This window comes from Medicago truncatula, chromosome 8, assembly GCF_003473485.1.
Source record: "Medicago truncatula cultivar Jemalong A17 chromosome 8, MtrunA17r5.0-ANR, whole genome shotgun sequence".
NCBI classification, from domain to species: Eukaryota; Viridiplantae; Streptophyta; class Magnoliopsida; order Fabales; family Fabaceae; genus Medicago; species Medicago truncatula.
The window spans coordinates 4,773,695-4,833,321 of record NC_053049.1 but is presented as its reverse complement, the minus strand read 5'-3'; the positions used below and the strand labels follow the sequence as shown (position 1 = coordinate 4,833,321).

The following is a 59,627-nucleotide window of genomic DNA, read 5'->3' as shown; positions in this document are numbered from 1 at the left end:
CAGACCATGGTGATCTAAAGTGAAAAAAGGAAGTGTGAATGTAAATTGAACATATTTCCTAACCTAAAATGCCACAGGGCTTGTTGTGGTAAACTAATAAAATTGGCAAGGCTTGTAGCTTGAATGGAAGGCAGAAGCAGCAACAACATCTATTCACAAGGGATACATTCCTTCAATCATCTCACCAGAAGCAATTATTTTCTAGCTGCTCAAATCCTGAGTGACACATTTTTGGTACTGATAATAGATTAAAGGAAAAATCAGAAATATGCAAAATTAGATTAATATATATTCATTGGCACTGGACTGGAATCAGTGATCCATGAACCAAGAGTGGAATCATGAAAAGAGGAGGCAGTGTAGAAATTACTTGTTGTATATTTCCTAGAAAAGGAAGGACCAACTGTCAGAAAAGTTTAACCTGATCAGAAGAGGAAGATACATGATATAGTATAACTAACATGTAAAAGCTAGTCCCATGTTAATTATATCAACTATGTGCTAACTAATCTAATTAATATGTAACTCACTTTTACATTTCTAATAATACATTTCTTACTCTACTTCCTAGAAAATCATGATCTTGACACCAAATAATATGAAGAAAAAAGTAACAAGTCCGTTAAGGTTTCCGAAGTAAAAGATTTTCACAAACAGAATCTAAACTATTCTCTTATTTTGCAAGGTGCTCTCAAATATGTTGATGTGATAACATGGATTTTGAAAAAGGTTGCTGACTTTATTAAATTGTATCGGCAAGACAAATTTATTTATATTCTTTTTTTTTCACGGAAAAAAAACAAAGGAACAATCAAGTACATGTAAAGTGCAAAACGAGGTTTGTGGACATAGTACATAAATAAAAAAGTAACAAGTCTTATTCAACAATGAAACTTATCGACAGTAAGAGCATTTATTATCAAGACATACGCGCGCCGAAGTAATGTCTTCCTTGGATAACAATGCAGTATCGAAGAACGTTATTAGCATAGGATACATGGCCAACATCTACGTCGGTGGTATTTGCCATAGTTTCTAAATAGGGGTCTAGATGCACTATAATAACGGTTGCTTAATGCATTTTAGAAATCACATTTAACACTTAAAAGATCGTCGATTATATGTACATGATTAAGTATTCAATTTTTCTTTTTTTATTTTCAAGTTATTTACCTTTTCCGCACATTTACTTTTCAAGTCATTCACTTTACTTACTGAATGTTACATTAATTTCTTTGCACGTTACTGATTTTTCAAAACCTTGAACTTCAAGTTAATTGTATTGGACAAAACCTTTCATCAGAAAATACATTTTTTGTACTACGAACCAAATAAAAAGTCTCATGTCTGAGTATTCAAAGACAGTGTCGATGTAGTTATCTTCCATGATATACGTGAACAACATGACAACACATATACTGGCTTGTTCTTAACTGAACGTACATGTTAGATTATCATTTCTTAACTTGACAAGGAACCACATTTAAACATTTGATTCATTACTAGACGCACTTCTATTCCGACAATATAAAAAATCAACTCCAATATAGGGTTTCTAACGGCTAGTATTTTTTTCTTGCAAATTATGATCCTATTTACGCGCATTAATTAACACTCTGAAACATGAGCCCCATCAGCTTTCCCATTTTTCTTCATGGTTTGTTGTGATACCAAACTGAACATTATTAAGAGCTATTAGCTGATACATCGACAAACTTTGAAATTCAACAATAGGAAATATCAATTTTGGGATTATTTTTTGTTAAAAAAAAGTAAACTATTAGTGTAAACTCAAATTTGATTTTTTGACTTTTATGTTGGATCAGTTTTTCCCACCTCTTTTCTGATCAGTTTTGAGCACATTTTTATTTGTTTTTTAATGTAAATGGACGGCTTCCTGTGACCCTTCTACAAGAGACGAAAAAAAAGGGATGGGTGTGAGTCCACTCTTTAGAAGGCCAACTAACTAGTAACTACTACTCCAAGGGATACACTAAGAGACACTCTTTAAAAGGCCCCAAAATTTATTAACTGTTAGGTTGAACTTTAACTTCATTATAACAGTTTTTCAGTATTCCAACTTACCGTTGAGTTACACAGCCCGAGATCATTAATTGTAGAATTACTTGAAACAAATTTATTTCTAAATTAGATAATATGTTGAGCTACTATTCTCTTGTGTTAAGATAAAAGAAGAAAGGTGTCGTGAGCTAAACTCAGTTGTTAGAAACATTGTATAATATATATAGGGGTCGGGTTTCGAAGCATGAATTCTCCGTTTATTCATTTTAAGAGATGAATTTTGGAAAATTAGACTACTTGACCCAAACAAAAAGATAAAAGAAGGAAAGAGTATTAACTGCACTCTCATGGCCGGTCATAATTCCTTTTTTGGTTACATGGCCGGTAATACTAATTCGTTCAATATTATGCACAAGCATATTAAATTTAAGAGAAGTTCATTAATTAAACTTAGCTTAATTATTCATTTGGTCCCTTAATTTATTTTTTGGTTTCGTTTTGGTCCCTTAACTATTAAAAGTTTCGTTTTGTTCCCTTAACTTACTTTTTGGTTTCGTTTTGGTCCCTTAACTATTAAAAGTTTCGTTTTGGTTCCTTAACTTATTTTTTGGTTTCGTTTTGGTCCCTTAACTCTAATACATTCATCCTAGCATAAAGGACCAAAGTGGTTGACGGAGGAAGAGTTAAGGGACCAAAACGAAACCAAAAAATAAGTTAAGGGACCAAAACGAAACCAAAAAATAAGTTAAGGAACCAAAACGAAACTTTTAATAGTTAAGGGACCAAAATGAAACTCAAAAATAAGTTAAGGGACCGAAACGAAACTTTTAATAGTTAAGGTACCAAAATAAAACCAAAAAATAAGTTAAGGGACCAAATGAGTAATTAAACCTTAAACTTAAAAGTGCCAATTTATTTTTTGAGAGGATTAAAATGCCAAGCTGTATGATAGATTTTTACATAAATATTCAATCATATATCTTAACTATATAGACTATATAATCAAAAACATGACACTGATATAATTGACAGGGGAGACTACATTTATATAGTGTTCTTTTTTCTTTCAATTTACCGTTGTAGATTCTTGAAAATAAAATGATAGAAAAATATATATTTTTATGAAAAATATATAATCTTATGTTAGTTATTAATTTAGTAAATATTATTCTTGTTTTAATCGATTTTGTGAAAATACAATCATTCCCAAAGAAAAAGGTGGGAAAAACTTTCACTGAAAATGAAAATAAATTCACGTGTAAATACTCATTAACTTTACTATTATAAAGTTTTCCAAAATATTGTAAATACATACCAAATATATTTTTGAAAAAGTTAGTAGGAATAAAACACTCTATTATCCTTATATTCTTACAATGCTAGCGGTATAAATGCTGCGTTGTGTGCGTAAATTATGAGGACCTAAATAATTACTTGAACTAACATTGTACGGTAAATTTCGATGTCTAGCAAAGTGATAAACATCACAAACAACATGGTGATCTTAAGTAATAAAAGGGAGTTGTGAATGTAAAATAGACATATTTCCTAACCTAAAATGCCATAGGGCTTGCTGAGGTAAACTAATAAAACTAGAAATGTTTATAGCTTGAGTGGTGGGGTTAGAAGCAATAACATCATATAAGGACAAGTGATGCATTCCTTCAATTATGCTCACATCCTAAGTGACACATTTAGAGTTAGTGTAACAAACTGTGCAGTGTAAATCCTTACACAATTTTGGTGCTGATAAAAGTTTAAAGGAAAAATCAGAAATATGCAAAACATTAGCTAATTTACATGAACTAGATAAAGAAGAACATATGCAGTCAGTCACTAGCTCTAGAATCAATATGATCCATGTACCAAGAGTGCAAGCGTGAAAAGAGGAGGTAGAGTAGAAATTACCTGTTCTATCTTTCCTAAAAAAGGAAGGACCAACTATATATGACCAAAGTTTTGCCTGACACAAGTCCCCCCTAAGAAAATTGTTCATGTAAAACGTGTTACGCATTGACTGCATTTTCCGATAACACAATGCTTTGACCAATTGAGTTCTTAAACCATGAGTGAACTAAAATGCTTCTTGACTCCAAGCTTAGTAACTCAGATCAAACTTATAAGGAATTCGAATAGTGTCATCGACAAAATCAAGCTTGTTTTTGCCACAAAGAGCGCAATCGATGGATAATGCCCAATATTATAGTTGGGAGGGCTTGTATTTGTCAGAACCCTAAAGTGTGTTCTTCCATACTAAATATAAAAGAATTAAGCAATGGAAGAGTGCACTGGATAATTATTATTTCTTCAACTGATGCACTGCAAAAATAACAAAGGAGATAAAGTGATGCAAGAAATGATAAGTAGAACCTACTACATACAAACCCAAAATCCTGTTTAGGTACAATTTGGATGGAACTGTTTTAGGATTCTAATTTTGCTACTGCATGTTTTTAAGTAAACAAACTGGCTCAGGGACAAAAGGAAAGGTAGAGAAAATAGAGAAACACTCTAATATTCTCAAGGAAAAGTTATATTACTTGAATCATTCAATGCTTGATTATCTTGAGTATGTCAAAACACTAGATGGTGAGCCTTATTTATACTACTCTAGGAAGGCTCTCCATTACAAACTAGAAATATCTAGAAACAAAGAAAAGTCTAGAGATATGGATACTATAGTACATAAGCCTAGAAGGATCTAGAAAAGTTAAGACTTCCCTAGTGCTTATTTAGTAGTTTCTAGTAGCTTCCTTATTATTCCCCAGTATTCTAGAGTCTTCCATATTATTCTTCACCATTCTAGAGACTTCCATATTATTCTTCATCATTCTCCCCGGGTTGGAGAAGACTCGTCCTCGAGTCGAAAGTCTTCTTCATCGCCAAAGTATGGTGAAAGATCAGCAACATTGAAAGTAGCAGAGACACCATAGTAATCCAAGGAAAAATCCATACTAACAACTTCCCAAGGTGGCTTAGGAATTGGACGGGACATACATAACTTTGTTGTTTCCTTCAATGGTTCCTTTGTGACTAGAAGTTCTAGTAACTTGAATTCCTCTTTTCCTTCAATGAATTCATTAAGTGGTAGACGTGCCAACTTGATTTTAATACCATATTTCACAAAAGTGTTGATGTTGGCATAACCATCATATAATGCACGACGATCATATTGCCATGGCATCCCAAGATGAGTGTGGCAAGTATCCATTGGAATAATATCACACCATACCTTTTCTTTATAATTCTTGTCAATGGAAAATGAGATAATGGAGTGTTGAGATACTTTTACCTCGTTATCCTTGTTGAGCCATTGCAGCTTGTATGGATCTTGGTGATTAATCATTCGGAACTTTAACTCTTCTTCTATATAGTTTGATGCAACATTTTCACCACTTTTGTTATCGATGATGACATTAAAAACCATGTCTTTGTTTGTTGATGTTTGGAAACGTTTTTTAGTCTCCAAATATTCACCATATTCAGCAAGAACATATTCTTCATCATATATTGGTTCATTATGCTCCTCCTTTTCAAAGGCTTCATGAATGTCATCGAGACCATTTTCATCATATATTGGATCTATGTTTCCCTCTTCGTCAAACACTTCACAAATATCAGCACCAACATATTCTTCATCATAGATTGGTTCTCCCAGCGTCTCATCTTCAAATGATTCATAGACGTCTTCTCTTTCTTCTTCAAAAATATTGTTTATCTCCTCATTGACGATGGTGAATACTTTTTGATTCACACAATCTAAGGCTATGTGTCCATAACCTTGACAAATGAAACATTTAGGTATATTTGTATTCCTCTCTTTGATTGTGTTACGTTGGGGTCTAAATGAGGAAATAGGTTGATGGATTAGGGGTTTGTGATAATCGATATGATTTTTGGTGGGGGAAAGAGGTTGGTATGAAGATTTTTTTGGCAATTATTTTTGAGTAAAATTGGCTTGATAATAATGAGGAGGTAAATACTTACGGGTTAGTTTCTGACGCATTTTGTCCCACGTCTTGATCTTGCTTTTTCCTTCACGCTTACGTCTCCTTTTAAGATTTTCCCACCAAATTAAAGCATGTTTCTTCAACTTGGCAGCAACAATCTTTACTTTTTGCTCCTCTGGAACCTCCTTATACTCAAATACACGTTCAATAGTTTGTAACCAATCCAGAAAATCATCCAGTTGTAGATTCCCTTCAAAATCTGGAATGTCTACTTTAATATCATTCATCTGAAGCTGACGTCGTTGTGAGTGACTGCTTCTAGATGATGAAGAGTCACTATAGGAAACATCACCTTCGAATCTCCTTTGTTCTGCTTCCAAAAGGGCTTGTTGGGCATTAATGATCTCTTGTAGTTGTTGAATTTGTCGCCTCATATCTTCCATCTCTTGCAGACTTCTTTCATTTTGTCTTCGAGGTGGCATTTTAACGATGAAGGTTCAACAAACTATTTGGTGAAGATTGTGGTGGTGAGCGGTAATTTTGTTGGTGGTGAAGACTTGTTAACCAAGGGTTTTCTTCACTTTCCAAACAAAATGACGGTGCTAGTTTCACGAACAAAATGGCCGCAAAGTGAAGTTTCACAAAGGCAACTCCTTGCTCTTTTGAAAACTCACTTTCCGTTGATTTTTTTCGCTCAAACTCAACTTCGACGTAGTTTCGCGAACAAATGGCCGCAAAGTGAAGTTTTAAGAAAGCAACACCTTGCTCACTTGAAAACTCACTTTCCGTTGATTTCTTCGCTCAAACTCAACTCCGTGGTATCGTAACCAGCTCTGATGCCAAATCTGGCTCAGGGACAAAAGGAAAGGTAGAGAAAATAGAGAAACACTCTAATATTCTCAAGGAAAAGTTATATTACTTGAATCATTCAATGCTTGATTATCTTGAGTATGTCAAAACACTAGATGGTGAGCCTTATTTATACTACTCTAGGAAGGCTCTCCATTACAAACTAGAAATATCTAGAAACAAAGAAAAGTCTAGAGATATGGATACTATAGTACATAAGCCTAGAAGGATCTAGAAAAGTTAAGACTTCCCTAGTGCTTATTTAGTAGTTTCTAGTAGCTTCCTTATTATTCCCCAGTATTCTAGAGTCTTCCATATTATTCTTCACCATTCTAGAGACTTCCATATTATTCTTCATCACAAACTAATAACAAATTCACAATACCAATTTACATTTAATATTTTTGATTCATTATCAAACTCAACATGTGAAGGCATGAAACCGCGTTCTCTTCTTTTTCAAATATGGCATCGATTTCTACAAGTTTTGTAAATTGAAGCAAATTTGACTCTCTAGCGGTATAAATGCTGCGTTGTATAGCATTAACACTGATCATTCATTAATTATATTCCTAATGAAGCAAACAATGATGGAAATCTTTTTGCATTTTGTTTTAGTGTTGCTTGGTGCCCTTACTATTTTAGTTTTGATACAAGCTCAGGATCAATCAGGTTTGGGTTATTAATTTGTATAATGTCGCTTAATGTCACATATATAGTTGTTAGTTGTTACTACTTAATATTGTTATAGCTGAAGTTTTCTTTGTTGCTACATATATCTCTTGTCAGGATTCATTAGCATAGATTGTGGCATACCTGAAAATTCAAACTACAGTGACAATATCACAAGCATAAATTACATTTCAGATGCTGAATTCATAAGAACAGGTGTAAGAATGAGTATAGCACCTGCAGAGAAGATTACTCATCAACAGCAACTACATTTTGTAAGGAGCTTTCCAAGTGGAGTGAGAAATTGCTACAGAATAAATGTAAACATGGATATTCAATATTTAATCAGAGCTACTTTCTATTATGGAAACTATGATAATCTAAATGATCCACCACAATTTGATCTTCATTTTGGACCTAATGTGTGGGATACAGTGAAGTTCACAAATTTATCACGCACCACAATCAAGGAGATCATATACACTCCATCACTAGACTACATAGAACCATGTCTTGTTAACACTGGAAATGGAACTCCATTCATTTCAGTTATAGAATTGAGGACTTTGAACAATTCTAATGATCATCCCACGTACTCAGCTTCACCATTATCACTCGTGGAGAGATTCGATATAGGTTCCACCACAGGCAAAGGTTGCAGGTAAGAAGAATACATTGCATGGAGTCAGCTAGCTAGTATGTACGTAGCAGGACATTAATATTCATATATATTTTAAGAGAAGGTCAGTAGTATTAATTACAGGTTTGTTTAGAAAAAAAAAACTAGATTCATCTAGTAATTTGTATAAGGGCTAATATGTACGAATAAAACTTTTTCTCAATGTGTGTTTATTATTAAGGATGGAGGGAGTAACATCAATGTCTTATTATTGACAATTTTTTTGGTCATGTATAAACAACAGGTACAAAGATGATGTTCATGATCGTATGTGGTCGCCTTATGAATTATCCAGTGATTGGAGACGATTAAGCACCTCACTTAACAGTGATGATCTAGATCAGAATTATTATAAACTACCAGCAATTGTGATGAGCACTGCTGTTACACCAGTAAATGCCAGTGCCCCTTTACAATTTCATTTGCATCAGGGTAATGTATATGAACAATACTACATAATCATGCACTTTAATGAGGTTGAAGAGCTGGCAGAAAATGAAACTAGATCATTCAACATCACAGTGAATGGCAAGTTTTTGTATGGACCTGTAATACCTGTATACCGGTCAGTAGATACCTTTTTTAGTCGAAAACCTTTGACTGGAGCAAAAAGGTATAAAATTTCCCTTTTTAGGACAGAGGATTCAACCCTTCCACCGATCCTGAATGCCTTTGAGTTTTATAAACTAAATGACATTTCAGGATTTGATAGTCTACAAGATGATGGTAAGCTAGTCTTTACTTTTTTGAAAAACATCTTTAAATATAGGCCCCCTCAAAAAAAAAAAAATTTGTTAGACAATACTAATAGTCATCAAATTTTCTTAATTCCTGTGATTTTATCAAAAGTTTCTAGATAGTATATGATTTTTCAGTGCCATCTGTGGTATAAAGTAAACTATATGCAAATTGGCTTGAAATCCTTTTGAACTGTTTTTTTTTTTTAATGCCAAATACTAGTTGATACTATCACAAACATCAAGAATGCTTATGGGGTGGAAAGAAATTGGCAAGGAGATCCATGTTACCCTGAAGCATACATGTGGGAAGGCCTAAACTGTAGTATGCATTATCTGATTGGCGGCCCAAGAATCCTATCTTTGTAAGTTTACAATCCCTGAAATAAACCATTTCATAAATTCAACAACCTCAATTATCCTCTAACAGAAACTATATTTGAAAATGGAACCCAACTAGGAATTTGTCTTCATCTGGATTGACAGGGCAGATATCATCTTTCATCTCAAATCTCACTATGTTAGAGTACTTGTAAGTTCAAATGGTGGATTTTGGAATTGAGGGAAGAACTTAAATTTCCTTTCTCTATTATCAAATTAAGTGTGATTGAAATATTACATGATTATATATCATATTATTATTTCAAATCTTTTGAAATCTCAAATATATATCAAAGTATAGACAAGGTATTACAAATCTATTTTGGTTATTATTATCGTTCACTATTTAATGTAGATTCAAAATTGTAACTATGCATTTCCATTGTTTCCTTTCAGGGATTTATCAAACAATAGTTTAAACGGTCCCTTACCTGACTCTTTGATGCAACTGCAATCATTAAAAGTCTTGTAAGTCCCATGTCAATGGATTAAAATGTAATTTCATTGATTATTAATTAGTATAAAAGATAAAAGGGTGTCATATTTATTTGTCTTGTGTTTGAAGAAACGTGGGAAAGAATCAACTTAGAGGGATAGTTCCAACTGGACTCCTTGAAAGATCAAAAAATGGTTCACTGTCATTGAGGTATTTTCTATCCTCAAAGCTCCAAATATGTCAATTTCTATTATTTGTCTACCATTCATTTGAAAATGTAGATCCTCATCCGTCATGTCAATATATGCATCTTATTTATATAGCTTGAGTATCAAGCTACCACCTTCGCTATGTTAAAACTAGCTAGTTAGTTAATTCTAGTTAGTAATTATGGGTACGTTTGATCTTCTAAAAGTTAAGTATGGAACAGAACAATACAACGTAAGGCATAACAATACATGTTAAAGAGTGGCACATCGGATAAGAGATGACCTGACAATGTGTTTATAAGTGTGGCAATTCTCACCTCACAAGCCGGTTTTGTGTTGTCTTATTAGGCCCAACCACAATTTCTCAGATGTTATCAAAGCCTTTCCAAAATTTGTTGGGCCAGCTGCTATCAGGTTTCCGTTATTGGATCACCCACCATTTATGTCCATGCTCCAAATGTCCAGTCCTTGTCATGATAGAGTTTGTTAAGAGTCCCACATCGGATAAGAGATGGTCTGACAATGCAGTTATCAGTGGGGGTAATACTCACCTCACAAGTCAGTTTTGTCCGGTAATCCTCACCTCACAAGCCAGTTTTATCAAGTTGTGTTAGGATAAACCACGATTTCTAAGGCTTTGTTTGTGAGTTTGGAGGGGAAGGCTTGAAGAAAATAGGAGGTGAGTGCTTTGGGGGGTTAACTTTTCTTCATAATATGAAACCCTCCTCATTTGAGGGAACTAAACAATTGCATTGGAGGATAATTTTTTTTTTTTTTTTTTTTTGGGGGGGGTTTGAAGGGTTTATATGAATTTTTCAAATTTAATCTGTGTTGTTATAATATTTTTAAAATTAAAAATATGGTAATCATATGCATTAATATCATTAAAAACCTACTCTTTTAAATTTTTTGAAAGATTTCTTCATTTTCCCTCATATATATTTTCCATCCTTCAAAACCTTTCATTCCCCTTCCCTCCAAACTTCCAGCAAAACCTAAGAGTACATGACAAGCTTATATGGTATTGAAGAAGAAAATCCAATTCTTAAGTTTCGTCAATATGGCAGTGTCACAATCATGTCTGCGTATGTGGTGTGCCACACATGCACTTTTTTTTTTTTTTTTTTTTTTGTCACATGCACTTAACATTTCAGCCCATGTAGTATAACGGTCACAAATTTATGGATGTTTTTGCCAATTTGTAAATTTTAAGGATTAAAATGATCAATCCATACAATTTCAATGACCATTTTGATAGTTGGTCTCTGTATGTCTATATATCAACAAGGTATTGTTGTAAATTTATATTATTTTGTTTGTGTTGTCCGTTGTTTAAAAAACAAAATAAAAAATAATCTAGTAACCTCTTTTGTGAGTGCAAAATTGTGCTTATATAATGAGACGGGGGAGTATAAGACAAAACCAAATAAAAATTAACTAGTAACTAGTAACTAAAGAGTATTGTTTTTATACTAATACTAATTCTTTTGCGTATCAAGAGACCTTTATTCTAATTTTAAACTTGGCTGTAATTTTTGCAAGTGTTTAGCCTGTTATCTGAATTTGTATATAATGCAAATATCACCAATAATATGATAAGTAATATATTATAATCTTTGACTTCTTTCAGTGTGGATCATAATCCTGAACTTAACCTCACAAAAAAAGAAGATAATCCTGAACTTTGTACGACGGAATCATGCGGAAAGAAGAATTTGTTTGTAGCTGCCGACAAAAAAAGGGATTTGTTTGTACCACTTATTGCATCATTTTCAACATTAATTGCAATCCTTTTGATTTCTCTTGGATTTTGGATATTCAGAAGACAAAAAGGTAGTATCAAATTTTGCTCTATAATTGAATGATCCTTCATTACATTACTTTGAAGTCACAATCAAATTGTTAGTTGTAGAAACTTATGGCTAGATGAGAAAACAAATATGGTTTTGCTTCAATCTCTATATCCACATTCATTATCAATTTTTTTTTTCTCTCTTATTCACAGCCTTGCATATTTTCATTCAATTTTTTTTTTGTCACTGTAGCTACGTCGTCAAATTCTAAGAAAAAGGATGAAATGAAATCAAAGCATCAAATATTCAGTTACACCGAAATTCTCAATATTACTGATAACTTCAAAACAATTATTGGAGAAGGAGGATTTGGAAAAGTTTACATTGGCATTTTACAAGATCTCACTCAAGTTGCTGTTAAAATTCTTTCAACATCATCAAAGCAAGGTTATAAGGAATTTCAATCTGAGGTTAGTCAATGGATTCAAGTTAATTACTTTGCTTTGTAGTTTTGTCTACCGGTCTTGTTCATCTTGTGCATTGATTTGTTTATTAATAAATTTTACTATTAAAATTAAAAAATGTATTTGAGTTAATCAAAACACAACGGATCCAAAATCATGATTTTAGTCAAGTAATAGTATTTATATTAAGAATATATCATGCAATATTTTTCATAGTAAACTTTGGTAGAGATAACATAGACTAAAAAATGCAGGCACAACTTCTAATGATTGTTCATCATAGAAATTTGGTCTCTCTCATTGGATATTGCGATGAAGATGAAAACAAAGCATTGATTTATGAATACATGACAAATGGAAGTCTCCAACAACACTTATTTGGTAATTTAAATCTTGTTTTTAGTTTGTTTAATTGCAATTTGGGTTCATTTATTTTTCCTCTCTCATGAAATCTCCCCTCCTTTTGGATATAATTTTTTTGGTTCCTCAGTCATAATTTTAACCAAAAAGTGGTAATTTGCGAATTTTTTTATTAATGAGTTGTAAAACCTAATCCTAGTCCACAAATCAAGTGTTAACTTGTAGGCTCGTCCGAATTTATGTTTTCAGGTGCTAAATACGTGTTAATTCAGAGGTAAACTCGATTTTTTATAAAATTAGTATGTTTGACGAGTTTAACCGAGTTAACATGTGTTAAACTCGGTGTAAACTCTCGACCGAGTTTACGTTTAAAAAACACTTCTTTTTTTATTGGCCTTTTTTTGGTTCATTTTTTTTCAAAACCCAATTCTTTTTTCAAGGCCAAAGTATTGAAATTAATAGAAAAATTAATATTGAAGTGAGTTCAAGTAGTCATGTATTTGGTTCTAATATTGAAAATCTTTTTTAATACGGAGAAGAATTTGTTGAACTTGGAGATGAAGACACCAATGATAATGATGTTATGAAATTTTAGACGGATTGAACTTTTGAAGTAATTAACTAGTTTATTTTTTTGGATAGTTTTATTAACAACTTTATATGTGAAACTTGTTTCTTTGAATGGTTTACAATCTCTTATGAAACTTATGATTTTGCAAGTTAATTTTCTATTTTGATGTTAAATTGAACATTACTCTTTATTATGGTGGTTATGTATACTTTGTCTTTATAATTATGTCATATTTTGCACAATCGACCTTTTTGCAATATTATGTTGGCTTACATATGTCACGTATATAATAAATTTTATATAATATTAATTTTAGGTAAACTCGTACGAGTTTACGATTCAAGTTTACATAAGTAAAATGAGTTGAGGTTAACTCTCTTGTTGTAAAACATGCCTAATCCACTTGGATGATTTCACATCGGCAGGTTTTATGTTATGTTAATAAATCTTAATTCACTCGGAAGAATTTTTTTTTTATGTTTTTCATTTTAAAGAGTGATTATCCAAAATTTCAAGATTAATGCCTATTTGCGTGCAGATGATAATACACATATCTTAAAATGGAATGAGAGACTCAAAATTGCAGTTGATGCAGCACATGGTAATAATGTGCACTTTCGGGTATGCTTCTTGCTTATTTAACCCTTTACTTTGACCTAATTTGTTACATTTTCAGGATTGGAGTATCTTCATAATGGGTGTAATCTACCTATTATGCATAGAGATATGAAGCCTTCCAACATATTATTAGATGATAATATGCAGGCCAAAATAGCTGATTTTGGCTTAAGTAGAGCTTTTGCTAACGATGTTGATTCTCATATATCCACTCGTCCTGCTGGTACAAGAGGTTATATTGATCCTGAGTAAGTGCCAAATGTCAATGCAAACAAATGTTTAAATATTAAATATGTATTTGATACATGCAAATGTACAATTTTTTTTTTTTTTAGGAACAATTTTTTGCTTCTAGTCCTAGTAAAATTATTATTTTCATTTTAGTGGTTGCCAATATACCCATTTTTTTTTTTTTTTGTCTCCATTGTTTTGTTTTAATTCTTGTAAAAAAATTCATACCGAAATTGGTCCCAATAGTATGTTGCGATATATATATATTATAGAGAGAGAATTTCCAATACATTTAAATTAATCTTGTGGGAACTGAATCAAACAAAGTTAATTTGCAAGGACTAAAAAATTTGTTTTAGGGAATAAAAGATTGCTAGACCAAATATATATACATTTAAACCTAAAACAAATTCAACAATATTGACTAGCTAGATTTCAATATCATTGTGTCATGTAATTTTCAAAAATACTCAGCTCAAGAATACATCAAAACATAAAGGCAAAATTATGTTCGTTGTTCCTTAACTTAATTTCAAATTATGATGTGGTGCTTTATATTTCCCTCTTTACATCATCTTTACCCTTTTAGATCGTTTTCATATGAATTTTAAAGCTTTATATTTATGATTCATATGCAAATATGCATGAAGAATCATAGTTTTGAAGATTGAGAGTTGACAGGAAAATAAAACTACAGGTTTAAAACTTAAAATTCATATGCAACCTAATCATAATTGCTAAACTGAGTTAAAAATAATAATAATAAAAGACCAAATCGTTATCTAAAATTATGTTAAGGGACTACACATATAATTTTGTCAAATATAAAAGTATTGAGTATATACATCCTCTCATTATATGTTACTCAACATTCACTTTTCTGCCTACATGAGACTTATATAAACCACACTTTACATACCACTATACCAGTAACAATTTAATAGTGTTGTTTTTATGGACAGCATATATATACAAGAAAAGGATAGATCTCATAAAAGAGTACAACCATAAATACAAATATGAGTACAAAAAGTACTGAAGCTAAGCAATAACAAAACTAAATGATCTCTTCCAGAGTGAAACAAGAGCGAAAACTAAAACAAACAAAAAAGTCATCTAACAACCTATCATGATCGATCATCCAACCTTAGTTGAACATGAGGAATACTAGGAACAAAATCCAAAAATCATCCAACCCGAAAACAAATTTAATAGTGTACAGATTATTAGATTGTTACAACACGATTATGACCTGAAACCAATTAAACAAGAGAAAACCAAGAGATGCACCCAAACAGGAGAACTAGCAAAATCATAAAATCAATTATACTAAAGCAAAAATCATTTTTGCTTGTAATAGGTTTCTCAGAAACTAGTCTCCCGGTTGCTTTAGGAAAGTTGAGATAAGATTATCAATTGATAGACTTTTAACATGTGTACTAAAACTATCGAAGTAATAAAAATAAGTTCGTATCAACGAGGAATGTGTTAATATCAAATTAGCAATAAAGTTAATATTTAGGATGTGTAAATTTTATAAGTGCTCAAGATAGTAGGTTTGATTGCATAAAAGTAAATAAATAGAAATTAAATATTATTTGGAAAAGATATATAGAGATGAGACTAGGTCTTTCGAATCCTCCGATGTTCCATGTTTGGTATACTGCACCTATTTCCTATTAATACTCCTATAGTTTCACGATGGTTAACTAAATAGCCCTAATCAATCCCTTGACTTAGGACCCTCTTCTCGGATTACAGTTCATAATTCCTTAGGTGATCTAATATTCTTTGAAGGTTTTAAGAACGTTCACCTAATATCACAAATAAAAAATTATCCATTCCTAGACTAATTTATTTGAACAATTCAATTAGGCCTAAGTTGAAAGTTATGGTCAATAGTCATTCATTCTCACGAATTCATCTTTATATTTGATCAGGATATAATAAAAAGCATTAAGAACAATTGAATTGAATAAAACTGCTATCTTCCCTTTATGCTTGTAGCTCCCTTGTATCAACGCCTGATTCCACTGTGGGGCCTCCTCTCTCGCGATGCGTGACAATTTCCAAAACGTGAGTGAATCTACCAGCCGTAATGCCTTCTTTCTTTTATGAAAATTGCCTTATACACATCTTGTTAGGCTGAGAAACACATGTAAAAGATAAAATTTCCCTTCGGCAGTTAACTGCCGAGGAATTCAAAACCTCGGCAGTCGAGGAAAACAACTATGCAGACAGTGGGTTTTGCATAATTCTAAAGCATTTCCAAGCCATTTTTTGGCCAGTTTTTACTTGTAATTAAACTAGAGCATTTCCAAAGGCAATATAACTCATACAACATTTAAACTCAGTCATAAACAAGAAAAATACAATATCTTTCACCATTGTCCATAATTAAATCAAACCAACATTTGATTTAAAATACACAAAAGTTTGAAATTCATCAAAACATTACATAGTCTCCATAATTAAACAACAGATTACAACTCATTACTTATCATTAAATTAAATCCCTACTTACATTCAACGCAATTGGATATGGAACGAACATACGTATATAATATATTATTTTCCACCATAATCCGAAACATAAATCCGACGTCGTTATCATCTCGAATAAGCCAATGCACATAGGTTGCATGCTTCGGGTTTTTTCGGCACTTTGTGAACTCCACTCCTTTCACACACTAGGCGCAACATTGGATTGATCAATCTTGATCTTTGTGTAACAATTGTAAATCCCGCCTTATTTGCTTGACGACGTGCCCACTCAAGCAATTCTTCTCTATCTTTCTACTTAACGTCGTCTGAAAAAAACCTAGCCGTGTCAACTTCGTGGGCATGAAGTGGGAGGACACCCGAGTCAACATATTTAGAAGCTTAAACATGGACGGAAGCTCCATCAATGTTTGGTTTGGCTTTAATCTTAGGCGGTTTGACATCTCCCGAAATGTCGACAAAATTTGGTTTTTTCTCTCCCGGAACATCTTCCGCGTTCTCTACCATTACGATAATTAAACAACATAAAAATATGAAATAACAACTAACTAATGCATAAACATCAATGCCATAATGAATTAAAACAAAAAAAAAAAACAAAGAAAAAAAAATTGGAAAAAATGGCAGTAGTTACCTTTCCAATCGTTTTGAAAAAAAATTCACAAGTATTTCTCGGCAGTTAACTACAGAAATTTACTTCGGCAGTTAACTGCAAAAGATCCCATAACTCGGCACTAAACTGCTGAGGATTCCCATGACAGTGAGAACGTAAACTCACGTAAAAAAAACTACAAAAACAGCTAAAAATCAAGCGAGTAAAATGCTCAATACCTGTTTTTTTACGTCAAAAGTGTGTTGATATCTCTTATGCTTGATGCTTCAATGATTTTGGAGAAAGATTTGATGAAAAAAAATATTGGATTTGGGGATTAGATGGAAGTGGTATGGAAGTTAATGATGAAATATTGTGTAGGGGGAACAGGTGGCTGTTTCATCTGATGAAACATTTTTCTCGACAGTTAACTACCGAGGAAAAACTCGGTAGTTAACTGCAGCCGGTTTTTGAATTTCTTGACAGTTAACTGCCGAGGGACAATTTCGTATTTTACTCGTGTGTCTCAGCCTTATGATATGTGTGAACAACAATTTTCTTCTTTTATAGCAACTCCCTAATTCCTCATTTTGGGTCAGCTAGCTACCCGTGACATATAGGCCCAATGCCTATCTCATCCTTTTTATATATACACCACCTAAGAATTACAACTCCTTATTCATGTGGCTCTTTTATATCAACCATGTTTTGCTCTTGCTCTCATTTATTTCCTTGTGCCACATGTTCCTTCTCAAATTACCCATCAAGTATATCCATAGACATATGGCCACAAACTAGTAGTAATAATAGCTGATGAAACATTATTGACTCAATAAATCAAAAATGATAATTTATTCAATATGATTCTATATTAAATACTAAACTAATAAAAATATACTAAAAGCTTAGTGTAATTGACTCTAAAACAGTGCATAACTGACCGTCTTAATCAATGCTCTGAATAAAACTTTTAAGGTACTAATTTCAACAATGTTATCAATATTTCTAATTTAGTTTATTTGTTTGTTTTCTTAATAGATATCAAAGAACAAGAAAGACAAACAAAAAAAATGATATCTACAGCTTCGGAATTATTCTATTTGAGTTGATCACTGGAAAAAAAGCAATAGCGAGAGTATCTGATGAATACCTTCACATACTGCAATGGGTTATTCCCATAGTTGAAGGAGGAAATATTCAAAATGTTGTTGATTCAAGGTTGCAGGGTGAATTTAGCATCAATTCAGCATGGAAAACTGTAGAGATTGCCAAGTCATGCACTTCACCAAATTCAGTTGAAAGGCCAGACATGAGCCAAATATTGGTAGAGCTAAAGGAATGTCTATCTCTGGAGATGGTTCAGACAAATAATGCAAGCCCCAGAGCTAGAGATGAATTGGTTTCTGTTGCTACTGTATCAGAAACCGCTATTTTAGCTAGGTAACCACCACTTATGATGATATTCAGTGCAGCTCTATTGCAATTCAGTAGAAGGGGTAAGAGAAATTCGCGTATGCATTACACATTGTGTTTTTGGGTATAATGGCCTTTTATGTTCTTTTAAATATTTGTTCCAAGTTGACATTTGTCCTTATGTGAATCATGTGATTGTTCTCTGCAGATTTAAACAAAGTTATAATGTGATTCAGACAATTTTTAGATCCTTCCTTCACTCATGTTTAGTTGCTTACATGTTAATTTGACAATAGTACGTAAAAGAAATTATGCTTATATATTTGTAGTATGTAAGGGAAGATCGTTCAAACATCTTGCAAATGTTTTAGGTTTTGGTTTATAAAACTGAACCTAAATATTTATTTTCAATAACAACAAGTTATACATTTATTCAAAAAAATAAAAAATAACAAGTTGTACATAGTCAATTTTTTTACGTTCGAATCTTTCGATGGCTTTAGTTTTGTCACATATTACCGTTGCTTATCTTAAAAAGATAAGTCTTTATAGTTGCGTGCAAAAGATATCCAATTTACACAAAATCAAATTACTTTTGAATCTAATATAAAATTGCCTTTCACTTTCATCACATGATTTTAAAAAAAATTGACATTTCTAAACGTAAATCACAAATTTTCAAAATTTTTGGTGTTTGTCCACAATACTCAATGAAATATCGATCCTAACATAATTTTTCCTAAAACTCAATGATACCTTTTACCAATATGAGTAATTCATACTTTTCAATATCACAAACGAAATTCATTATCATAAATTCAAAAATTTCGTTGTTTGTCCACAAGATTCAATGAAATACCGATCATATCATAATATTTCTTAAAACAAAATGATATCTTTTAAGAGTATGAGTAATCCATAGTTTTCAATATCACCAAAAAAAAAAAGTTTGATATGTGTCATACAATTTAAAAGTGAAAGATAAATTCTCATTATCTCCCCAAAGATAAAATTCAACACACATCCGCGCAACGTGTGGGTCTAATTCTAGTTTTACTAATTATTTGTTGACTTACAAGTAGAATGGTGATCTCAAGTAATAAAGGGAGTAGTGAATGTAAAATAGACATATTTTCTAACCTAAAATGCCACAGGGCTTGTTGAGGTAAACTAATAAAACTAGAAATGTTTATAGCTTGAGTGGTGGAGGCAGAAGCAAACATCATATATTGACAAGAGATACATTCCTTCAATTATGCCCCCTGATGAAACATTCTTTTTCTTGCTGCTCAAATCCTAAATGACACATTTATAGTTAGTGAAACAAACAGACTGTGCACTGTAAATACTTAGACAATATTGGTGCTGATAAAAGTTTAAAGGAAAAATCAGAAATATGCAAAACATTAGGCAATTGACATGAATTAGGTGAATAAGATATTAAGATGCAAAGTTAGACAACGAAGAACGTAAGAGTGCAAGCATGAAAAGAGGAGGTAATGTAGAAATTACTTGTTCTAACTTTCCTAGTAAGGAAGATACATGTGATAGGTGATAGAATAGAATATTTACCATAATTAGTTTTAATGATTTCCCTGTAATTATGCTGTAACATAATTAGATAGTTGGCCTACAGTTATATATATATATATATATATATATATATATATATATATATATATATATATATATATTCTATTCAGTAATGAGAAAGGCAAGCATTCCATTATCTTACATAGTATCACCCTAATCGATCCCTCTATCTCCTTTTCTCTCAAACCCTAACCTACATATCTTAGCCTCCGCACCTCTCCCTGTGTGCCGCCGCCACAGCCACTGCGTTTTCTGCAGAAACGCCGCCGCTCCTCCCCGTTCGTGCCTCATCATCGCTGCATCGTCCATCACGTGCTGCCGCGATCAAAATAGCAGCGAACCTATTCTCACGCGCGATCTTTCATTCGCGCCGTCATCCGATCAGCAACACATCATCTCCTGTGTCGTGCAATTTTCTCCGACACACGATATCTGAATCTAATCACAGCCACAACAACATCAACGGCAAAAACAGCAACTCTGCCACTCCTGATTCCGGCAAGATGAAACACACCTCTTCATCGACAGGTTTCAAAACAAAATTTCATCCTGCCTTCGCTGTTTCCAACATTAAGAATCACATTCCTATTGTTCTTGAGATGGAGAAAGACCAATATGGCACCTAGGCCGAGCTATTCCGCATTCAGGCCCGTTCTCACCGGGTTCTACATCATATTGTCCCTTCTAAGGACAATACCACACCAACAGATACCTCCAGTGCTGAATTTGAGCAGTGGACCACCCTTGACTCCACCGTTCTTCAGTGGATATACTCCACAATATCCACTGACCTGCTGACCACCATTTTGGAACCAGACTCCACTACTATGGAAGCCTGGAATCGTTCGTCTGACATTTTTCAGGACAACCAAAATGCTCGGGCTGTCACTCTTGAGCAAGAATTCTCTAACACTCGTATGGAGGATTTTCCCAATGTCTCTAATTATTGCCAACGTCTTAAGATGCTCTCTGATCAGCTGAGAAATGTTGGCTCTCCTGTCAACAATCATCACCTGGTCCTACAGCTAATCTATGGTCCCCCAAAAGCTTACCGTAGTGTTGCTACTTTGATTTGCCAGAACAACCCTCTTCCGAAATTCTACCAGGCCCGTTCCATGCTCACTTTGGAAGAAGCCTGTATGGCTAAGATGTCAAACACAGGCTCTCATGCTGCCATGCACACCTCTCAGTCGAAACCTACTGAAGACACATCTCAGCGTGGCAACCAACGCCCCGGCAACCGTGCTCGCTCCCGTGGCAACCAGGGTCGCGGAGGGGGACGTGGTAACTGAAATGAACCTCAGTCTAGAGCTCCTAGCGCCCCCTCACCTTGGTCCGCCCCTCCTTGGCAACAACAGCAGCAGTACCCAACCTGGTTCCGTCATATCACATTTTTAGAGTCTTTTTAGTTTAGTTTTTAGTCTATTATTATTATTTTAGTACTTAATTTAGAGTCATTTTAAATAAATTGCCGTTTTTAATTTATTGAGTCAAATGATATATTAGTATTATTATTATTATTATGAGTGTGAACTATCACATAAATATATAAGAGGTCACATGAATGAAGAGCAAGTGTGCATGTCGGAGGCGTGAATATAAAAAAAGATGAGAAAATAATTGGGCTGCCCCATATTGGATAAGGAACGGCATTTGGAGCAAAAAAGGGAACTTAGGTTACATGAACTCATGCTATATAACTAGAAGGCAGCCGCATCACAAAAGAGGGGATTTCACGTTTTGGAATAACAGGAGCACACTTTGGGAGAGAAGCAACATCATATTTTTGGAGAGATGGCATTTTTAGAGAGAAACACAAGGTAAGGTAGTTAAGAGTAGATTCAACCCAAGATTCATTGAGACATCATGAATCTTGTCATGGAATCTTCATCTTTTCTTCATCCTTTGCAAAGTTATCATAGACATATGTAGCTACATCTACCCTTGTGGGTTTTGAGGTATTCAAACAAGCCATTATATAATCTTTTGATCATTTAATATATGGTTCTAGCTATTTATTCAATATTGTTGTTATTCTTGCATTTAATGTTTTATTGAGATTCAAAATAATATGGACACATACTTTTGAATCTAGAAATAGAATAACAATTTATCTTAAGTTATCACTCTAGACATGGATGTTAATATTTGATAATCACTTTTAATCTAGGACTTAATGCTTTTGGGTAATTTAATCGGTTGGGAAATCGTCGATTAAATGATCCGATCGACTTTGCGATTGTTTAATAGTTTGGGAAATCGACTTTTGAATAGTCCATTAGAAATCACGACATCATTTGGACACGAATGATGTTGTCGAGTGATTGTGATAATATCGTTTAAAAAGCTAGAATCCGTTATTTGATCGAGAGATTGCAGCTGTTACGCTTGGTTGGTATCTCTGACCCCAAGCGAAATGGTCATATCTCTTCTCTACTTTATTTTATGTCAAATAGTTTATAGGTTTACACAAACACACATTTTAAATCTATACACTTAGAACAATATTGATTGTTGAATGACTTGAATATCGCGCTAGTCCCTGTAGAGACGATATACACAAAAATACTTACTTTTGATTGATAGAAAAATACTACATCACAACTGTAACACCCTAAACCCCACATATTATTTTCTAATAAAAATACAATAATTAATTAAACATGCAAGGGTGTCACACATCTTCTTCAATTCAAAAGTGTCACACATCTTCTTCAATTCAAAAATACTTCATTTAAATTAAAAATGTAGCAGCAGAATAAATTTTTCAAAACATCAAAGTAACTTTCACATCATTTGTATCAACATCAAAACTGAATTCAAAAGAATTCTAAAACCTAATCTAAAATAGAATAAATTCTCAATCCCTAGTGTCACAGATCAGAGCATCGACTCAATAATGACTCCCAAAAGCGATACACAAAAAGGAGAAGGCTCCAACGCCATCCTCCGAAACTCACTACTCCTAAAATCTTCTTCCTGCAAATCTACACCACAAGGGTGCAGGCACCCAACCCGCCACTAGAGGGTGAGAATATATTCAACATAAGAGATGCATAAACACATGTATAGATTCAGATAAAAGAACACAAGAATTACATTTAGACATATATGCATCATGGTCAGATAACATTCACATTTAAATATAAAATTTCATTTAATAAAAATCAAATAGGCATCAATCAATATTTATAGTAACATATAAGCATCAACAACATTTAAGAATATCAAGTAGACATTAATAAAATACAAATCATTCACACATAATCATATAGAAGCACGTCATTGAATATCACATCTTTAAATACACATCTTAAAATATCACATCTTTTATTTGCACTATGTAATTATGTGCATCATACGCATCGGATTTTAACAACCAATCTTGGATGCTTAACCCTTGATAGAATCAGTGCTTAATCGGGAGTTAGGACCTAATGCTATAAAATATGGCCGTTTTAGACAACTTGAAGGACTTGTGTGTGTTTTTAGGGAGTCTATCAAGCAAATTTTAAAATATTTTCTTCTACTTCATCATTTTTCTTTTTAGGCCATAAAACAAAATTAGACCCATTAATATCATCCATGGATAAATACAATAACTCATGCATGCTTGCTAACCTCCATAAACCCCCCAAGGCTTTATTTGTGAGTTGGGTTTTGGAGGGGAGGAGAAGGGAAGGAAAGGCTTATGGAGTGGTAAACCCTTGTGTTGCGAGTTTTAAAAAAACAAGGAAAAGGTTTTGGGGGGTTTTGAAGGGCTTCATTTGTCCAATTTTAAAGTTCCCCCAAATTCGGGGTTTTGGGGGGTTAAACATACAAATTGACAATTTTGTCCTCTTAATAATTCGAAATTCCAATTTTAGACATTACTAAAATTATTACAATCTTTTTTAAAAACAACTTATTCAAAAAACTTATTTATACAAAACATCTTATTAAGACCTCATTTTCAAAAATCGCTTATTCAAAACAAGTTATTTAAACAAAACAAGTTATTACGACCTCATTTTTCAAAACTGCTTATTCAAAACAACTTATTTATATAAAACAGCTTATTACGACCTCATTTTCAAAAACCGCTGATTCAAAACAACTTATTTATACAAAACAACTTATTACGACCTCATTTTCAAAAACAGCTTATTCCAAACAACTTATTTATACAAAACAGCTTAATACGATCTCTTTTTCAAAAACAGATTATTCAAAACAACTTATTTATACAAAACAGCTTATTACGAACTCATTTTCAAAAACCACTTATTCAAAACAACTTATTTATACAAAACAGCTTAATATGACCTCATTTTCAAACACAGCTTATTCAAAACAACTTATTTATATAAAACAGCTTCTTACGACCTCATTTTCAAAAACCACTTATTCAAAACAACTTATTTATATAAAACAGCTTCTTACGACCTCATTTTCAAAAACCACTTATTCAAAACAACTTATTTATATAAAACAGCTTCTTACGACCTCATTTTCAAAAACAACTTATTCAAAACAACTTATTTATACAAAACAGCTTATTACGACCTCTTTTTCAAAAAACAGCTTATTCAAAATGGCTTATTTACGCACAACAGCTTAATACGATCTCTTTTTCAAAAACAGCTTATTCAAAACATCTAATTTATACAAAACAGCTTAATACGACCTCATTTTTTTAAACCGCTTATTCAAAACAGCTTATTACGACCTCTTTTTCAAAAAGAGTTTATTCAAAACAGCTTATATGTGCAAAACAGCTTAATACGATCTCTTTTTCAAAAATAGCTTATTTATCCAAAATAGCTTAATACGACCTCATTTTCTAAAACCGCTTATTTAAAACATCTTATTTATACAAAACAGCTTATTACGACCTCTTTTTCAAAAACAACTTATTCAAAACAACTTATTTATGCAAAACAGCTTAATACGATCTCTTTTTCAAAAACAGCTTATTCAAAACAACTTATTTATAGAAAACAGCTTATTACGACCTCATTTTCAAAAACCTCTTATTCAAAACAACTTATTTATACAAAACAACTTATTACGACCTCTTTTTCAAAAACAGCTTATTCAAAACAACTTACTACGATCTCTTTTTCAAAAATAGCTTATTCAAAACAGATAATTTATACAAAACAGCTTAATACGATCTCATTTTCTAAAACCGCTTATTCAAAACAGCTTATTTATACAAAACAGCTTAATATGATCTCTTTTTCAAAAACAACTTATTCAAAACAACTTATTTATATAAAACGACTTTTTACGACCTCATTTTCAAAAACTGCTTATTCAAAACAACTTATTTATACAAAACAGCTTATTATGACCTATTTTTCAAAAACAACTTATTCAAAATAGCTTATTTACGCAAAACGGCTTAATACGATCTCTTTTTCAAAAACAGCTTATTCAAAACACCTAATTTATACAAAACAGCTTAATACGACCTCATTTTCTAAAACCGCTTATTCAAAATAGCTTATTTATACAAAACAGCTTATTAAGACCTCTTTTTCAAAATAAGCTGTTTTGCATAAATAAGCTGTTTTTGAAAAAGAGATCGTATTAAGCTGTTTTGAATAAGTTGATTTTGAAAAATAGATCGTAATAAGCTATTTTTTTTTTGATAAATAAGTTGTTTTGAATAAACGGTTTTTGAAAATGAGGTCGTAATAAGCTGTTTTATGTAAATAAGCTGTTTTGAATAAGCTATTTTTGAAAAAGAGATCGTATTAAGCTATTTTGCATAAATAAGTTGTTTTCAATAAGCTGTTTTTGAAAATGAGGTCATATTATGCAATTTTGTATAAATAAGTTGTTTTGAATAAGCGGTTTTTGAAAATGAGGTCGTAATAAGTTGTTTTGTATAAATAAGTTGTTTTGAACAAGTGGTTTTTGAAAATGAGGTCGTAATAAGTTGTTTTGTATAAATAAGCTATTTTGAATAAGCTGTTTTTGAAAAAGAGATCGTATTAAGCTGTTTTGCATAAATAAGTTGTTTTGAATACGTTGTTTTTGAAAAAGAGATTGTAATAAGTTGTTTTGTATAAATAAGCTGTTTTGAACAAGTTGTTTTTTGATAAGAGGTCGAAATAAGCTGTTTTGTATACATAAGCTGTTTTGGATAAGTTGTTTTTGAAAAAGATACCGTATTAAGCAGTTTTGAATAAGCTGTTTTTTTGAAAAGAGATCATAATAAGTTGTTCTATATAAATAAGCTGTTTTGAATAAGTTGTTTTTTAAAAAAGATCGTAATAATTTGTTTTTCATAAGATAAGTTGTTTTTTAAAAAGAGGCCGTAATAAGTTGTTTTGTATAAATAAGTTGTTTTTAAAAATTGATTGCAATAAGTTTTTTTTTTATAAATAAGTTGTTTTGAATAAACTGTTTTTTAAAAAATAGATCGTAATAATTTGTTTTTCATGAGATAAGTTGTTTTGAATAAATTAGAAGTTAAATTACGAAGTATAATAATGTATTGATTTTAAGAGGAAAAAGGGTAAAATAGTAAAATTATAACATAAACCCTCCATCTCCTTACCTTATTGGCTTTTTAACTCCCAAACAAAGGGAAGGTTTTCCCTCCTTTCTCCCTACCCTCCCTTTCCTTCCCTTCCCCTCCTTAGTCTTTCCTTTCCTTCCCCTCAAAACTCGTAAACAAAGCCTAAAAAAAGTGTATATTCAATTGTATTTCTATCATATGATCACTCATACTATTGAGCTACACCTCGTACAAAATTAATCAAAGAATTAATACTCTACACTTAAATTATCTCATCCAACGTCTTAGATACTTGGATTTATCGATGGGTCTTGTGAATCAAACAAGCAAATATTTTTTTTAGTGTTGGGGGTTATGAGGGGAGCCAAGGATCTTCTATATTAGGTAAAGAGTATCTATGTATAATTACTCTTTTTTATAATGTTGCTATCAGCTTCACTGTGCCTATAGCTTCTGTTAATTGATTGACTTAGCATCACCCCACCCCCCCCTTCCTCAACATTACTTTGCTTTGCCCTCCCTTACACGCTCAAATTTCCACCACACACTATTTTCCATGAAAATTCTCCTAACCAAGCCAAATATATCTCTATCTGATGTACTTGACTTGCATATATCTAATAAATTCTTTTAGACGCATTTCTTTATATAATTTTCTTTTGTATGTGTTCTTTCAGACATGGAAAATTTGGCAAGGACTTATATATTTGGAATTATATATCTACACGTCTTTTGAATCAAACAAACAATGAAACAAAGATATTTATGATAATGTTGTCGCTAGCTTCTGTTAATTGACTAGGTTGACGGAGTCAATTAGGCCCCTTTCATTCATTATGCTTTGCCCCAGTCCACACAGTAGTTTGAGGTGGAACATTTGTACAAGAATAGACAATCAACTTATTTTCTAAATTATCACACTCATTTCGATTTAATCTTCAAATCATCTATATTATATATAAAGAAAACAACTCTTTCAGCTCTTTTGCACTGAATTTTTCATTTTTAAAAAATATCCTCAATTTTAAATACAAATAATACATGTAACAAATAGATAAAAATAAATTTAAATATTAAAAAATGTAACAAACACGATAGTATTATTGATGCTTAATTAAAAACACTCATTTCCTCCTAAACTATTAGAAAGAATAATGTGCATGAAAAAAATAAATAAATTGTTAATTGCTCACTCTAAAAACACACTACAAGAAAATTGTGTGTTAAAACTTGGGATCACTTGCAACAAGCTCTTCTTGCTAAACATTGTCCTCCATCTAAAATTCTCGGTTGAGAAATGAAATTTCATTTTTTTTTTCTCTAAAAGACGGAGAGTCATTATATGAAAACTGGAAGTGTTTCAATGAAATTTCATTTTTTTTTCTTTAAAAGACGAAGAGTCATATTTAATTCATATTTTGTTTAAAGAATGTAAACTTTTGCAATAAATAATTGAGTAAATTACACTCATCTCCCTTCAAAGATGTTTGAATTACACTCCTCTCATCTCTTATGTTAAAATATACACTTTCCTTCCTTGTAAAGTAAAATTTATAGTCCCCTCCTTTATAAGATGTTTGAATTACAACCCCCTCCCTTAATAATTAAATATGATCTACACTTTAATCTATTTAACATAAATAAATAGTTTTATGATATATTTTAATTTTGAACCACCATTTAAGAAAAAATAATTCATTTCTTTATAACTTAAATGTCAATGATAATTAAATTTAAATATTTTGCTTTTGATTTTATAATTTAGAGTATAAAATTAACTTTTAAATAACCCTATTTTATTGTCTTTAGTAATTTTTTACATATTTTAATTTTATTTTGGGTTGTTTCATATTTTATAATAGGGTTTAAAAATACATGTTAATGAAATTGTGAATAAAAATAGCGAAAAATATGTATTCAATTTTTTATTATATTAAAATAGACCTGTAATAAAAAAAAAAAAATTCTAAGTGTGTTAGATTATTATTATTTTTGCTAGATTATTAGAAATAAAAAAAAATATTGAGGTAGTAAAGTGTAGGTTTTAACATAAGAGGGGAGGAGAATATAATTTAAGCTTTTCTCTTAGGGGAGGAGGATGAAAAGTTTTCTAATATGTTTTGAATAAGAGAGGAGGGGATTGTATATTTTAACATAAGAAGAGAGGGGAGTATAATTCAAACATCTTAGAGAGGAGATGAGTTTAATTTACTCTAAATAATTCTATAATATATTAAACATGACTGCGAAAAGAAATTCATAATTCTGAATGATACGATTCAATTAACTTAATATAATTGATCAAAAGTGATGAGAATATATAAAAATATAAGGATTAAAAATCGAAGAAAAATTTAGAAATGCTAAAAAAAAAAGTTAAAATATTTATAACGACAAAAAAATAAAATTAACCCAATAATCAAAGACCACCTTACAATGACTTGACACAATTTACCATAGACATAAGACAAACACAAAAGCACATAATTTTGTCCTATTTAGTAAGAGTAATGATACATAGACATCCTTAGGTGGCAATACACCCTTTAACACCTACATAAAAATCTGATATGTGGCCACATGGACCCTGCACAAGCACACTTTCTCTTTTCTCTCCTCTTCTCTCTTACTAATGTATGGGATGTACAAGGGTATATGAGAATAAAGAGTGTCTATGTAACATTTTCCATTTAGTAATGATGACTTCGTGTAGTTCCCATAATCATAAATTTAAAACAAACATCACCTTAATATTCTTTTTAATTCTCATTTTACGCTCACTCAATTGTTTAAAATTTACTTAAAAGTGCATTTGAATGAAATTTTTTTATTTTTTTTAATGACAAATGTTAGTACATAATTTTGTTCGACTAATATTTTACTGCTTTCTTGAATTTAAGCTCATGACCTCCAACTCAATCTTCCTTAACTCAAATAAGTTGAGCTATCAAACCCTACTTGAATGGAATTATAAGTGATCTTTTGTAATTTAACTAGAGGTTTTGAGTTCGAATTTTACTCTAAAAATACAGTTATGTTAAATCTCTCGAGACAGAGCTTTTACACTCATTCCGCTCATATCCAACTCAAAAAATTAACATCTACAATAGATGATATCCAATTAAAAAAAAAAAGTTTAAACATTTACTTTATTAATTACCCAACAGAGCTCAACATTAGACATATCAAGCCCGAGCGTGTGACAAAATCTCACTCACATCTCATTTCGTCCAACGACTCAATTACTTGGAATTTTCTACTCTTCTTCTGAATCACACAAACAAACATGCTAATTCCAAGTATGATAATGTTTCTTTTTAAGAGAATTGTGTGATAATATTAGCTTCTTGACCTGGTTGACTTGACTGAGTATAAAAACAAAAAAAATATATTCTTTTAGTGTGATAAAGTGTTAAGTCAGCTTATGCAAGTTACATAGCAATCAGCGATTCAACGTAACTCAATTTTGCACCACACAAGTTAGGTAAGTTGAATTACGAGTGTTCATCACGGTTAGGTAAGTTAGATAACCCTCAAAACATAGAGTGAAGAAAAATGTCCTTCCAAATAATTCATCAACGAGACACTTATATTTGCTGTAAACATTTCAATTTCTTACTTCTTGCATTATTATAGTGTATAAGTCTAGCCGTTAAACTACTTTATATAAAAAAAAACCTTTTTCATGTGCAAACTTGCATACATTATAAAGATTAAAAGTAGTAAGTTTATCTTAGAACTTGTTTACTTTATATTAAAAACATAATTTTATAATAAATAGAAATTACTACTTTCAATAAAAACATCACTATTTTTTTTTCAATAAAAACCTATTTGTTTTAAGTGTGTTTTAATTAAAAACATAATTTTATAATAAATAGAAATAACTACTTTCAATAAAAACATCACTATTTTATAATAAGCTAATTTATTTTTAAACTGGAGCTTAAGTATATTGAACCTTAGATTATCTCATTATTTGATATGTCAATAAGATACATCAAAATTAGCTTATTTTTGTGTTAATCTCCGGTTACTAGGGAAAATAGTCTTTAGTAAATCCGAGTTCAGTTGTAAGTTAAGTAAACTCTAACTAAGAATTATTTCCATCAAGAATCGAAGTCGGTTTTCCAGAACAATTCTTCTTAAGGGAAGCTCGTTAACAACTTCACACAATGATCACTTGGTTAAAAAAAGTGATTTTTTAAGTATGTTTTTGAAGAAACATCCGAGAACGCAATTTGAACCTTAAACTTTTCTCATCATTTGATATGTCAATAAAATACAAAATTAGTTTGTTTGATTAAAATTCATATATAAGATGTTAATTTTAATGTATCTCATTGAATTACTCAATAATTTTATAATACTGTCAAATTTTGTAAACATGGTCTGTCTCTTTCTTGCATATTTTTTTTATTAAAACATGGTCTCTTCTCTTTTATAAGCAACGGGGGCGTCAATTAATCCCTGTGATTTGTCCCTATATATATAATTTCCAATATGCGTGGTCCAATTTTTCTTTTTCCTTTTCTGACGTCGAAAAGGTTGTTCTACTTGTCCTTGCGTAGACATACCAATGTATATCTCTAAAAGCTGTTTGTTTCCACATAACTTGCATATATATATGATATATCAAGTTTTTGGTGAGTTCGTATTTGTCATGGTGTTTTTTTTCTTCTTCTTATTCTTCTTGTTCACTAACATATGATTACATGCAGACAGACTACATGGAAAGAGAACTACCCCAGATAGTCACCTTAATGTTAAAAGCGTGCGTATTGCTTGCCTTGGTGCCATTTATTTGCAATAGTCAAGCCAATTCAGAACAACTAGATAAACCTGTTTCAAGAGAAATTGCTAACAAGGAAAATCCAGGTACAAATATTTATTGATTCCAATCTAATATAATTAAGGTAACTTTCTGAAATTTAGTTTGGAAACTAGAGGAGAAAACTTTGAGAAGGAGCACCTTTAAAAAAAATTACTTTGAGGAGGAGCTAGAATTTATTTTTGTTATCAAAAATTACAATTTGTTATTTATCTTATTATACACACATCTCTCATTTTCTTTCTAAAATTTGGTATCTATTTGGTTGCCAATTTTCTCTCACTTTAAAATATCTCTTTTCCTTCTTCTTCTTCAAAAAAAAACTCTAATCCTTCAAAATGAAATACAATGTCTTTACCAATTCAATCATGTTCACGATGACAATATGAAATAATTTTTATCCTTTTTCTTTTTTGTGTTAACCATTTGATTCATAGAGGAATGGACCCTTAGTAATCCGAAGTTCGACCATAAAGTAAGTAAAGCTTCTCCGGTACTTGTTCATACTAGTAATTGAACTCGGGTTCTCCTAAACAATTCGCCCTAAGACGAGATCGTTAATTACTTAAACTCAATCACTTGATTGATAATAATAATAATAATAATATTTATCTTTCCTTAAAGAGAACATTGTTTGACTAAATTAATTATTTTTCTAAGAAAATAAATGTAAAATGTCATAAGCATATGAACAGAAGAAATTAGTATGTTCTAGTTTTAAGAAAGGAAAATGCTATTTGTCTAGATTCAAGACAGCTGACAAGTTTTAATTGCATGATTTATTTGTTTATTTCCTATTTTTCAGCCACACTTCCTTAAATTGTGGAAAATAGTGCATTATGATTGACTGCTCTTTATTCTTAAAAAATTCTTGATGTTATTTTTCTAGAGATATAGCATTGCTCTGAAAATATTACATATATTCTCTAAAAATGCTAATGAACGATATTTATTTATTGGTGTATCTCAAGAAAAGGTTTATGCAAGAATATAATAAATCTGTACATTGATTACAACCATCTAACTTAGTTTAGCTGATTGTCATTCGAAAAGAGGAAGGAAGCTGCTTGCATATATATAGTCCTTGACTTTTGTAAGATATTTTTAAATAGGTCAATGAAATCATGAATATTCTAAAAAGGTCTTTTGCTCTATTAAAATTTTAAGTTGATCTCCAAATTTAACCACTTACCATCATTTATGACCTTATATATTAACAACTACTATCAATTTGGTCCCTATCTTTAACTATTTAGTATCAATTTAATCTCTAACATGTTTTTAGATTGATTAAGGTGAGTAAAATGTGACAAGGTCATGGACCTTTTTAAAATATTCATAATCTCAATGTCTTACAAAGTCAGGCACTAATTTAGTAGTTTACTTGTATATATTCAAAAAGTTGCGACAATAAATAACTTCAATGATTTTCACACCTTTTTTTTCTTCTTCTTATCCTTATACTTCTATATAATAGAGTAATACATACTCCCATATGAACTTGGCATTTGTATTTAATGTAATGTATCATTAACTTATAGGTTTTATAAGCATTGACTGTGGATCAATAATAGATTACTTGCAAGAGGATACCGGAATTTGGTATAAGACAGACAAAGGGTTTGTGGAAACAGGAGAGAATCATGTGACTTCATCCATTATCAACTTAAACTATCTTTATTTTGGGAAACAATTAACCACATTGAGATGTTTCCCAGAAGGAGATAGAAACTGCTATACATTGAAACCTAAAGAGGGCAAAAACAAAAAGTATATGATTCGTGCTTTTTTCTCATATGGAAACTATGACGGAAAAAATCAAACACAATCTTTTGAACTGTATCTTGGAGTTAATCTTTGGAAAAAAATCAATTTCACTAATACTGATCATTACACTTTTACGGAGATCATTCACACTCCTTCAACTGACACTATAAATGTGTGCCTTGTAAAGACTGGACCAATAATCCCTTGCATTTCCTCATTGGAATTGAGACTTTTGAACAATTCAATTTATCAGAATCATCAGATGATCTCCACCAATGATCCAGAACCACTGTTGGAATCACAAGCTAGGATTGATGTTGGCCCGTCACCCTGTTTAGCCAAGTAATCTTCAACACCTTGATTACAAATTTACAATGCTTTTTTTTAGTTGCCTTATTAGATTTGCAGCATATATACATGTGAATGTGATGAGTAAGGGTGACAAGTCGAGTTAGGATTTACGAGGTTAAAGTCTAGTTGGTGAAAACTTTCAAAGCTCCGGCATAACCGGTTAGCTGTCATAGACTTATTTTAAGTCTATGACATGTTAGGCTACTTAAAAATATATATTTCTATAAACCTCTTGAAACAAGTAAATGACATATCATTAAATAGACTAAGTATGAGTTAATTGACCAATGAGAATAGGCTTCATTAGATGTTTAACATGATATTTTAAACAATCATGAGCTCAATTATACCAAATGAGCCACACCACCGTAACTAAGATTCATTTAAGAGGTAGACATCTTTCTATATATGCTTTTCTTTACATAGTGACCAAAGATTGTGTCATATACTAATAGTTAATAGACTCAAGCATCTACTACATGAGTCGCACGTAAGTACTCACAAGTAACATGAAAAATGGTGTAACAACAACTTTTTCACTAAACCATTTCCTTTCTTTGTGCGCAAAAGACACTCTAGGTATAAAGATGATGTGTATGATCGGATATGGATTTGCGACCAACACTTGTACAAAAATAACAGTTGGTATCCGTTTGGTTTGGAAGAGTCAATAAATATGGATACTGCAACAAATAGTGATGCTTATAAATTACCGGCCAAAGTATTGAGGAATGTAGCCCAGTCAAAAAATGTTTCACGGCCCTTGGGATTTATCTACCAATATACATATACTCCTCTAGACTTTAATTATGATTATTATGTCTACTTTCACTTCAATGAAATTGCGAAATTTTCAGATGGGAAAAAAAGAAAAATAAATATCACTGTTTCACGGCCCTTGGGATTTATCTACCAATATACATATATTCCCGTGCTTTCACAACCTTTAGTTCTTGATTACTTGAAACCTGTTACACTCAACTTCACAACTCAAGGTAATGTTTGGTTTAACATTAGCGCAACCTCGGATTCGGATGCTCCTCCTATACTCAATGCCTTCGAGATCTATAAGCTCATGACTCAACTTGATTCACCAACATCCCCTCAAGATGGTATGTACAACACTTATACTATACTATATATGATATCAAATTATAATGGCATATATAATATTTAATAACTTTCACTACCTTTAAGTTGGTGCAATAATGGATATCAAAAGCTCCTATCAAGTCTATAAATTGAATTGGCAAGGAGACCCGTGTCTTCCTACGCAATATAGATGGGAAGGTCTTGTTTGTAAGGGTGACACCATTCCAAGGATCACATCTTTGTGAGTACTTTTCCTACTAAGCATATTTATCTATATATTTATTTCCGCACCATTCCAAAAATGCATTTTTTGCCATCCGTAATAGTGAATGATGAACAGGAACCTGAGCTCAAGCAAACTAACTGGGAAGATAAACATTTCATTCTCATATCTTACAGAACTAGAATTTCTGTGAGTAGTAAATTATTATTGTTTATTCATTTCCTTTTATGTTTGAACATTATAAATACTTAAACATTGTTTCATTGAATCTCATTTCCATTCCTTTGAATATATGTATGTTCAAGGGATTTGTCGTACAATGAATTGGAAGGACCTTTGCCAGAATTTCTAGCACATTTGCCAAATTTAAAAGTTCTGTAAGTTTTAAATTTATCATTTTGGAGCTCATCTTATTTTTGTTTTTGTTTAGTTTGTTCTATTTCCTTTCCTTTTGTAAGAAAATTTAATTCAATTAACGAGTATGAGGTATTTTAGAATTGTTTTGCATTCTCTTTAATCAATCACTTAAGCTATAATTCATCGTCATTGTAGCAATCTAACGGGAAACAAGCTTTCTAGTCCAATTCCTAAGGATCTCAAGCAAAAGGCAGACAATAAAACGTTGGAATTAAGGTATGTTATTTCATATATTGTAGTTATGTTGCTTCGCACTTTTTTATTTGATTAATACCCTCTGTCATGAATTATGAACTATGGATCAATAAATATGAAACAGATTTAAGAAAATAAACTATGGATTAATATTTCCTAATTGAGAACTATCAATGAATAAACATGATATTCTAGAAACTAAAATTGGGATAATATCTGTTTAATGTTGAAATTATCAAATTGAGAATTGTGTGACTATAGTCCAATCTATATGTTCCTCCACCTTATCACGCCAACCGTTCTTGTGGTTCCTTCTTTTTTAACAATCAATTCAATTAGGCATATGTCTACTATCATCATAACCAAATTTATGTAATGTATGTATAGTTGTTCGTAAGAACTTTGTCTTTTTTCAGTGTGGCTGGAAATCCTGATCTTTGTATGACGGGTTCATGCAAAAAGAAGAACATTGTTGTACCACTTGTTGCATCATTTTCAGCATTATTTCTAATCATCTTGATCATCTCTCTTGGATTTCGCATATTCAAAAGACAAAAAGGTATATGTTGGATACTACATGTAGTTTGTCCTCTTTATAGCTTAATTCATTCCTTTGGTATATGTTCGATATTAAATTATGGACGTTTTTTTTTCTTCACGTGATATATACAAAACATTGATATTATTTAAGTATCAGAACATATACTACAACCAACTCTCCTTAAAACTTTAGATTTATCATATTTTATGCTTGTGCTACCATGTGAAACTTTTACTTTTTTTTTCTTCCACTAAACAATAAATCCTATAAAGTGATCAATGAAGGAAATAACATAAATTTCATACAAACTAAAACTGATGTATGCACTATAGATGAGTTAAAAGTTCTTGACCTCTATAATGATTTTGCTCGAATCATTACTTCTATATCTGAATATTTATTCACGTGTTTTTGTTCAGCTTTATATATTCATGTAGTTCCACCTGCACGTTTTAATTCTAAGAAGAGGGGTTCCCTAAAATCAAAACATCACGCATTCAGTTACAATGAAATTCTCAATATTACTGATAACTTCAAAACTATAATTGGAGAAGGAGGATTTGGAAAAGTTTACATTGGCATTTTACAAGATCACACTCAAGTAGCTGTAAAAATGCTTTCAACTTCATCGAAGCAAGGTTATAAGGAATTTCAATCAGAGGTTAGTCAATGGATTCAAGTTAATAGTATTCATATTAAGAATCCTACGATATTTTTCTTAGTAAACATTCGTAGAGATAACATTAACTCAAAATGCAGGTGCAACTTTTAATGATTGTTCATCATAGGAATTTGGTCTCTCTCATTGGATATTGTGATGAAGGTGAAATCAAAGCACTGATTTATGAGTACATGACGAATGGAAATCTCCAACAATATTTATTAGGTAATTGATATTTTGTCCATATGTCATTGGTCAACAATGATCATGCATAATAGATTTAGTACTTCAAACTAATATGCATTTTAAAACTTAACCTCAAAAAGAGCATTTTTTTTCATCAACTAAACTATTATAACATTAACAGAGGTACAATGATCATATGCTTTCTTTTTAAAGACAAATTGTTTCGAATTTCAACTAATGTAATGTCTATTTTCATGCAGTGGAAAATTCAAATATCATAAATTGGACTAAGAGACTTAAAATTGCAGTTGATGCAGCACATGGTAATGTACTATTTATTGCAAAATCTTTCTTGCATAGATTACCCTTACATAGCACTTAATTATTGTGGGTTTTCAGGATTGGATTATCTGCATAATGGGTGCAAACCACCTATTATTCATAGAGATTTGAAGTCTTCCAACATATTACTCGATGAGAACTTACATGCCAAGATTGCTGATTTTGGTCTAAGTAGAGCTTTTGGTAATGATAATGATTCTCATATATCCACGCGCCCTGCTGGTACATTTGGTTACGTTGATCCACAGTAAGTGTAATACAAAAAACCAAATTAGTTTAACCAGACTTTAATATTGTTGTAGCATAATTTATTTTGCATAAATATTCATTTCAAGCATTGGATACATGAATTTAACACAAAACCTTTTACTTAATTAATTTAATAAGTCTGAGTAGTTTAATACAATTTCATCTTTCTTATTGTTGCAAAGGAAAAGGTTGTACACATATTTCAGTGATAAAGTTACATGAAAGCTAGTGTACAGAAAAATAAGATTGTTATATTTCATCCTATTTTAATTAGTGTATTTTGTTTAGATATACTACTATTTCATTTGATTTATATAATTTTTATAATAATAAAAAGAAAAAAGCAATACATAAACTTAAGGATCACTTATTCAGTTTATTTGTCTGTTTTCATAATAGATTTCAAAGAACAGGAAACACAAATAAGAAAAATGATATCTACAGCTTTGGAATTATTCTATTTGAGCTGATCACTGGCAAGAAAGCACTCATAAAAGCACCTGATGAAACCATTCACATACTTCAATGGGTTATTCCATTAATAAAAGGTGGAGATATTCAAAACATTATTGATGCGAGGTTACAAGGTGAATTCAACATCAATTCTGCATGGAAAGTTGTTGAGGTAGCCATGTCATGCATTTCACAAATTGCAGCTGAAAGGCCAGACATAAACCAAATATTGGTAGAGCTAAAGGAATGTCTGTCTTTGGAGATAGTTCAGAGAAATAGTGGAAGTGCAAGAGATATAATTGAATTGACGACATTATCTACTGGACCAGAAATCACTCCGTCAGCTAGGTAACCACTGCATGATTAATTATCTCTTCGTGTGACCTCGAACGTCCAAGTATATTACTCTTAATCTATATGATATGTAATATAACAATTTTTATTTTGGAAGTTTGCCGGGAACAAAAAGAGTTGTGTGACAACTACTATGGTATGAGTGATGCTTATTAAATCACTACTTTCCTTCTAAACAAAAATTATGTATGCATTTATGTTACTAATTATGTGTTGAAGCCATCCTTAAATATGATTTTGTTTCTTTGAAGCTAAATGCATCACACAGTGGAAGAGGCACAACAAATACCTTATCTTGAGAACTTTTCGCTCCAACGTATGATCCATGTTTCAAAAAATGGTGTATAGAGTTTAGAGGGAGAGCTCCCTGAATCCGCAACCAAGCTGCTACTCCATGCCATATACTATAATAAAAAGAGCACTAAAAAAATATGTTTCAAAGACATTGAAAGAGAAAACGCATGAAGTCCCTCTAACCGTATCAACCACTCCAAGAGTAGCTAGAGCAGATCTAGTGTGCAACATGTCATGAAAAATTATCTATTCAATTAAAACAGGGACCTTTGATGGAACCTCACAACACTAAACACCTGTAAAAATCTTGCTCATATCTCGATTAATGACTGTTGAATATTTTGCATGAAGCATGACTTGAAAGCATGACATAGTGGTATATATATCAAGAACATCATGTTTTCGTGCCCACACGTGGGAAGCTAGTATATCTTGGCCTATACATACCCATTAACAACAAAAGTAGATCAACAACTAAATCATCCTCCAAAGAGAATAAATTTCGACGTAAACACAGCCTCCAAGAATGACTATTAAGGATGATTTCACTCAACATAGCTTCTGATTCTCTGTTAGGTACAAGAGAAACAAAACATTATCACGCTGTAAAAATAAGAGTTGAGATAAGAAGAATTGAACACACGTAATTTAATATATCGTACAAAATAGCATTCGGTTCTAGAAGACACAGTAAATTTCCATTTTAAGAGAAGAGATGTATTAAACAACTCGAGAGGTTCTTAACACGAAGGCCGCCTAATGTCTTTCGAAGGCAAATGTAACACCCCTACTAGAAATTTCCTAGGATATCTAGCATGTGTTAAACTTGGGATTGGATACATTAAAATTACAATAATACAAATTTCCTCTGAATTAGATATTGAGAATTCTCGTCCTAGACCTTTGAAATAACACCACTGATGTGACTTGTATGGTCCAGCGACTTCTGCTTCTTCATCATGAACAATTGTGTCGTCTCGTTACCTCAATATCTGAAATAAGTAGAAGGGATTGGGGTGAGACAGGATGCCGCAGTGAGTTCCACCTATCCTAGGTTGTAGGCAATCTCAGGGAACCTAGGATCGCCATCTGTACTCGACTTAACCCATTTCAGATTTATACAGTCTTTATCATACATAACTGCGCGATCGAGGATAACTAGGATCGCTACCTAGAATACTATCATGATTTTATCATAATGTCATATTCTTATTGATACACATGCTCATAATCGTAATCATAGTCATAATTCTTGACTTAAAGTTCATGTCATTAATTATATATTTCACTATGTGCGTATAGATCACATTATCTATTCGTTGTGGCGAACGGTGACTATTTCATTTTGTTACTATGAGCCGTACCTTGTAGGCTATGTTATCTCTTAGTTGTAGCAAACGGTGTGTTCCCATTTGTTATTATGAGCGTACCTCATAGGCTACATTATCTATTCGTTGTAACAAACGAATTATTCACATTTGTTACTATACCTCATATGCTCCATTATCTCTTCATTGTAGCAATATAGTGTGATATTAGTTCTCAAGTCTATTGGCCTTAATAGTTTGAGATAGAAAATTCCAACCTTTCTTTTGCTAGTGCAAAGAATTGTAAGAAGCCTGATGAGGTTGATAATATACAAGGGTTACAGACTGATCTGGTGTGATCAAGACCTTATAGTCTTGGTTAGAAATTTCTACCAACTGAATACTATAGTGGATAATCTCACACGAAGTGTGGGGACTGGAAGTAGCCGGATTTAGTGAACCAGGATAACTCTCCTTTGTTATTCTCTCTTCCTTACTCTTGTCATCTATTTTACATTATAATCCAGAGTGCTCTAGTCCTAACAACTAATCTTTAATATCACCTTGCAAATTAATTTAATTACTCTCTAGAATAATCTGGGTCAAATTAATCACAACCATATTAATCCAGAGTTCTTTGGTCCTCATTGAATTATCACTTTATCAATTATATAACTGCTTCCAGAATATTCTAGTTCAAGATTAAACAATTGCTTAATTAGTTAACTAAAGTTAAAAACTAGATTAAAACTTAATTTTTCTCATTCTGCTTATATAATCATTCTTCAGATTATATTGATATCAAATATTATTTGTTTGAACTAATATCTTAACCAAGAACATTCTTGAGTATATAAACTTGATTTAAAGTTTCAGGAATAATTTTAAAAAGGCTCACAATTCAATATAATCTCAGGGAACCTAGGATCGCCATCTGTACTCGACTTAACCCATTTCAGATTTATACAGTCTTTATCATACATAACTGCGCGATCGAGGATAACTAGGATCGCTACCTAGAATACTATCATGATTTTATCATAATGTCATATTCTTATTGATACACATTGTTATACCCTGTTTTTGGACCTAAAAATACTGGGCCCAATTTCATTTCAAACTTTGTCAATTATCAAATTTCAACTGCACAGTTCAAATTGTCTCTGCCTCGCAGTATTTTCAATCACAATTTCACCTATGTTTTTCTTGCATAAAACCTTTTGAAATATCTTTACTTGTCTTGTAAGTCATTCAAAAGTGTCTCTGAATCATTACATTGCTTTTTCTACAGTTTATTTCAAAATTTGCAAAAAGTCATACAGAAGGGTATTTTGGTCATTTCCTGCAGTGGGACCCATTTTCATCCTTGTGACTGTCTCTGAGTCTTTTCAGATTGTTTTTTTTACATTTCATCAGTAAACCTTGTTAAATTCATTTCAAACTTGCATCTGAGTCAGTGTCAAGTCTGTTTGAGTCAGTTTAGGTCATTTTTAGCCCTAGGGGCACTTTGGTCATTTCACACAAAATTTTGGCATAGAGAGGTTACTTTGAAGTACCTCATTTAGGTCATTGGTTCGTTTTAGTCCGTTTTGTCAATTTTATTTTTGTTTCGCTTTACGTTTGATCAAATTGCGTTTTATTCAATTTTATTTTTTATTGCATTTTGGTCTAGTTTCTTTCCCAATTTGCATTTTAGTCCTTTTTATTATTTTCATATTAGTCCCTTAATTTTTCAATTTTGCAGAAAGGTCCCAAATTAATTCTAAGTCCAAGGCCGCACCATTCTTTTTTTTCAAGTCCAGGTGTCACTTTTTCATTTGATCAGATGCACACATGTCAGCTATAAAAGCAGTGAGTCAGAGTCAAAGCCATTAATCACACGCCAACTCATAAACACAATTCCAACTTTCTCTCTCTCAGCAATTGAATCAAAACAGAAAATTCTCAGAATTTCTCAAGAACACCAAGAACAAAAACCCTAACCGTTTTCCAGAAACCCTAAATTTTCATCAGAATTAACATTTTCTGCATCAATCCTCAGAGATTCGTGTGAATCTTCATCACTGGATTGAAGATTCTCCTGCAATTCCAAGTGCGAGCTCACATTGAAGCAAGCTCAAGCACTGATCGCAGGGTTCCTCGCGTAAATCTAAGAAACATTGAAGCAAGCTCAAGCACGTAATCACAGAGAAGCAGAGAAAGAATCAGAGAAGATGAAGATGAACCGGTAAACCGATTTATTTTCGGTCCAAAAGCAAGCAGAAGAATCAAGAATCATCAAGAACAGAATCAAAGTTTTCCAAAGATTTCCTCCATTAAAGGTTTCAACCAAAACCTTAGGTAAAACTCATAATCTCTTTTCAAAAAGTGTTAATCATAGTTTAAGCCTGTAAACAATCACGTAAGCAAGCATATCAAAAATTTCCAGAATTCAAAGAAAACCGTAACCGTAAACACGAAACCTAGATCCATAAGGATCTAAGTTTTGAAAACAAGAACGAGTACTAGAATCGTAATCAAACAACGAAACGATGTAGATCTTTAAACGATCTAAACATTTCTTTTCAAAAAAATCAAAAATCAGTTTCAAAACCGCACGGAACTTTTTAGATCTACATCGTTTCAAACCGTATTTGAAAAAACAGCTGCTGGATTCGTGTTTAGGGTTGAAGGACGAATCGTTTGATGTAAAAATCTTTAAGTTCTGGAAATTTTTCACCGGAAAGTGCATAGGACTCGCCGGAGAAGATGAAGCTTCCGGCGGACCTTCAAGGTCTCCGCCGTGGCTTCATCCTCACCGGCGGTGAGGGTTAGAGAGAAGCGAGAGAAGAGGGAAGCGTAGAGAGAGAAAGAGATGGAAGAAATGGACTGGACCGGCGTCTACGTCCTTATATAGACGTTTGAACCGGTCCGGTTTATTTTGCTTCCATTTTGAACCGTAGGATCTAGGGTTTCTTTTGTTGAATGGCTGTGATGCGTTGTTGCTGTATGCTTGATTTACGTTACCATGCGCTGCGTGTTTTGAACCGTTAGATCTGGATCCGGATCAATCCAACGCCTCTGAGGCCTTTGGATGATCCAGGTCCAGTCTGTTTTGGGTTTTGGTTTGGGCCTCAGTTTTCTTTCACGTTTTTCTGCTTTTTTTACTATTTGCACTGTTTTTCTTTGCTATTTGAACCAATGTCTTGATTAAAAATCTTGATAAATTTCCTAGAAAATCCATGCTTACTTCTTGACATTTTCTTGATGTTTTACGGTATTTTTGCACGCTGGAATTGGCAAAATTTTTGTATGATTAATCCATGGCATTTTATTTTTTTTTCTTGGATTATTTCTTATGATTATTTTGTCAATTCTATCATTGATTTGTGAATACGTGATAAATGCCATTTGACATGTTAATGAGAGGTGCTCATGCCTACAATCTTATGTTTACTTTGCTGTTTTAGATTGATTCATGAAACCTTGATTGTATGAGCAATGTATGCATATTCTAAAAGAGGGTAATAAGATGATAATTCTATCTCAAAATTGGTATGAAGCTAAGCTTGTTTGTTTCTAATGATCCTATGTTTATAGCTTGAGATAAAAGAAACTATTTTCAAACTTGCTATAGCATGAGAATTAGAAGCTACAAATGCCTTAAGTTTCATATCAAAATTTTGGGTTTTTATTACCATTTTATTACTATCTTTATGGCATTTTATGCGTTTTTGCCTCTTGCTACTCTTTATGCTTTATTTCACTAACAAGTTTATTTCCATGTTTCATGCATCTCATTTAGCATTCCCTCCACTTTCTTTAGCCTAGCATTTATTTTTTGCAAGTTTTAATTCATTTGGTAATGTAATTTGTTATCATTGGTTTGTAGCTTGGCAAAGGGGCCATAGAATGTATTTAGGCAATTTCTGTAATATGGACTATGGACACTATGACGCACCGACACGCACACACTCACCTTAGATGTATGCATAGGATTGTATGGTTAGATAAGCGCTTAGGTTTTAAACACTTAGCGAAAATCCATCTTTTTTTCAAAAAACAATTGAACTTCACTTCAAAAAAATTTATAATAAGTATGAAGTCAACACTTCATTTGTTTTCCTTTCTTTTTTCTTAAGAAAAATTCAATTCATCTTAATCATTTAGACTTTCTTTCTAATCACTAATCAAACCTCACTTTTTTGCTAAATCTAATGCTCATGAAGCCTCCCAATCTCCTTCTTCAAAACCCTTTTTTTTTTTTTTTCAAAACATAAAATCAAACAATTAAAACAAAAAACAAGTCTTTTTAGCAAGAACTACGAACGGTTTTGATCCCTTAAAAGGGTACGTAGGCAATGAGTCAAAACTCATCCAAGCCGAAATAAAATCAAATTCTACTTCTTCTCACCCCCATTCTTAACTAATCACACTTTCTTTTTTACAAATAATCAATAAAATTAAAGCGTAGAAATAAACTTAGGAAAGCGGTTCTTATGGAATACCATAATCGCTCCGGGTGCCTAACACCTTCCCGTAGCGAAAACGACCCCCGAATTCGGAAACTCAAGGGTTTTTCTCCTTTTACCCTTCCCAAGAAAAAAGAGGGATATCAACGGTCGAAAGGTACAAGTCCAATTAATGGCTTGGCACCCAAAAACCATGATAACAGAAATGGCGACTTCACTGGGGATATCTTTTTAGCGGGTCGCGCCTAGTTTTCCTTAGTTTATATTTACGCTTTGTTTTATTGCTTACATATGTGAATACTTGTTTATTTTCATTTGACGTGTGGGGTGAGAATATCAAAAGTCCTAACCCGGGCTGAGTGAACTTATGTTTAGGTAGAGATATAATCGACAATTCGATCCGGGGGTTGCCTCGTGTATTGGATTATGCGATCAATCTCACATAGCTGAGGCATTTTGAAGGTGATATTGTCGGCGTGTGTTGTCATGCTTAGGCACTTCACTTTCAATTGTTCGACGAAGCTATGAACCGTAGTTACCAAACCCATCCTAGCCTTTTTAGGACGTAGTGCGGTGGCTAAATTGAGTGTTGTCTCAAACTTTAGTCGTCACGCGATACTACACTCAAACTAGACCTTCTCACAAATAATCATGGAACGGGTGTTGTCCTGTACTACCACGATATATGTGAGAGAGGTTGCAGTTTGGGAACTGTGTTAGAACCTTGGTTACTACTATACAAAGCCTTAGTTCACCGGACGCCGTGTCCATCCGTGGCCCCGTTACTTTGAAACTCAACCCACTTTTAAACAACACAATCATGCATACATGCATTCATGCATAAACATTTTTCATGCATTCATCGAAGGGTTTAAACAAATGAGAATTTTTGTAAATAATCACAGGTATGAAGAAGACTAAGTGCTACAAGTTCAAGGAAGTGGATTTGGTTAGTTTGAGAGAGTTGGCACTCAAGGTCAAGAGTCAAACAGGGTTCCGACTCCGATATGGGGGATTGCTTACTTTGCTCCGAACCGATGTGGAAGAGAAGCTAGTGCACACTCTAGTGCAGTTTTATGATCCGAGCTTCCGTTGCTTCACTTTCCCGGACTTCCAGTTGGTTCCTACTCTCGAGGCTTACTCCAATCTAGTGGGTCTGCCTATAGCCGAGAAGACGCCTTTCACCGGTCCCGGGACTTCTCTTACTCCTCTGGTTATTGCTAAGGATCTCTACCTCAAGACTTCCGACGTCTCCAACCATCTTATTACCAAATCTCACATCCGGGGGTTCACTTCGAAGTATCTTCTTGATCAGGCTAATCTCGGTACTACTCGTCAGGATACACTCGAGGCTATTCTTGCTTTGCTTATCTACGGGCTCATTCTCTTCCCGAACCTCGACGACTTCGTGGACATGAATGCTATCGAGATCTTTCATTCCAAGAACCCGGTTCCTACTTTGCTAGCGGATACCTACCACGCCATCCATGACAGGACTCTCAAGGGCCGTGGGTATATTCTTTGCTGCATATCTCTCTTGTATAGGTGGTTTATTTCGCACCTTCCGAGTTCCTTCCATGACAACTCGGAAAACTGGTCCTACTCGCAGCGGATTATGGCCCTCACTCCTAATGAGGTCGTCTGGCTCACTCCGGCCGCTCAGGTGAAGGAAATCATTATGGGTTGTGGAGACTTTCTCAATGTACCTCTTCTTGGTACCCGTGGAGGAATCAACTACAACCCCGAGCTTGCTATGAGACAGTTTGGTTTCCCTATGAAGTCAAAGCCCATCAATCTTGCTACATCTCCAGAGTTCTTCTTCTACACGAATGCTCCTACCGGACAAAGGAAAGCTTTCGTGGATGCTTGGTCCAAGGTTCGAAGGAAAAGTGTGAGGCATCTAGGTGTGAGATCCGGTGTCGCTCTTGAAGCCTATACTCAGTGGGTGATAGATCGAGCTGAGGAGATTGGTATGCCTTATCCAGCTATGAGATACGTATCTTCGTCCACTCCATATATGCCTCTACCTCTACTTCCCACGACTCAGGATATGTATCAGGAGCATCTAGCTATGGAGAGTCGTGAGAAGCAAGTGTGGAAAGCTCGGTACAATCAAGCCGAGAATCTAATCATGACTTTGGATGGTAGAGATGAGCAGAAGACTCATGAGAATCTAATGTTAAAGAAAGAACTAGCTAAGGCCCGGAGGGAATTGGAAGAGAAAGACGAGCTGCTTATGAGGGATTCCAAGAGAGCCCGAGGACGACGAGACTTCTTTGCCAGATACTGTGATTCAGATTCCGAGTCCGACGATGCTCCGACTACTTCCTATGCTTGAGGGCCTCATTCGTTTATCTTGTTGAAATTTCAAAGTCTTTCTTTTGAGAATGCTATGTAGTTTTGATTATTTGCAAGATTTCTAATTTGTTTAAAATTCCTTCGATGAAAAAATAAGTCTTTTGCATTTGCATTTGCATATCATGCATCATATGCATCATGCATTGGTCACAAAGGCTTCCAAGTGCTCACTATCTCCTGGTTTCTCTGCCTCAGTGTGAAAAGTGGCTCGTGCTCAGAAGATTTACGAACCTGATAGAATTGATCGAACCAGAGAATACAGAAGAAAGAAAAGGGCTATGGAAGAAGAGAACGCTCAGCTTCGCACCGAATTAGCCACTCTAAGGGAAGAATTGGCTAAAGCTAATGACGTCATGACTGCTCTGCTAGCTGCTCAAGAGCAATCAGCTACAGCTATCCCTACAACCACAGCTGCACCGGTGACTACAAGCGTGCTCCCAACCACTTCTGCGGACACTCGCTTTGCTATGCCAGTGGGGTTTCCGTATGGGCTTCCACCGTTCTTCACTCCCAGTACTGCAGCGGGCACTTCGAGCACTGCTAACAATGTTCTGATCTCTGCAACAAATGCTGCCTCCATCAATGCTACTTTGCCACAAACAACAGCGGCTGTCACTGAGCCTCTTGTGCATACCCTGCCCCAAGGTGTTAACATCAACACACAGCACGGAAGTATCCCCGTAACCAAGACCATGGAAGAGATGATGGAGGAACTTGCTAAAGAACTCCGTCATGAGATCAAGGCCAATCGAGGGAATGCGGACTTTTTCAAAACTCAAGATCTTTGCTTAGTGTCAAAAGTGGATGTTCCTAAAAAGTTCAAAATTCCGGATTTCGACCGGTACAACGGGCTAACTTGCCCTCAAAACCACATCATCAAATACGTCCGAAAGATGGGCAATTACAAAGACAATGATTCCCTTATGATCCACTGTTTTCAGGATAGTTTGATGGAGGATGCCGCTGAGTGGTATACTAGTTTGAGCAAGAATGACATCCATACCTTTGATGAATTAGCCGCTGCTTTCAAGAGCCACTACGGGTTTAACACTCGTTTGAAGCCGAATAGGGAGTTCCTCAGGTCCCTATCTCAGAAAAAGGAGGAAAGTTTCCGTGAATATGCGCAAAGGTGGAGAGGGGCAGCTGCCCGTATCACTCCTGCTTTAGATGAAGAAGAAATGACCTAGACGTTCTTAAAGACGTTGAAGAAAGATTACGTTGAGAGGATGATCATCGCTGCCCCGAACAACTTTTCGGAGATGGTCACTATGGGAACCCGTCTTGAGGAAGCAGTCAGGGATGGAATCATTGTGTTTGAGAAAGCTGAATCTTCTACGAGTGCATCGAAGAGGTATGGTAATGGACACCACAAGAAGAAAGAAACGGAAGTGGGGATGGTGTCAGCTGGAGCCGGTCAATCCATGGCTACTGTTGCACCTATCAATGCAGCTCAAATGCCTCCGTCATACCCATATATGCCGTATTCTCAGCATCCTTTCTTCCCACCGTTTTATCATCAGTACCCTCTGCCACCGGGTCAACCTCAAGTGCCCGTCAATGCAATTGCCCAACAGATGAAACAACAGTTGCCGGTTCAACAACAACAACAACAACAACAGCAGCAGCAATATACCAGACCAACTTTTCCTCCTATACCAATGTTGTATGCTGAGTTGCTTCCAACTTTACTCCAGAGAGGACACTGCACGACTAGGCAGGGCAAGCCCCCACCGGACCCGTTGCCTCCAAGGTTCAGGTCTGATCTCAAATGTGATTTTCATCAAGGTGCCTTAGGTCATGATGTCGAGGGGTGTTATGCTTTGAAGTATATCGTGAAGAAGCTCATTGATCAGGGAAAGCTGACTTTTGAGAATAATGTTCCACATGTCCTTGAAAATCCTCTTCCAAATCATGCCGCTGTGAATATGATCGAAGTGTGTGAGGAAGTTCCTAGACTTGATGTCCGCAACGTCGCAACTCCTCTGGTGCCTCTGCACATCAAGCTGTGCAAAGCTTCTCTGTTCAGCCATGATCATGCCAAGTGTCTAGGATGCCTCCGTGATCCTTTGGGTTGCCATGCTGTTCAAGACGACATCCAAAGCTTGATGAATGATAATCTTCTGACTGTCAGTGATGTTTGCGTGATTGTGCCAGTTTTTCACGATCCGCCTGTCAAGAGTGTACCTTTGAAGAAGTGTGCTGAGCCTTTGGTGATAAGGTTGCCAGGACCAATTCCTTATGTTTCGGACAAGGCAGTGCCATACAAGTACAATGCTACTATGATAGAAAATGGAGTAGAGGTGCCTCTAGCCTCCTTTGCCACAGTAAGTAATATTGCCGAAGGGACTTCTGCAGCACTAAGAAGCGGGAAGGTTCGTCCGCCATTATTTCAGAAGAAGGTAGCTACGCCAATCACTCCACAAGTTGAAGAAGCAACTCCAACCGTTGTTTCACCCATTGCTACAGATATGAATCAGCCAGGCAAGTCTATAGAGGATTCGAATTTAGATGAGATTCTGAGAATAATAAAGAGGAGCGACTACAAGATCGTTGATCAATTGCTGCAGACTCCTTCGAAGATATCTGTATTGTCATTGCTCTTGAGCTCCGAGGCTCACAGGAATACCTTGTTGAAAGTGCTGGAGCAGGCTTATGTTGACCACGAGGTTACGGTAGATCGTTTCGGTGGCATAGTGGGAAATATTACTGCTTGTAACAACCTCTGGTTTAGTGAAGAAGAGTTGCCGGAAGTGGGAAAGAGTCACAATCTGGCTTTGCACATCTCGGTAAATTGTAAATCAGACATGATATCAAATGTGTTGGTGGATACCGGTTCCTCTCTCAATGTAATGCCCAAGACGACTCTAGACCAGTTGAGCTACCATGGGACCCCGTTGAGGAGAAGTACTTTCTTGGTCAAAGCTTTTGATGGATCTCGAAAGAATGTGCTGGGAGAGATAGACTTGCCGATAACCATTGGCCCTGAGAATTTCTTGGTTACTTTCCAAGTGATGGACATTAATGCATCCTACAGTTGCCTGCTGGGAAGACCGTGGATACACGATGCAGGTGCGGTTACTTCCACCTTACATCAGAAGTTGAAATTTGTGAAGAATGGAAAACTCGTTACAATCCATGGTGAAGAAGCATACTTAGTCAGCCAATTGTCTTCTTTTTCTTGTATTGAAGCAGGGTCTGCTGAAGGGACTGCTTTCCAAGGTTTGACCATTGAAGGTGCAGAGTCTAAGGAAGCTGGGGCTGCTATGGCTTCATTGAAGGATGCTCAGAGAGCCATCCAAGAAGGTCAGACTGCCGGCTGGGGCAAGGTGATACAGCTCTGTGAGAACAAGCGTAAAGAAGGTCTCGGGTTCTCCCCGTCATCAAGGGTTTCCTCGGGAGTCTTCCACAGTGCAGGGTTTGTTAATGCTATCTCTGAAGAAGCCACTGGATCTGGTCTCAGGCCTGTATTTTTTACACCAGGAGGCATTGCGAGAGATTGGGATGCCATTGACATTCCTTCAATCATGCATGTTTCTGAGTAATGTGTCTTGTTGCTTTAATGCTTTGTTTTCAAAATAACAATCCTCTCGCTCTGCCCAAAGCGAGAGTGATATTTTCTGTAAGGGCACGTTTGTTTCGGCATTGCCGTTGATTAATAAAATTTTGTCGTTTCTTCCACGACTACTTTTTTTTTTAAGTGTTTTTCCCTTGGAAACAATGGTAATGCCAGAAAAAACCAAAACGTCTGTATTTTTCTTATTAATTTCAAAAATCTGCATGAAAAAGAAACTATTTCTAAAATCATCCAATCATTATATGCAGGCTGAACCATAATAAACCTGTTGAACACAGTAATCCTACGGTTCCTCCAAGTTTTGATTTCCCTGTGTATGAAGCCGAAGATAAGGAAGGTGATGATATACCATATGAGATTACTCGGTTACTTGAGCAAGAAAAGAAAGCCATTCAGCCTCACCAGGAAGAGATTGAGCTTATCAACATAGGTACCGAGGAAAACAAGCAAGAAATCAAGATTGGTGCTACTCTAGAGGAAGGGGTTAAACAGAAGATTATCCAACTCCTCCGGGAATATCCGGATATTTTTGCATGGTCGTATGAAGATATGCCAGGTCTAGACCCTATGATCGTGGAGCATCGGATTCCCACCAAGCCTGAATGTCCTCCCGTCAGGCAGAAATTGAGAAGGACTCATCCTGATATGGCTCTCAAGATTAAGAGCGAGGTTCAAAAGCAAATTGATGCGGGTTTCCTCATGACAGTTGAGTATCCTGAATGGGTTGCCAATATTGTGCCTGTGCCAAAGAAGGATGGTAAAGTCCGGATGTGTGTTGACTTCAGAGACCTGAACAAAGCCAGTCCAAAAGACAACTTTCCATTACCTCATATTGATGTGCTTGTTGATAATACTGCTCAATCTAAGGTGTTCTCCTTCATGGACGGTTTTTCTGGTTATAATCAGATCAAAATGTCTCCTGAAGATAGAGAAAAGACATCTTTTATCACTCCATGGGGGACTTTCTGCTACAAAGTGATGCCATTCGGCCTAATCAATGCTGGTGCTACCTATCAAAGGGGAATGACCACTCTGTTTCATGACATGATTCACAAAGAAGTTGAGGTATATGTGGATGACATGATTGTGAAGTCAGCAGATGAGGAGCAGCATGTTGAATATTTAACAAAGATGTTTGAAAGGTTAAGAAAATACAAGCTGCGATTGAATCCCAACAAATGTACATTCGGTGTCAGGTCCGGAAAGTTATTAGGCTTCATTGTCAGCCAAAAGGGCATTGAAGTCGATCCTGATAAAGTCCGGGCCATCCGAGAAATGCCAGCTCCACAGACAGAGAAGCAAGTCAGAGGTTTCTTGGGACGTTTGAATTACATCTCCCGATTCATATCTCATATGACTGCAACCTGCGGGCCGATCTTCAAGCTACTTAGAAAGAACCAGCCTGTTGTATGGAATGATGAATGCCAAGAAGCTTTTGATAGCATCAAGAATTACCTGCTGGAACCACCTATCCTTGTCCCACCCGTGGAAGGAAGGCCTTTGATTATGTATTTGGCAGTATTTGATGAATCCATGGGATGCGTACTTGGTCAACAAGATGAGACTGGAAAGAAAGAACATGCTATCTACTATCTAAGCAAGAAGTTCACCGATTGTGAAACTCGGTATACAATGCTTGAGAAGACTTGTTGTGCTTTGGCCTGGGCCGCTAAACGCCTGCGTCATTATTTGGTGAATCATACAACTTGGTTGATATCCAGAATGGATCCGATAAAGTATATCTTTGAGAAAGCTGCTGTTACTGGAAAGATTGCACGCTGGCAGATGCTGTTGTCTGAATACGATATTGTGTTCAAAACTCAAAAGGCAATCAAAGGTAGCATTCTTGCCGATCATCTTGCTTACCAACCTCTTGATGATTATCAACCAATTGAGTTCGATTTCCCCGATGAAGAGATCATGTATTTGAAATCCAAAGACTGCGAAGAACCGTTGATTGATGAAGGTCCAGATCCCAATAGCAAGTGGGGTTTAGTCTTTGATGGTGCTGTCAATGCTTATGGTAAAGGAATTGGGGCAGTCATTGTATCCCCGCAGGGGCATCACATTCCTTTTACCGCCCGGATTCTGTTCGAATGTACAAACAACATGGCTGAGTATGAAGCATGTATCTTTGGGATCGAGGAAGCAATTGACATGAGAATCAAACACCTCGACATCTATGGAGATTCTGCGCTCGTCATCAATCAGATAAAGGGTGAATGGGAGACCCACCATGCTAAGTTGATTCCTTATCGTGATTATGCGAGACGTCTTCTGACATATTTTACAAAGGTTGAGCTGCATCATATTCCTCGTGATGAGAACCAAATGGCTGATGCTCTTGCTACTCTATCCTCCATGTTTCGAGTAAACCATTGGAATGATGTGCCAGTAATTAAAGTGCAACGCCTTGAAAGACCTTCACATGTGTTTGCTATTGGGGATGTGATCGATCAGGCTGGCGAAAATGTGGTTGACTATAAACCCTGGTACTACGACATCAAACAGTTCTTGCTGAGCCGTGAGTATCCGCCGGGTGCTTCCAAACAAGACAAGAAGACCTTGAGAAGATTGGCTGGTAGATTCCTGTTAGATGGGGATATTCTGTACAAGAGGAACTATGACATGGTACTGTTAAGATGTGTTGATGAACATGAAGCGGAGCAGTTAATGCATGATGTACATGACGGTACCTTCGGGACCCATGCTACAGGGCATACTATGTCGAGGAAGTTGTTACGGGCAGGTTACTACTGGATGGCCATGGAGCATGATTGCTACCAATACGCCAGAAAATGCCACAAATGTCAAATCTATGCTGATAAGATTCATGTGCCTCCGCACGCTCTCAATGTTATTTCATCCCCATGGCCGTTCTCAATGTGGGGCATCGACATGATTGGAAGAATTGAACCGAAGGCTTCAAATGGTCATCGTTTCATCTTAGTGGCAATTGACTACTTCACCAAATGGGTTGAAGCAGCATCTTATACCAATGTGACCAAGCAAGTGGTAGCTAAGTTTATCAAGAACAACATCATCTGCCGATATGGTGTTCCCAGTAAGATTATTACCGACAATGGTACCAACCTGAACAACAATGTGGTGCAAGCTCTTTGTGAAGAATTCAAAATTGAGCATCATAACTCTTCTCCTTATAGACCTCAGATGAATGGTGCAGTTGAGGCCGCCAATAAGAATATCAAGAGAATCATCCAGAAGATGGTAACCACTTACAAGGACTGGCATGAGATGTTACCCTATGCTCTGCATGGCTACCGTACTACAGTGCGCAGTTCAACCGGGGCAACCCCTTTCTCTCTTGTATATGGTATGGAAGCAGTTCTTCCTTTGGAAGTGGAGATCCCGTCTCTCCGTGTGATCATGGAAGCAAAGTTATCAGAGGCTGAATGGTGCCAGAGCCGGTATGACCAGTTGAATTTGATTGAGGAAAAACGTATGGATGCCATGGCTCGTGGACAATCGTATCAAGCAAGAATGAAGACTGCTTTTGACAAGAAAGTCCATCCTCGAGAATTCAAGGAAGGGGAACTTGTATTGAAAAGGAGGGTAAGCCAGCAACCCGACCCAAGGGGCAAGTGGACGCCTAACTATGAAGGTCCTTATGTTGTCAAGAAGGCCTTCTCCGGTGGTGCTTTAATTCTTACACACATGGATGGTGTAGAACTTCCAAATCCAGTGAATGCTGATATAGTCAAGAAATACTTTGCCTAGAAATATGAAAAGAACAGCGTGGTAGGTCGAAAACCCGAAAGGGCGGCCTAGGCAAAAATGCGCTTCCCGGTGGATCGAAAACCCGAAAGGGCGGTCCAGGCAAAAATAAGGGACAAAAAAAAAACAAATATGAAAAGCTCGCTGAGATTGTAAACAACTCAGGCAAGAATGAGCGTCTCGATGAGCCGAAAACCCGGAAGGGCGGTTGTTATCATGGTTTTTGGGTGCCAAGCCATTAATTGGACTTGAACCTTTTGACCGTTGATATCTCTCTTTTTTCTTGGGAAGGGAAAAATTGAGAAAAAACCCTTAGATTCTAAGTTCGGGGGTCGGTTTTACTACGGGAAGGTGTTAGGCACCCGGAGTAACTATAGTCCTCTATAGGAGCCGTTTTCCTAAGTCTATTATTCACGCTTATATTTACTTACTTTTGAAAATGGGAGGTTTATTTAGTTAAGAATGGGGGGAGAGAAGAAGTAGGATTTTGATTTTTTATTTCGGCTTGGATGAGTTTTGACTCATTGCCTACGTACCCTTTTAAGGGATCAAAACCGTTCGTAGTTCTTGCTAAAAAAACTTGTTTTTTGTTTTAATTGTTTGATTTTAAGTTTTGAAAAAAGGTTTTGAAGATGGAGATTGGGAGGCTTCATGAGCGTTAGATTTAGCAAAAAAGTGAGGTTTGATTAGTGATTAGAAAGAAAGTCTAAATGGTTAAGATGAATTGAATTTTTTCTTAAGAAAAAAAGAAAGGAAAAAAATGAAGTGTTGACTTCATATTTATTATGAAAATTTTTGAAGTGAAGTTCAATTGTTTTTTTGGAAAAAGATGGATTTTCTCTAAGGGTTTAAAACCTAAACGTTTATCTAACCATACAATCCTATGCATACATCTAAGGTGAGTGTGTGCGTGTCGGTGCGTCATAGTGTCCATAGTCCATATTACAAAAATTGCCTAAATACATTCTATGGCCCCTTTGCCAAGCTACAAAATAATGATGACAAATTACATCTCTAAAGGAATTAAAACTTGCAAAAATAAATGCTAGGCTAAAGAAGGTGGAGGGAATGCTAAATGAGATGCATGAAACATGGAAATAAACTTGTTAGTGAAAAGAAAAAAAGCATAACAAGTACTAAGAAATAAAAGCATGCAAGATGGCACAAAAAGTTAACAAAATGACATTAAACCCTAAAAAATTAGGTATGAAACCTAAAACATTCTTGGCCTCTAATTCTCATGCTTTAACAAATTTTGAAAGAGTTTTCTTTATCTCAAGTTATAGCATGGAATTGTTGGGAACATGCAAGCATGGTTTCATGCCATATTTTCTAGAATAACCTTGGTATTTTATATCTTTCAAAATATGCATATATTGTTCATAAAATCAAGAACTTAAGAACCAAATCAAAACAGCAAATCAACATGAAATTAAAGGCACAAATCTCTCATATTAACACAGCAAGTAGTTTTTATCACATATTCTCACATCAAGGACAAATGTGTGAAGAAGAATCCATAACAAATAATTCAAAGAGAATTAAAATGCTATGAATTAATTATACAGAAATTTCATAGATCCTTAATGTGCAAAAAATGTCATAAAAACACTAAGAAAATATCAAGAAACATATATGAATTTTCTAGGAATTTTATCACAATTTTAATCAAGACATTGGTTCAAATAGCAAAGAAAAACAGTGCAAATAGTAAAAAAAGCAAAAAAACGTGAAAGAAAACTGAGGCCCAAACCAAAACCCAAAACAGACTGGACCTGGATCATCCAAAGGCCTCAGAGGCGTTGGATTGATCCGGATCCAGATCTAACGGTTCAAAACACGCAGCGCATGGTAACATAAATCAAGCATACAGTAACAACGCATCACAGCCATTCAACAAAAGAAACCCTAGATCCTATGGTTCAAAATGGAAGCAAAATAAACCGGACCGGTTCAAACGTCTATATAAGGACGTAGACGCCGGTCCAGTCCATTTCTTCCATCTATTTCTCTCTCTAAGCTTCACTCCTCTCTCGCCTCTCTCTAACCCTCATCGCCGGTGAGGATGAAGCCACGGCGGAGACCTTGAAGGTCCGCCGGAAGCTTCATCTTCTCCGGCGAGTTCATGAGCTCCGGTGACCTAAAATTTCCAGAATGCCAAAATTTCTTCACCAATCCAATCGTTTTTAAACCCTAATCAAGAATCTGGCAATTATCTTTTCAAAAGCAACTCGAAACGACGCAGATCTAGAAAATTTCATACGGTCTTGAAATGTTTTCTTTGATTTTTGAACAAAAGCATTTAGATCTTTAGAGATCTACATCGTTTCGTCGTTTGATGGCTTTTCTGATACTTGTTCTTGCTTTCAAAACCTAGATCCTTATGGATCTAGATTTTGTGTTTACGGTTACGGCTTCACTTTTGAATTCTGGAAATCTTAGATCTGTGTTGCTTGCATGTTTTTACAGGTTCAACTGTGATATTATATTTTCTTTAAAAAGATTCTGAGTTTTACCTGAAATTTTTGATTGGAGATTTTGTGAGATTCTTCAGAAAACTTGATTCTGTTCTTGCTGATTTTTGATGCTTCTGCTTGTTCTTTGGACCGAAAATAAATCGGTGATTCACCGGTTCTGTTTCTTCATCTTCTTCGCCGGTTTAGAACCTTGTTTCTTTCCCTCTTCTTCTCGCTGAACCTTCTTCGTGATCGGTACTGGAATTTGCTGCTTCTGCAGTGAATCCGTGCCTTGAATTGCGAAGAGGATGATTCAATGATGATGATTCCTAAGGAATCTCTGAGAATCAATGGAAAATCCAACGAATTTTGATGATTCTTGCTTTCTGGAAAACGGTTAGGGTTTTGTGTTCTTGGTGTTCTTGAGAAATTCTGAGAATTTTCTGTTTTTGATCTAATTGCTGAGAAAGAGAAAATTTGTTTTGTGTTTATGAGTTGGCGAGTTGTTAATGGCTTTGAGTGGCACTGTGCACTATTTATAATCTGACATGTGTACATTGGAACCAATGGGAAACTGACATGTGGCATTGGACTGAAAAAAACGCTGCCTGTAAATTTAACTTGAAGGACCTGTTTGCAATTTTTAAAAAAAAGAAGGACTGGACTAAAAAAAATAAAAGCAAGGACTGAAATGAGATAAAAAAACTTTTGGACACAATATGCAATTTTGGAACCTCAATTGAGGGACCAAAATGCAATTAAAATAAAATTGAATAAAAAACGCAATTTGACCAAACGTAAAGCGAAACAAAAGTAAAATTGACAAAACGGACTAAAACGAACCAATGGCCTAAATGAGGTACTTCAAAGTAACCTCCCCATGCCAAAATTTTATGTGAAATGACCAAAATGCCCCTAGGGCTAAAAATGACCTAAACTGACTCAAACAGACTCTGACACTGACTCAGATGCAAACTTGAGATGAAATTAACAAAGCTTACTGACGAAATAAAAAACAATTTGAAAAGACTCAGAGACAGTCACAAGGATGAAAATGGGTCCCACTGCAGGAAATGACCAAAATACCCTTCTGTATAACTTTTTGCAAATTTTGAAATAAACTGTGAAAAAAAAGCAACGTAATGATTCAGAGACACTTTTGCATGACTTACAAGACCAGTAAAGACATTTCAAAAGGTTTTATGCAAGAAAAACATAGGTAAAATTGTGATTGAAAATACTGCGAGGCAGAGACAATTTGAACTGTGCAGTTGAAATTTGATAATTGACAAAGTTTGAAATGAAATTGGGCCCAGTATTTTTAGGTCCAAAAACAGGGTATAACAGCTGCCCCTATTTAAGTTTCTTTGTCTGGAGAGTCAAGAGACGGAGTCTTTGGCTTGACAGGACGAAGATACTTAAATATTAGCATTTGCACTGTGTTTGGACGTAAAAATACGCCTACCCATTTTCAAATAATATGCATGCCATGCATCATTTGGATTATGAATGCAAGACCTCATGGGGATTGGAATTAACAAAATATGTCGTATCCATTGCGGGATTGGTAGACATTGACAAAGATAGTGAATAGCAGAGTAACGGGAAACTAGAAACAAGTTGGACAGGTACAAGCTGTTCTGGGATTCGAACTAGCCACTTGACCGGGGATGAAACAAACAGACAACTGCGAGTTGTTCTTATGGATTCGAACTGGTCACTTCACAGGGGATAGAGGTTACTGGACAAACATGAGTTGTTCTTATGGATTCGAACTGGTAACTCACTTGGGGATATTGGAAAGTGCGAGTTGTTCTTACGGATTCGAACTGGTGACTCGACTGAAAACAAGAGAAAATTGGCAAGTACGAGTTGTTCTTATGAATTCGAACTGGTGACTCGACTGAAAGCAAGGCAAATAGACAGGTGCGAGCTTGTTCTTGGATGCGAACTGGTTACTCCACCGGAGACAAACAGGTAGATAGGTACAAGCTGCTCTTGGATTGAGCTAGGCACTTGACCAAACGGAAACATATTGACAGGTACAAGCTGCTCTTGGATTGAGCTGGGCACTCGACCGATAACGTAAGCAAATTGATAGGTACAAGCTGTTCTTGGACTTGAACTAGGCACTTGACCAAACAGAAACATATTCACTGGGGATTAGTTTGTTTGACAAAATATAGATTGAGATTGACTTGACGTCGATTTGATTTGAAAGGTAGAAATTGACCGATATTATTGGCTCGCAAGGTTTTGACAAAGGACCTGTCATGAGTTTTGAATTGAGACTGATATTGATATTGGAAATGTGATATGCATGGATGATATAACAGTTTCATTAAATGTATGGGTACGCAATATGCATGATTATGCATGTATGAATGCTTGTAATGCATGACTGTTGGCAGTTTGTAGGCACGACTTCACGGGGAAGACAAGACATTAGAGTATTGGGCACGTAGTGGCTCGTGCTATATTACACATTCTTGGAAATCCTCTTTGGAGATGACGTCGTTGGGAGACGTGTCGGAACCATAGCTGAGGGCAGGTAGATATGCCACTTGCTGGAGATAGAATCTTGGAAGACCCGACTGGGGAAAATGCCGTTGTGCTGGGTATGTTGTAGACATTGCATCTGTGGTCAATGCTTTTTTGCATGTTATATTCTCAATTTCATTCATTCATTTTTTTTGCATCCCATTTTTGCCTGGATCGCCCTTTCGGGTTTTCGGTCCACCGGGGAAATAAGTTTTTTTCAATGCCCCATTTTTGCCTGAACTGCCCTTTCGGGTTGTCAATCCAGCGGGGTGCTCATTTTTGCCTAAGCCGCCCTTTCGGGTTTTCGACTTAGCGAGCCCTTCCATTTTCATGCATTTTCATTCTGTTTTTTCATTCTTGCCATTGACCACAGACTATCCTGGAGGAGAACCTGCTTGTAACACATATTGAAATAGACATCAACATACTCTCACTCATGCATGTTTCATTTGAATGTACCCTGTTGCTCAGGTTTGCTTTTCAAAATAGACAAAAAGTTTTCAATTTTCAAAATGTTTGTTTCAAGCATTGTCATTATCAAAATAGAAAGAAAATGTTTTTGTACATAGCTTTGAAAGTAAAAAGAAAACAGAGTTTCAAACAAAAGCACAGGCTCAAATTGATGTATAAGAGTGGTGGTCAGCCGAAGGCGTGACTCCACGGATT

At 34.5% G+C, this 59,627-nt stretch overlaps 2 protein-coding genes across 4 annotated transcripts; both read left to right on the top strand.

Annotated features, from left to right (window-relative positions):
* The first annotated feature begins 11,808 nt into the window (after positions 1-11,808).
* Positions 11,809-14,038, top strand: LOC112417487 (putative leucine-rich repeat receptor-like serine/threonine-protein kinase At2g19230). Its single transcript, XM_024773373.2, has 4 exons — positions 11,809-12,198; positions 12,447-12,573; positions 13,662-13,724; positions 13,800-14,038. The coding sequence occupies exons 1-4, from the start codon at positions 12,013-12,015 to the stop codon at positions 13,991-13,993; spliced, it is 570 nt and encodes a 189-aa protein (XP_024629141.2). The 5' UTR covers positions 11,809-12,012; the 3' UTR covers positions 13,994-14,038.
* Positions 14,039-31,252: 17,214 nt separating this feature from the next.
* Positions 31,253-38,889, top strand: LOC25500361 (probable LRR receptor-like serine/threonine-protein kinase At1g05700). 3 transcript variants are annotated; one of them, XR_003007994.2, is made up of 14 exons: positions 31,253-31,461; positions 32,956-33,523; positions 34,103-34,644; positions 34,730-34,865; positions 34,965-35,036; positions 35,153-35,224; positions 35,400-35,480; positions 35,876-36,018; positions 36,420-36,661; positions 36,760-36,886; positions 37,108-37,170; positions 37,247-37,436; positions 37,838-38,381; positions 38,497-38,889. XR_003007994.2 is itself a non-coding variant. In XM_024773370.2 (14 exons), exons 1-14 carry the CDS (start codon positions 31,299-31,301, stop codon positions 38,498-38,500), a joined length of 2,805 nt encoding a protein of 934 aa, XP_024629138.1. In that variant the 5' UTR covers positions 31,253-31,298; the 3' UTR covers positions 38,501-38,889. The 3 variants fall into 3 exon arrangements, 2 of the variants coding, with proteins under 2 accessions (XP_024629138.1, XP_039685377.1); XM_024773370.2 differs by having other exon boundaries at positions 37,838-38,239; XM_039829443.1 differs by lacking the exons at positions 37,108-37,170; positions 38,497-38,889 and having other exon boundaries at positions 37,838-38,495.
* The last annotated feature ends 20,738 nt before the right edge of the window (positions 38,890-59,627 follow it).

Coding starts and splice junctions, on each gene's coding strand:
- LOC112417487 (XM_024773373.2), top strand. CDS start 12,013: ATGAAATCAAAGCATCAAATATTCAGTTACACCGAAATTCTCAATATT. Junction 12,199..12,446: donor ATAAGGAATTTCAATCTGAG/GTTAGTCAATGG, acceptor TAAAAAATGCAG/GCACAACTTCTAATGATTGT. Junction 13,725..13,799: donor TGCAGTTGATGCAGCACATG/GTAATAATGTGC, acceptor TTACATTTTCAG/GATTGGAGTATCTTCATAAT.
- LOC25500361 (XM_024773370.2), top strand. CDS start 31,299: ATGCAGACAGACTACATGGAAAGAGAACTACCCCAGATAGTCACCTTA. Junction 34,866..34,964: donor ATTCCAAGGATCACATCTTT/GTGAGTACTTTT, acceptor AATGATGAACAG/GAACCTGAGCTCAAGCAAAC. Junction 35,037..35,152: donor CTTACAGAACTAGAATTTCT/GTGAGTAGTAAA, acceptor TGTATGTTCAAG/GGATTTGTCGTACAATGAAT.